Source organism: Mercurialis annua, linkage group LG1-X (genome assembly GCF_937616625.2).
Source record: "Mercurialis annua linkage group LG1-X, ddMerAnnu1.2, whole genome shotgun sequence".
NCBI lineage: Eukaryota > Viridiplantae > Streptophyta > Magnoliopsida > Malpighiales > Euphorbiaceae > Mercurialis > Mercurialis annua.
Window position 1 is genome coordinate 11,459,198 of NC_065570.1, and position 72,089 is coordinate 11,531,286.

A 72,089-nucleotide genomic window follows, 5' to 3' on the forward strand; every position below is an offset into this window, starting at 1 on the left:
GTATTTTGTAAGAAAGTTTGAAAATCATAAACTTCCATAGCAAAATAATCGACATCCAATATGATACGACATCGTTACACGCTACCATTAGAACAGCTAGCCTAGGAACGTCATCGTTTCCCAAAATCAAATAGCACAAACGCAACATCCCCGGCATTTCAATTGACATTAATATGGAGCGTTGGATACAAATATGAACAAAAGCATATAAAATAATCCAACGGCCCAAAAAATGTCCTCTCCTCTCCGAAAAACATAAAAAAGAAAAAAATTCAACTGCCGACCGGTGGTGACGTGGCCTTAAACAATTTGGCTCCTCCAATTACTACTAATCTTTTTCTCTCATATTAGATCTCAAACTCTCTTCTCTCGATCTGGTGCTTCCCTTTTTATTTTAATTTTTTTAAAATTATTTAATCGAAAAAGCATCTGTTTCTAAGGTTTAATTTTAGTTTTTAATTTTTGATTTTGTGTTTTAGTAATAATTTTGTAGCAATGGCTGCTCCACCTGCCCGAGCTCGTGCCGATTACGATTACCTTATAAAGCTTCTCTTGATCGGCGATAGCGGTATGATTAATTAATTTTTTATTTTATTTTTTTGCATTTTTTTTATACGTGTTTGAATTTTAAATGTTATTGTTGATTCAATTTTGATGATGTTAGGTTTCCGTAATCTGATGGTTTCGTATTTTGATTTTCGAGATATTTTGATTTGGATCACGAATGTGTGTGGTTTTTTTGTTTTGATTTTGTTGACTCGATTTTTAGGTCAAATTTTATCCTTAAATTTAAAATTACTTGCATGAAGGAAGAAAATTGCTGGTTTTTTAACCCCGTGTGCTTTAAGTTGATTAGATGCATGATCGTAGCTAGTGCAAATTGATTTCGGCACATTTTGTTTCGCGGTTGTTTGAATTGTCAAAATTTATGAATTGAATTTGAATTGAATGGCGTGGCTGCTGGAATCGAGAGAGGATTTCGTAAGCAAGTATGTGTGTGGCGTCACATGAGCTTGCGCCTTGCAGTTGGATTGCTCCTTGTAATTTGTATATTTTCAGTGACTTAAGATGGTAGCCAAGTTGGATAATTGAATTTGGTTTTTGGATACATGGCTTTGCAGGTGTGGGTAAGAGTTGCCTTCTTTTACGTTTCTCAGATGGTTCCTTCACGACTAGTTTCATTACAACCATCGGGTAAGTGATTTTGAGCTTAGATACGTTTTTGTTTCTTAATGGAGTTTTTTCTGATCTTTGATTTCTTTTATAGAATTGATTTTAAGATAAGAACCATTGAGCTTGATGGAAAGCGAATCAAATTGCAAATTTGGGATACTGCTGGTCAAGAACGTTTTCGAACAATCACAACAGGTTAGTGCCTTGGATTATACCATTACTCCTTTAATGCTGTTTAATGCGATCAGGTGCTTCCTTCTATGTTTAAAATCTGGGTCTATGCTTTCTTATATATGGCTTTTTTGTATTAAAACATAAATGAAGTAGTGCTCTCTGGTTCTGCATTTGATGGAAGGTGTCTTAACATTCTTATGAAGATACTAGCTTGGAAGTGCTTCTGATTGATAGATGGAAAACACCTAGAGATGGTTGATAGACAATTTTACATGAAAACTAAATTGAATTTCTCTTTTCATTTAACCTTTATATGGTTTTCATATTTATATTGTTATCAATTGCTACATGGTACATTCTTTTTGTCTAATTATCTCTTGAAGCTTTACTAGCAAAGATTTCTACGGACTCAAAATCAGTCTTGCTTTTTGTAATTTGATTATTTTTCTCATTTAGAGTATTCTGTAATTTAAGGTCTATTCTAATATTCTCACTCAATTACTGGCTTTGGTTAATGGATGTGGAGTTTACTTTCTATTCTTGAGAAAGATAAGGAATTTGGTGGATATATGATTATTGAAAATGGAGGATTAGTTATTTGAAATGATATATGCCTTATGTAAAAACAATGTTCGTATTCTGTTGGACCATTGAAAATAAGAATTTCAAGCTAAGGAAGCTTTGGCCTTGAAGGTCTGGGTGATGAATGGCGACTATTGTCCAATCGAATTCCAGATTTTACAAATGTGTACATTATGTTAATTTCTTTTCTGATACATATGCAGTTATTTAGAGTGTATTTTCGGATGCAGTAAGTTATAATGAGAGTATACCAACAAGTTTTTGCTTGTACCTGCTTCCTGTCATCTAAGCTATACACTGACTGATTGGACTTTCCTGTCAAATACTGAAGTATATGCAGTTTTGCACTGTACATTTTCAGATGCAGTAAATTTTAATGAGAGCATAGCAGAAAGTTTTTGCTTGTACCTGCTTCCTGTCTTCTCTGCTATATACTGACTTTGGTTAGACTTTCTTGCTGAAGTATGAAGACATGTCATGTCTCATGTAGTTGGTCAGTTTTGACTTGGAAATACAATTAAGGGATAAGTTATTATGCAAGTTTGTGAATTGTTGATGGATCAGCCTTTGCACTGCCAGATTCTCTTATAGTTCATCTCTTTTGAAAATAAAATAAAATAGTTTATGTCATCTTTTTGTTGCTGATTCGTATCATCCACTTTGTTTACTTGGACTCAAGTGAAAATGCTCTCAGCTTGATTGTTAATTAGTCTTATATATCAACTTTATTTAATTGGAGTTAACGATAATGCTAAAAGTGACTTGATTCATAGATCTTGGTCGGTTTATCGGATCCTTTTCTATTTTTAAGACGAACACCAGTTACCATCTTTATTCTTCAGGCAGTAGGATGTTGGCTTTTTGACAGGCTTGTTTGTTTTGACTTTCTTGAGTCGCATGCAAGCATTAATTTTACCTACGTAGGCCTGCTCTCTTGGTGACAATGGATTTGTATTTTTGTCTCTACCTTTAGATTATACTTTGTATTTGCTGAAATATAATTCAGTGTCCTTTCTGAAATTTTTTGCAATCTAGTTTGATAGTCTAGTTTATTTCTACTGTGCTTTCTCATATTAATTGGCTCAACTTTTATTAAGTAAAATGCTCTTTTGCAGCTTATTACCGTGGAGCTATGGGTATTTTGCTCGTATATGATGTCACCGATGAGTCATCCTTTAATAGTAATTATTTCTCCTACTCGTGCTTTTTGAAATACAAATTTTAATGATTTTGCTAATCATTTTTATTTTGTCTATCTGTTCTAATATAATACATGGTTAATGGATCGTAATATTGATGGTAATGCCACTTTTACGCTAGAAATGTCTAGGATCTGTTATTATTAAGTGTTTATTTGTATTTTTTTATTCTCCGCCATCATACTTTCTCCCGTTTATGTCTAGACATTAGGAATTGGATTCGTAATATTGAACAACATGCTTCTGACAACGTGAACAAGATTCTGGTGGGTAACAAGGCAGATATGGATGAAAGCAAAAGGGTCTGTGGTTCTGTTCTCTCTCTCTCTCTCTCTCTCCCTCTCCCAACATATATATGTGTGTGCGCAAATGCACTTGTTGTATGCATGAATTGACGAGGAACTTTTTCTACAGGCTGTTCCTACCTCAAAGGGCCAGGCTCTTGCAGATGAATATGGAATTAAATTTTTTGAGACTGTATGTAGAATCTACTGCTTTTATTGGAATAGTTGGTAAGCTGGTTGATTATTTTTCCTTTGTATATGATGAATAAATTTTCTTATACAGAGTGCAAAGACAAATTTAAATGTGGAGGAGGTTTTCTTTTCAATAGCTAGGGATATCAAGCAAAGGCTTGCAGACACTGATTCTAGAGCTGAGGTACAAATTTCTTTGAACTTTGGCTTGTTATTATCACTCTATGCATGGTCCAGATGGTATCGTGATAATTGTAAAACTACATTTTACGTAATCTATGTGGTATTTTTGAGAATGTGTCATCTGTTTATAAGTGAAGAAGTTATTGCTATGAATCGATACCTCAAGATTTGGTAATTTTTTTTATGATTTTGTTCATCTGTCTTCTTCCATCTTGCTCTTCCCTTTCCCTCCTCCATGCAACATCTGTCCATAGATCTGATCAGCTGTAGCTTCTCTATCTCTTTGATAACCTATCACCTCAAGTTTAGCGATGCAACATGTTGCCTGGCTTGTCACCAAGTCTACAAGAAACCTTTTCAACTCCCTTGCACATATTAAGAACAAGAGAGATCTCTGCGTGTTTGCTTTAATCCCAAAAGTTTCTTTAAACTTTCCAGTGAATGAAAGCAATTCTCTCAAAGTTTGCACGGGTAATAGGCACTGGTGTACCCAAACTATCGCTATATTTCATTTCGGTGATTGAACTTTGATTTTTTACACTTTGGTTTCTGAACATTAGTTTTATTTCAACAGAGTTTTTCTGACCAAAATTATGACGTGGCTGCCGGATTTTGCCGCTTAGCAATTGTTTTTTCTTTTAGTTTCCTGAAAACTTGTCACTTATGCATAATTTCAATTATGCAAGGAGTTTTTTGGCCAAATTATGCATACATGTCAAGTTTCTAGGCGAAAAGAAAAGTAAAATTTGGCTGTCGTATATGCATTTTTTGCAGGAAATCCTCCCGTTGAAATAAAATTAAAGTTCAGTAACGAAATCGAAAAGAAATTTAAGTTTAGAAACCAAAATGAAAAGAATCAAAGTTTGGTCATCAAAATAATATATGGTGATAGTTAGGGTACCCCCAGTGTGTATTACCCCAGTTTGCAAATAGCTTGATCCACATTTTAGGTATACCTTTGACTGATTTACTCGAGACAAGATTCCTGGCCTAACAGTTTTTACCTGAAGGTTCTTCAAAACATTCGTTGAGGTGCATTCTGCTTTTCTAAGAGTTGACATGTGGACCTTGTCATTTGGGTTTCTCATCTAATTTGTCTGGTTGTGATTGTGAGGGTGGCAGTTGGTGGTGGCTGTTAGGACTTTAGGTTTAGAATGGTTGTTAAGAGTATTTCTGCTGTTGAAGGTTCTTTTAGTCCTCAGTTTAATAATATGCATTTGGGTACTGGTGTTGATAGCTACTCAGGATGGTCATTTAGTGCTTTTCAAGAATGTTTGGTTTTCATTTTTGTACTGGGTTTGATGTCTAGGTGAAAAAGGCTAAAATTGCTTGGTAAAATATGACTAGAAAATATTTGAATGATATTTAAAAAAGTCGGAAAATCAAGGGGTTCAACATGTAGCTTGTTGATTAAGCTGTAATATAGGATTATACTCCCTCCATTCCAAATTGATAGGCAATTTGTTCCCAATTATTGGCAGTCAATTGTTAATTAAGTTATAAATATCATAGATTCTCTTATTAATTCCTCATTTATTAATTTTGCATAAGACCACAACTCAATTTAATAAGGATAGCTATGATAATTGTTTATAATTTAACTCATCTTATCTTAGATTAATTAATTTTTTAATATGTGTAACTATACTAAAGTGCCTGTCAATTTGAGACGGAGGGTATAATATATATATAGTTTATTAAAGTTGAGGACTATTGTTCTTCGGCTTGATATCTCATCAATAAGTGAAATAAATGGGCTTTATTGTCAACTTAAAAGAACTGGCTTGTCTCTCTTTTCTTTTATTGATGAAGTTGATACATTGGCATGTGATTGATGGCACATTAAAATTTTCGACATTCAATTGATAAGATGCATTAACATTAATACAAACCTAAACAAAAATTGGTTACTGTAATATTTTACTGATGTATGGAGCACTGTGGTGTTGGACTATGCAGCCACAGACGATCAGAATTAACCAACCAGACCAAGCAGGAGGGGCTAGCCAAGCTGCCCCAAAATCAGCTTGCTGTGGTTCGTAAAAGAAGGCCATGACCATCTTGGGATCTCATGGCTACATATGTTGATGGAAGCTAATTTTGTTACAGCTTATGTGATTGGTGCGCTTGTATTGTTCTCTCTATTATTATTTTTCACTCACTGTTATGCATTTGGGTGCAAATGCTAGATCCTCCTTCCTATTTTCAGAAGTTATTATGTGTTTGATTTTATAAATTTTAGATTTGAACTTTATCTTTTAAGGGTTAGATCAATGTTAGATTTTAATTTGTTATAATTAAGTCATGATTATTTGTCCATTGCCTCATTTATATCTTACATGTTTGTCATGAATTTGTTTAAATTGCTTTCCATGGCTTACAGAAGGTGTTTGTTTCAAAATTAAATGTCTAGCTGAAGTGCGATGTTCAGTAATTTTGACGGAAGCTCACAGCTTTTTTCATGTATTTTTATGATAGTGCGAAGGCAACGACAGGCGATGTGAACGTTCTCAGCTTCATTTTGGTGGTGTTTTTTTGGCCAAAATTATTAATAATGAAAAGTTTTGAATAGGGGTGCACAAAAAGTCCAACTGAATAGGCAACATTAAAAGCACAGAAATTTCAGTTCACTTTTAGTATAACTTGAACCAAAAAACTGCTTCTGAGATTGAAAAAAACTAACTAAACTGATTGGTTTTGTTTGATTTGAAAATATTTTATTTTTTTATAAGTTCAGTTCAGTATAGTTTAAAGAAAATTAAAATTTCAGTTCAATTGTGGTCTATGAAGCACAAAAACTTTGGTGAAGTTGCGTGTCCCGTTTTGGAAACCGGAAACTCTCAGAAATTTTTAAAAATTTATAAGGAAACGTTTCGGGGCGTTTTCGTAAATAAAAAAATTATAAAAAAGTAAACCATTCTCAACAAATATTTTTTTTTGAGTCAATTAAACACAATTTTTATTGTTCACGTTATCTACAATAAAACTTATCTTCTTATTTTTATTAGATTTAATTAGATTTAATCTATTTTATTAATTGGTATAAATATATAAATAAAATTTAATACATATAACATTTTTAAGTTTTAATTCTATAAATATATCCCTATATTTTTATTATTTACATGTTTTTCCCGCAACTCGTGTTCTTCATATCAGAAAAATACCATTTCCGCGGGTCCGTTTCGTGTCGTTTCCGTTTCCCGTTTTTATTTCTGTGCTGCCTAGGTCGTGGTCGGTTAATCTTGAAAAAAAATTGAGTCTTTAATTTAGTTAAAGTTCGATCAAACTCACACCCCTAAACTAGGAGAGTATGCATGAATCATTTAGACATTATGCACGAAATGTAATCACAATTTTGTTCAATAGTAAGATTATCATTCAGTCGTGCAATATACACGACATGTAAACAAAATTTGATTTTAAATATTTAAATTTAAGTGGTGTTTAATAACCAATTTAATAATCTATCTATATATTTATATAATTGAGAGGGCTTTCTTATTGATTTTCACCAAATATTGATTTTACCTTTTTTGAACTACTTATTTCACTTCTTTTATTTTAATAAATTTTCAGTTTCTATTTGTTTTAAACTATCTATAATACTAAGTTTGATTGTAGTTACATTTTTGGAAGTTTACTTTAATTATATTTACACTTTACAGTCATATATAAGTAGTTAGCAATGTACCACAAATTAGCTTATGATTGTAATAGTTTAATAATTTGTTGAGCTAACATAGCTCCATATGGGATCTAGAAGGAAAACAATACTCCCTTTGTTCTATAAAATAAAAAAAATGGCGATTTTATAAGAATTAAAAAACTCGTTAATTATGATTGATATATTTAAATATTTTTGTAATGCTCTTTAGTTTTATTAAAATGAAATATTATGAAGCTATTGTATTTATTTAATGCTCATGCAATAAAATTATGAGGATAGTTTGATAATTTTATTCTAAATTATCAATAAATGTGATTACTTTTTTTATTTTTATGGGATAAAAAATGCCCATTTTTTTCTAAATTTATGGGACAAAATATGCAATAATTACACATAAAAATTAGTTTGAACTGGTGGAAGTTTATAAAGATTTAAAATTTTAACTAAAATTAGTTGGCTAAAAATTAAATTAATAAAAGTAGAAATAAACTATAAAAAATTATTATTGTTTAAATATGAAATAAATAATGATATCTTTAGTAGATCAATAATAAATATGAGTTTCTTATTTTATAAGTCTTAAAAAATAAATTCAAATAATAAATACTTAATAAAAAAATATTATAAAGAAAGCATTCCCATGATATTTTTTTGATGTTTGATTTTCAAACTCAATTTATTTTTTTGATTCTTCTTGGTTAACTTTAAGGCTTGTAGTGATCTGGGCGTGCATTGAGATTTCTAGACTGAGCTTCTAAACATATATCAAAGATGTCTTTTTATTTTCTTTTAGTTAATGTGCTCTCCTCCTAATTAATTAAGTCGTCCATGCCTCTATGGTTTTGGAATGAGGATCAAGTGAGTTTTCAACATCTAGAAGGTTCAACTATGCCCTTAACGTTTGAAATTTTAAACAAACAGGCCTCATAGTTTAACACTTATGAGCGGAGTGGGGTTTAGGGGCCGCTTATTTAATATTATGGCTGATTTCAGATCTAGAAAGGTTTTTAAAAAATAGAGTCACCATCTAACTAAGTTAGAAAATGATTTTTAAACCGACTGGGTAGATCTTTCACGTTTATGGGTGAGACCACCTTACATCGGACAAAAAAACTGGATTCGATGGACAATACCAAAACTCTTATACTTGACCTATCGGTTGCATCATGTTTACATGACACATATGTTTATCTCATTTTAATCATACATGTAGTTCATATGATAATGTACTGAAAATCTAAACAAGTCTGATAGCGATAAAACATGTGAGACGCGCACATGACTCGATCGGATAATGGCATGTGAGACATGTAGCATATAATCTTAAACAAACATCTAATCCTGGAGTTTCTATCATGTAGTAGACAAAAGTGGATTTTAATCATTTTGCATACACAAAGCCTAAGTCATCTTGAATACTTATATAATCACTAATTACTTTTTCATGGCAATCCTAAAATTTCTAAGTAATTTGCTGGACTTGCTGGATTTAATGCTAAGGTACCATGGTTAAGTTCGTTAGCCTGTTAATATTTGGAGTTGGATATGCTTTAAAAAGTGATTAAACATTACAATCATAAACAAGGGCAATCGATATGCATATAAGGTTAGAAATATTTTTTAACCTTATAGACTCTAAGTGTCTGGCACTTGTCTATCGTTTGGCTATCTATGTGATCGGAATCTGGACTCAGTCAAAGCACAAAAGTTCTTCATCTTGTATATACGAATCCACTGGTTTGAATTGTGGTCGATTTTGAGTTCAAATAAACCTGAAATTGTTTCTGGAAGTTGCTAGTTTCTAACGGGCTTAGGCTTCAGGGTCCGGTTGGCATGGTAGATTAAAAAATAATTTTTAAGCACGAAATACATTGGGTGTGGCCAATTAAAACAAATAATAATTTCCTACAACTAATTAGAAAACCATGGGTTCAAACAGAGGCCAATTTCGAACTCAAACGACCCCAGAAACATGAAAATACAACTAGAGTCAAATTTGGGAGATCTTGAAGCGTTTGGTAGCGAAGAATAGGGGCTCCATACGGAGTGGCTATGGCACCATGGTATGGTGGTGGAGGCGCCGTCATAACTGTTTCGCTGGAGTTCGTCCTTTGGTTCAATTTCATGTAAAAAAGACATAAAAACGAGCAGAAAACGTGAAGGGAGAAGTCATTCATGGAAAAAACACTGATATGGAAAACAATGGCAGTTTGAGTTCCATTCATGCTTTCTAAGCATCAGATTTGAACAGAATTAACACATGGTGATTAAAACTGGTGTAAACAACCTATAAACAAGTTTAAGTCAATTTCATTGTAATCGTGACAAAAGTCTAAGAATATAGCAATTATGGAAAAAAATATATTAATATAGACTAAGCATACATATCTCATATGATTCAACAAACATTACAAATATGCAATAAAAGATCATAAGAGATGGTATTGGGTCCTCAGAAGTACCATTTTAAGTCACTGGCTTGTTTTCTGGTAATCTAAATGTATAATCCAACTTAGGCTCGCTGTGCAGCAATGTGTTCTTGACTGATTGAAGCGTATTTAGCTCGTTTCATTGACTGGTATGTGTGTGTGTGTTGTGTTTCGGCTAGGTCTTGATATTTTTAGGGTTTATTTGTGATTTTTTATACGTACTGGTGCCACCCCTGTACAGGTCAATTACGATGTCTATTTATAGAGGTTAGGTTAAACCTAATGCTAGGTAGAGTCTAAATTATACTAGGAGTGTACAAGTGAGCGTTAGAGTTGAATGAGAAGTGTACAAGTGAATAAATGGATGAATTTAGAAGTCCAATTAGGAATTATAACATTAAATTTATATTAGTTACTAAATGGAGTAATAACTATGGCTAAATGACCTATTTGGTGCCTAAAAGAGTCAGGAAAGCCTTTTAAGACCATAAGAGTTTAGGTATGGTCAATTTAACCCGTCAAACTTGCAAATTGGCCATAAACTTCTAAACTATTATATTTAGTCCAATTTTTTTATAGTTAGATCACAATCTCTTTGGATTTTATAGGCTAGCTAATTACGTTTTAATCATTCAAGTTTGCAACTGCGCAGTGGTCTAACCCACTTGAATTCAGACGTGCGAATTGCTAGCTCGTCATCCGGACGAATTTTTCCGAATAATAATTTCACGCATCAATCCCTTATCACTTTTATCTGTCCGAAAAAAGAGTGTCTACAACATTGTCTCTAACTCTGTTACTTCAATCCCACGTGACTATTTTTTTTATCATTGCCATTAATGACATTGCTTTTCCGTTAAGGGAAAAAATTCATCCATGCCCCTACAGTTTGGGGTCATGTTCAAGTGAGACCTTAATGTATTGAAAGGTTCAATTCTGCCTCCAACGTTTGAACTTTTTAACAAACAGGGCCCCAGTTTAACATCATCTCTAACTCCTTTACTTTAATCCTATGTGGCTATTGCATAGCAGGGTTGCATAACCAAAAATTAAAGATAAAGACCTTACCTTATAATTTTAACAGCTATAAAACCTCTGTCCATGTTTTTTTTTTTGGTACAAGATGTATACCTTACTGCAATACAATTTTCGGAGCATTTGTACCACTTGACACGACCTTCATAGGTGACACTGTTATTTCTTCGCGTACTCGTTGCAGAAGAAGACAACATGAGGCACACTGAATTACAACTCAATAAAGAACGTTTAGTCCTAAAAAATGACTTCCCCGTCGGCCCCATCCTCTCATGGGTCGCTTCGCTTGAGTCCATAAAAAATGGTTTGTAGAGTTTGAGGATTTAGGGATCTAATTGGGGATTTGCGAATTAAGGCTTAGATTATAAAAATATGACTCTTATAAAAATCATGTCATTAATTAAAAGTCATGTCATTAAGTAACAGAGTTAGAGACAATGTCAAACTAGGGGTCTGCTTGTTCAAAATTTCAAACGTTAAAAGCATAGTTGAATCGTTCCGGACGTTACAAGCCCACTTGATCCTGCCCCAAACCATAGGAACATATGGATGATCCTTTTACACATAGGATTAAAGTAACGGAATATTAGAGACGGTGTCAAACTAGGGGACATGTTTGTTTAAAATTTCAAACGTTAAAAACATAGTTTGAACCTCTTCCGACGTTGAGAACTTACTTGATCTTAATCCTAAAACATGGAGACATAAATCACCTTTTGTTTCATTAATTAATGATCAAGTAGCATATATGACTTATGATATGGTTCTCCTATCACAATCATCTGGGGTTAGAATTGTTTCCTGTTACTAATATTTAGTTTCATTATTAACCATTTAAGTTGATAATTATGTTTATTGCTGAAATTGTGATAAAACTTTCACTTTGGGGCCTGAAATAAGAAAAATTAAATACGAAAAATGGTTTAATTTTATTAATTTGGTGTTTTATGATAATCAATTTCTGTATTTATGTGAATTGACTCATAAATCTCTAATTAACATCCAGTGATTAGTTTGATTTTTCGAACTTGCATCCAGAGAGATTCTTAGGTAGACTTAGTCTATCACGTCATCTATGGACTAAGCCTATCATATAATGACATGTCATTAAAATGATGGCAATCTTGTAAATTCGTTTATTACTTATTTACACTTTTGAATAGTAATATTACAAAATTGCCATCATTTTAATGACGTGTCATTATGTGATAGACTTAGTACACAGATAACGTGGTGGACTGAGTTTATCTAAGAATTTCTCCTTACATCCATAGTTTTTATTTTTTTTTATAGGTATCTGCAATAACTACAGTTGAATTCACAAATTACTAATTTAGTCGTTGAAGTCTTGAACCACATTAATCAGCCTGTGATCTAACTATATTTTTTAAAAATAATTATCGATCATTTCATATTTTGATTGCATAGACATGTGTCTGTAAAACAAGTGCCTACAATTTTAAACTCCTACCACCATGAGATTTTTAAGACAGTGCCTAGCTACTAATTATGTACAATAAAATACGAAAGAAAACATTATATTCTACTAATACATAGAGTCCATTTAGATAAATTATAATCAACAATGAATATAAAGGTTTCGAACTAATGGATTATAACGCAAATGGTATAAGCGTCGGCCAGTAGACTGTTAGGTCTCAATTTTTTTTCAAGCGCTTTTCTTTTTTTAATTATTAAAAAAGAATATATAAAGGTTTAGATTCAATTGTATTTAGTTCATTGTACGAGAGGATTATAAATACAGTTGGAGGAGATTAAAGAAAAAAAATAAGATTTGTTGGTTAAATGTTTCTTTCTTTCTCTAACCAAAATATGGCAAATTATTGGCAATCAATTTGGTTTTGAAAAGCGATGCCAAAGTTGTGGGCAGAACATATTTTCCGTTTAGTGCTATTATGGATTACACGATATATTTCATTTATAAGTGGGCAGAACACAAGTGTCATATTAATCATTATATATGCCATCAAACAAATAAATTTGAATATAATTTTTAATTAATATTAACTTTCAAAATTTATTTTGTTTTTTTTTTCTATAATAAATATTTACTTTTAATTAGAGATCAAAAGTAAATAATTTGAGTTACGTTTCAAGAAATCGAGGATTAGTGCCCCACGTTGGGTTTCGCTTCTGCACTCCATGCAGCCGCTATTTCAAATTAAGTTGCAAATTTCGATTTTGCTTTTATTTTTTGAAGGCTAAAATAATGTAATTTTAACCCCGTTGTTTATAAAATTGTTAAGAGTCAAAACAATATTTTTTTGGCCTAATGTCTTAAAAAACCCCGACCTTTTAGCCCCTTTTCAATCATACCCTGACGTTGCAAATTTGTCAATTTTACCCTATTTTTCATTTTTGTGTTTCAATTGTACCCTGAAAAATTAAATTAACGTCATTTGCGTTTGGAAATTTGTTTAAAACATTCTACATGTCTCGCATATATTAATTGTATATTTTTAAAATTTATTTAAATTTAGTTAAATTAATTAAAAATTTAAATTAGTGTTAATTTGATTATGGTTTTTAGTTAGTTTTTAAAAATAAAGGACTTATTTGTACTTTTTTGAATAAAAAAGAATTTAATTCCATATTTAAACTTAATTAATTGAATGATTTCATCATTTAAGTAAAAAAAATAACAAAAATTAAAATATTAGGGTACGATTGAAAACGGAAAAATCAAAAGTGGGTAAAATTGACAAATTTTCAACGTCGGGGTAGAATTGAAAAAAAGTTTAAAGGTGAGGGGTTTTTGAGTGATTAGGCCTATTTTTTTTGTCTGAGCGACCAGACTGGAAGCAACTTCGCTGATGACTCGTGGCTCAACACTCATACCAACGGGAGCTTTAATGTCGAAGGATCATCTTCCGCAGCTACTCGCCTAACAGCTAATACTTCCTCGGGGCTTCCTATAACAGACATAATCTCGCAGACCAAACACCTGAAACTCACGGAGCCTTCACTTACCCTTCATGTCAAGAAAGAGCATAGTTCAGGATCAAAAGAATGGATGTTGGCAGCCAAAGTCATATCCAAGAAAGTTTTCGGGCTGCAAGCTATTGAGGATGACATTATCAAGAATTGGAAGTTGAAAGGTGAGTTCCTATTAGCACGATTCCCTGAAAATCGCTTTTCAATAAGACTCTCGCTGGCTGAAGATTATGAGATGATCTTAGAGGAAAGACCGTGGAATATTCACAACCAACATGTCAATGTCAAAGAATGGCCTGAAGATATCCCCATAGCCAGGATTGACTTCACTTCGTCTCTGTTTTGGCTGCAAGCCAGAGGCCTGCCTCCCAACCAAATCAACGCTGAAAATGGAACAAGGATAGCCAGCCTCTTCAACAGACTGGTAGACATTGACATGGATCCTATGGCTCCTCTGTGGAGACAACACTTCCTCCGGATCCGAGTCGAAGTGGATAATACCAAACCATTACTTCCTGGATTTCACAATATCACTGATGAGTTGAAAAAGGAGTGGATCAAATTTCGCTATGAGAAGCTTCCAGACATATACTTTTTCTGTGGAATGATGGGCCACAATAGAAATTTCTGTGCAACCAGGATCACTGAAGAGGAAGCAGGTATATTCTATGCTGGCAAGTACAGATATGGTTTATTTATGAGAGCTAACAAGTTGATGAGATCTGGGAACTTAGCTATTGTGAAAGATAAGCTCAATTACTTCCAAGCGAAGTACAATCAGGCAGCTGCATGAGGTACAACCCATCAGGAGACTAACCCAATCCCTACCTCTAGTGTGTCAACCCAGGAGATCAGACAGCAAATGAGCTTGCAGAATGTATGTGACTATGGTGTAGAGGAGCAACTGGCCAGAACGGCCCACATCTCCCCAGTTACCTCATTTCAGAGCTACCAACAGGCCATAGCAGCTGACTTCCTGGCGAATAATTTCAATGAACTCCACAACATAACAATCCCTCCTTATGTCATGGCTGGAGAACCACATACTGATGCAGGGGAGTACAATCTGGATATGCAAGTCACTGACAGACACCAAGCTCCTCCCACCTACAATCAAAACCGTATACTAAGAGGAATCCTTCACCAACTATCTAGAGAAACCCAACAAAACTATAACTCCCTAGATCAGCTTTCTAACCCCCCTCTGGAAGAGCAAGTGAAGATGCTGGTTGAATACTTCTATGGCAAAAATAGTAAGGGCCAAGTAGGAGAAGCTGTCCCAGAAAGGGATATCGAAGAAATCAGAGCCATGCTAGCAGAACTCAACCCAATCGAATATGGACTCCCCACTACAATAGCTGATTTCCAATCCTTAAAGGAGTAGGAGTGTAATGCCCAGATTACCAAGGCAGTGAAGGCAAGAAAATGGAAGAAAATTCCAAGATGCAATACTAAACTCCCAAAAGAGGGTCAACTGAAGCTGAAGGAACCTAAGCTGAAAGGCAAAGGCAAGAGGAAGATTGCACAAACTGATCTGATGCCAGAAGGCATGCGTACTGGTGATCATGTGATGAATAGAATATACTTAGGCCCGGACCTAAACATCATCTCTATTGATCAGTTTGTGAAGGAGACAGTAGAGGTTATTGAGGAGAAAAAGAAACCACAAAACAAAGAAGGCACGAAGAAAGGAGAAGGAGAAGCAGATGACAAGGCTGGAGGTGAGGAGGTCCACCCCAAAGGACCTCAAGGTACCAAATGAAGCTTATGTGTTGGAACTGTCAAGGGTTAGGGAGTGCCTTGACAGTCAAAAATCTAAAAATGCTATGTAGATCCAACTCTCCTGATGTAGTCTTCTTAATGGAGACAAAAAATAGTATATCTAAAATAAAGAAAGTTTTTGCTTACTGTGAATTCTCAAATGTTATGGCCATAGATCCTATAGGGAAATCTGGGGGACTTTGTTTAGTATGGAAAGATGAGTTAGACCTCCAAATACAACATACCAGTAACAACTTCATCATCTGCACAATCAGTATCACAAATGGCCCTTCTTTTGACTCTATTTTCTGCCATCTCTATTGCAACATCATCCATAGAAGAGCACAGTTTCAATACTTGCAAAGTATCAGAGACAGAATGCTGGGGCCTGTTCTATGTGCAGGGGATCTTAATGACTATCTACTGCCATCTGAGAAAAAAGGGGGTAATGCATTCAAACTGGAGAATCATGTCGATTTTACAACCTTTATGGAGTGTATGGAATTTAGAGATTTAGGATTTGCTGGACCTCCGTTTACTTGGTCTAATAGGAGGAACTACCCAAACTCAATCAAAGTTAGATTGGACAGAGCCTTGGCTAATGAAGAATGGCAGGCTCTATTCCCTGGAGCTGAAGTTCATCACCTATCTGACCTGGGTTCTGACCATAGACCAATCCTCATCAAAACTGATCCCCAGAGACTGAACTACTCAAGGAAATTTTTCTTTGATAAAAGATGGGGAGCTAAACCTGCAGTGCTAAAAATCATAGAAGAAAGCTGGAATCAAAATGTGAGAGGAAGCACAATGTTTCAGATACACTCTAAATTGAAGAATACTAGACAAAAATTATTTGCTTGGCAAAAGTCATCCAGCTCTAACTCTGAAAGGAGGATGCATCAGCTCCAGAGTTCCATAGAAGAGGAGAAGAACAAGAAGGCAGAAGATCAGGACTGGAACAGGATTAGAAACCTGGAAACAGCCCTGTTGGAAGCAACAATAGAAGAAGAGCAATTTTGGGCTCAAAAGGCTCGACATAATTGGTTGAAATGGGGGGATAAAAACACGAAGTACTTCCATGAAAAAACCAAACAAAGGAGGAAAAGGAATTCCATCTCAGGTTTATGGTCAAAAGCTGGGACATGGGAGACTGAAAAGGGCCCTATGAAAAAAGTTATTTGTGATTATTTCAAGGAAATATTCACAAGTTCAGAACCAACATCAGTTAATGAATTCCTCAGAGGCTTCAGCCCACAAGTAACAAGGGTCATGAATGAAAAACTGACCAGGAACATATCAGAAGAGGAAATCAGGAATGCAGTTTTCTCTATTAACCCAACTAAGGCCCCTGGAGCAGATGGATACACTGCTTTCTTCTATCAGCAATATTGGCAGATCATAGGTCCTCTAATAACCCACTCCATTCAGGAATTTTTCAGAGGAGGCAAGATGTTAAAAAGCCTCAACCATACCCTGATAGCTTTGATCCCAAAGACACAAAATCCTCAGAGCGTGACTGATCTAAGACCTATAAGCCTCTGTTCAGTGTATTACAAGATCTACCCCTAATAATGGACCAAGCTCAAAATGCTTTTATTAAGGGGAGATCCATTGCGGATAATATTCTAGTGGCGCATGAAGTCCTGCATTATCTCAGATGTAGAGCAGTGGGGAAAAAGGAACAACTTGCCCTTAAATTAGACATAAGCAAAGCTTATGACGGAGTGGAATGGGAGTATCTGAAGCTTATACTCAAAGCATGGGGATTCAGTACCATATTCATTAATTGGATTATAGAATGTACCACTTCAGTCACCTACTCAATCCTAATCAATGGCGAAGCTTGTGACTATATTATTCCATCTAGAGGATTGAGACAGGGTGATCCGCTTTCACCACTTTTATTTGTCCTCTGCGCAGAAGGATTAGCTCATAAGTTAAAATTAGCATCGCAGGATAACATTATCAGAGGGATCCAGATATCCAGGAATGGCCCAACCATCAGCCACCTATTCTTTGCAGATGACTCCATAATATTTACTAATGCTACTCATCATGCAGTTAAGGGTCTGAAAAAAGTGCTAACAGAGTATGGGGAAGCAAGTGGCCAGATAATCAACTACAGCAAATCAGCAGTCTTCTTTAGCAGAAATACGGGTACTCTCACTCGAAGATTACTATCATCAGCTCTTAGTGTGCAGAACATAGGCAACAAAAGTACCTACTTAGTGTTACCCCCTTTTATCCTAAGGTCCAAGCAGATGACTTTTAAAGAGATCATAAATAAAATTCAACAAAAGCTTCTGGGATGGAAGGAAAAATTTCTATCATTAGCAGGAAAAGAAACTCTGATGAAAGCAGTGATTGCAGCTATTCCAGTATACTCCATGTTATGCTTCAAACTCCCAAAATCATTATGCAACAGAATCAACACTCTTATGTCCAAATTTTGGTGGGGAAGTAAAGATCAGGAAAGGAAAATATGCTGGGTGGCTTGGGACAAAATGTGTAGGAGCAAATGGGATGGGGGATTAGGCTTCAAGGACTTTAAAGCTTTCAATCAAGCACTCCTAGCAAAGCAAGCCTGGAGAATTCATCAGAATCCAGACTCATTACTCCACCAAGTTCTGAAAGGTAGATACTTCAAAGATACCCCCTTATGGTTAGCTTCCAAAGGTCACAATGCCTCTTGGGGATGGCAAAGTTTAATCCATGGGATTAAGCTCCTCCAGAAAGGGTGTAGATGGCAGATTACTTCAGGGGAGGATATTGTCACACTAACGGATCCCTGGATCCCTTTAGAGACCTCATTCATCCCCAGGCTCAAAGATGAAAGGAACCGAGAATCCATCCCTAGAAAGGTAAATGGTCTGTTCCTACCAGAATCCAGAACTTGGAATGAGCATCTAATCAAGCACTGGTTTATAGAGGAGGATGCCCAATCCATACTATCTATCCCTCTCCCTCAATCTCGAGTCCCAGACAGATGGATCTGGCACTTTACAAAATCGGGTTCATATACGGTCAAATCAGGATATCATATTGCCTTAAACACGGTCCCAACCAGGGATACTGGAATCCAGAGGCATATGACCAGGGTTCATTGGCAATTCCTATGGAACCTCCAGATTCCTAACAAATTAAAAGTCTTCTTGTGGAGACTCCTGCAGAATGGTATCCCTACGGCCACTAATCTCAATATCAGACTTAAGGGAGATCTCCTTTGCCCGAGATGTGGAACCCAGGAAGACAGAGAGCATCTGTTCTTTCATTGTGACTTTGCCAGGAGAGTTTGGTTCTCCTCCCCCCTATCATTCCATTCGAATGGGGAAAATGGTGATTTTTAAGACAGTTGGATCAAGATCATGGAAGCACTGAGCTTGATGGATGATTCCAAAGGAAGTGCTCAGTTGTTTTGCTTTTTCCTTTAGGCTATCTGGAAAGCTAGGAACTCAGTTATATTTAAAGATCAAATTTGGTCTGTTGAGGATACAACTGGTTTTGCACTGTCATTCAAGACATAATTTGATATGGCCAGCAAGATGGAAGCAAGGATGTCTCAAACTCAAAGATCAAGGCCAGATTCCAGTTGTAATCAAGCTACTAGGATCCCCTGTGAAGAGCGAGACCTCATAACTATCAGATACGATGCAGGTACCTGTAAGCATCTGAAGTTTGGTTCAATAGCGGCAATTGCGTTTAATGATAGGGGTATCTGCTTGAATAAATTTACGGCCACATTTAGAAACATTTGGGATCCAGGTATTCTTGAATTTCTAGCGCTCAGAGAGGCCATGAGTTGGAGCCTGCGCTCAAACTGGAGGAAGGTTTGCTTTGAAGGTGATGCTATTCTGGTTTCCCAGGCGGTTAATTCGAAGACTTGTTCTTCTATTTCCAACTGGGGCACCTGTCAAGATATTTGGCATTTTTCTACATTCTTCCAGAACTGTACTGTCCGCCATATTAGTAGGATAGATAATGGTCAAGCCCATCGGTTAGCTCAACTGGCGAAAGCTAGCTATGCGTCGACTTTAGCTTCAGTCATACCATTGTAGCACTTATCCTTTTATCTAACTCTTTCTTGGAAAAAAAAAGATAATCAGGATGTGTCCCTGACACCAATTGCATCATTCGAATAAGATCATTTTAGATTTTAAAATATTAAATTTAGGAGAGATTCTTAGGTAGACTCACTCCACATCATCCGTGAACTAGTCTATCACATTATTACACGTTATTAAAATAATGACACTATCGTCATTTGATTATTACTTTTTTACACTTTTGAATAGTAATATTACGATAATGCCATTATTTTAATGACGTGTCATAATATGATAGGTTTAGTTCACGGATGACGTGGTGGATTGAGTCTATCTAAGAATTTCTTTAAATTTAGATTACTTTTAAACTTGTATGCAATAACACAACTAAATTGTGCGCGTGAGTGGCATCTACAATCTATGTTACCCGAACTCTTCATTTTGCCCTTCTATACCCGTGTCGGACATGACATGGCACCGACATGATACATAATATGGGTCCGACTCTTTAACTGACAGGTGGACACTTCAAGAGATAGACTTTATGAAGAGTTGCCATATCATGTGGTAAAAAGACCATATCATGTATCGGAGTTGGTGTCACGTTTCGATTCTTAAGAGCTAAAACTGTATTTATTGTTATAAACTTTATTTTGAGTTATTTATTTTATTTTTTAAGACTAACATTTGAATACTTATGTCTACTTTACACATATATATCCGTATCGAAGTACCCGAATCCTAGATCCATATCCCCATACTTTGAGTTAAGAAAATTAGCTTCGGATATGGGGATACGCATCCATTTTTGACACCCATATCTGAGTCTGTGTAACATAGTCTACAACTGCTAGTCTACTACTACTACTATAAAAATTAAATATTAATTTATATCATGAATTTATATATATTATTATTATTTCAAATGAGCTAAATTTAGAGAGATTTTTAAGTAAACTCAGTCTATCACGTAATCCGTGAACTAACCAATCGCATTATGACACGTCATTAAAATAGTAGCACTATTATAATTTTGATATTAATTTTTTTATATTTTTGAAAAGTAATGTTACGATAGTGCCATTATTTTAATAATGTGTCATAATATGATAGGTTAAGTACATGAATGACGTGGTGGACAAAATTTAACTAAGAATATCTCCTAAATTTAATGATTTCAAACACAATACAATTAAATGATACAACATGATCTGAAGTTAAATAAGCTTAAATTTGGTATAAACGGATTCAGATTATAAATGAGTCAATTTTTTATGACATGGTTAATTTTTTGTTAAAAAAAATTAAACACATTAACCTGTTTACACATGATTAAATAATTTAATTAAATATTATTTGATTTGATTTTATTTTAAATTTTAGATCTAAATTTTTAATTATATTTATAGTTTTTCATTACATGTAGTTACATTATTATTAACTTTAACAATTATTGATAGAGTCAATTACAAATTAAATCACGAAATTTAGTCTAATTTTCAATTACATCATAAATTTTAAAACTTGACAATGTTATATACCAACTTTCACTTTCTGACGGATCAAAACACCATTCATTTTTCGATATAAAATGTTGAGTTGAAAGCTAATATTTCCATGTAGGCTGACATGTTAGAAAATAAACGGTATTTCGATTTGCCAAAAAGTAAAAGTTGATGCATGTTTTTGTCAAAATATTAAAATTAATTTTGTAATTGCAAATTACGCTAAAGTTCGTGATCTAATTTGCAACGTGTCAAATTACGTGGAAAATACTGAAATCTATTATGTTAGTATACATGGAAATTCCGGCTTCCAACTCAGTAAAAATGTCCCAAAAAAATATCAGTGTATTGATTTGCCAAAATTATAAAGTTCACTGACGACAATGTCAAATTTGAAAGTTTATGTTATAATTATAAATTAAACCAAAGTTGGTAAATATATTTACAATTAAACCCTTATTAATACTCAATAGATTTAAGGTTTAATCATCTAAAAATATTTATCATTTTGATTTTTTTTATTTATGACTCAAACTTTCAAAATCGTCAATTTTAATTTATTTCTCATTTTTTAGTTTTAGTTGTGGACATTTATTCAAATTGAAGTGATTTTTTTTTTTAAAAATATGCTCTTGATATTGCTTCTTAATTAATATTCCAATTTGTATTTTACCATGAAAATTCCACATATGAAGAGTGTATCGGAATATTTTCCACTTCAAATTAAACAGATGCCTACAATTAAAACTATAAATTAAAAAATGAACTAAAATTGATCATTTTGTTTGGACCATAATTTTTTTTTTTAAAAACAGTTTTCAATAGTAGCCTAAATTTAATGGGTTTAAATATATCATGCAAAAAATATTGATCAAATAACACATTTAATTAACTCATATTTCAAACATATCGATAGAGTTTGTTCTTTTCAACGGATTTTAACCTACATAACAATGTAAATGGTTGATCGGATGGTAGTGGTCCAATTAGCTCTCTAATGTTTAAATTAATATTAAATTTTAAGGCTATTAATTTGAGGCGGATGCACTTGAAAGAGGGTGGGATCTATGGACCCCACCTGTTTTTGAGAAAAAAAATATTATTTGTAATATAAATCCAATGTTTTTGAATAAATATTTCAATACAACAAATTATTATGAGTGTTTTAAATAAAAATAGTGCATTAGCTAACAAAAATTACTATTTATTAATTTATCCATAAAAAACTTAATATATATTTGATAAAGTACAAAAAGACATGTATTGAAAACCTGTACATATGTTTTATTATTTAATAAATAAAAATAAATACAAATTAAATTCTAACTGATAAGAATAAATAATTCAATATAATATACATAATGTTCAATATATATTTTTAAACCTAAATTTTAATCTATTTATATAAAATATAAATATTTTAGAACATCATTTACACATTTGTTCATCTATTTTATTTATTAATTTTTTATTATATAATATAAGTGTATATTAATTCTATTCTCGCTAAAAAAATAGTTGACTTAATAACATACATGTGCATTTAATAGTGTGATAATAATATAGTTATTTAATGTTTTTAAAACAAAAAATTTGTCAAAATAATTAAAATAAATTTATTTTATTATTTGAATCCTATATTATTATATAATTTAAAAAATAATTATAGCATAAATTTGTCAAGAGTTATTAAAATAAATATATTTTATTATTTTAGTATTATATAATCAACAAAATTAAATTTAAATTTTAAAATTTCTGAATCCGCCACTGGTATTGATTGTCTTTCAAATATGTATATATGCATACCTTGAGTCCTTTTATAATGAACATTGTTGAGTTCAAATAAAAAAAGAATTCCTACTCAACATATGAATTTAAATAGAAAAATGATTTCTATTTGACTTGTGAATTTATTTAGGAATGGATCTCCTAAATAGGATCATCTTTCTCGAATAGAAACATATTTTTGAATATAAATATAATTTTTATTCTTCTAGAAGATCTGAATCTTTTAGAATCTCTTTATTACCGATATTGTAGTTGAGTTCTATTCGGATTCTATATCTTTAAATATCTGTGTCCGGATATAATTGTCGAATCCTACGAGATTCAGTCTTTTACTCGTTTGGGCATCGAATTTTTATGACTTTTTTTCTCGTGTGGATGAGACTCATAAGACTCGATCTTCCTTAATTTAGATTCGATCTTCTTTGGCGAGTCTTTTAAGTCCGCCTTGATGGACGAATTCCACAAAACTCGGCTCACAACGCTGGGTTTCCATCACGTATCTTACTTGAACTTTATACTAATAGTATATCGTATTTTAACATAAATGATTCATGCAGGATCTGCAAATCCGAATTGCGATGTTTAAAATGAGGGAAAAGAATGGAATATAAAACTTTAAAATCGAATCATATCTATTACTAATTAGATAATATCTGTGGATAAATTAATTTTTATTCTGATGGTTTAAAAATATATAAATTTATAGGACAAACTAATATTGAAATCACTAATATTACCACAACTAGTTCAGATAATGATTAATGAAGACAATGTTTTCCACGTAGGTTGGGCCATGAACTGAAAAAATATTTCAAAAGAGTAACGAAGCAAAGATATGTCCGAAAGGATTTCCATTGCTCTCATAAAGCAGTACACAATATACATTATATATATCCTCATCATTGGCCATTAACTTACCACTCACAAATTTAATTTTATTAATAAATACTAAATAGCAACATAATTTATGTGGTGAACCATTCTGAAAATCTATTCATAAACATATCTATTAAGCATAATTCCAATTGCACCCCAAGATTAGGAGTTTGAGTTTATATTTATTCTATTTTGTCAAAGAGGAGAATGTAATGCTTATATATATATAAAAAAATAGATTAGTCGGACATTAATACTTTGAAGTAAAAAATAAAAGTGTAACTGTATTTTATATATTTTAAAAGAATTTTAAAGGATCATTTTCAGAATACGTCATTTTCAAACCTATTTACAATAAATTTGTCTTTTCTTTTCATAATTTCTCACTCTACACTAATAACAAACATATTTATAAAAATTCCTACTAAATATAAATTTTTTATCTCATTTTATGTTAATTTTTACATAGCCACATTCTCTTTTTTCTCTTTCTCTTTTTTTTTTTTTATTTTTCATTTGATTTTCCGTTTGTCTCTTCCGATTGCCTTTCTTTTTGTTTCTTTCGTTCGCTTTCTGTTCGCGCTTCCGTTGCTCCACTTCTGATGAGTTTCTCTTCTTCCGGTCGTTTTTCCGTTTGTCTTTTCCGTTCGTGTTATGAATTTCTCGACATCGTTTTTTTTAGTTTTTTAGGTTTAATTACGATGATTTAAAAATTTTATAAATAAATTATTGTAAATATATAATTTTTTTTGTTTATAAAATTGTTCTATTATTCATATAATTATTTTGTCTTTCTCTTATTCATAGATTTGTTTATTTATTTATTGCTACTGATTTTGTAAAAAAAGAATTGATTTGTGATGTATTTGCAGTAATTTTATAATATATTTATGTTATAGTATATTTTTGGTGTATTTATAGTGTATTTCTTGTGTTTTTCGGTATATTTATGTTTTTGGTGTATTTCTTCCGTTTTTAGTATATCACTGGTGTATTTGCGTGTTTATGGTGTATTTACATTGTTTTTATGGTATACACAATAAAAACATTACAAAAATGTCATTAATACACTATATATACACTATTGTTACACTACAAAAACAACATAATTACACTAAAAAACATAATATATACACTATAATACACCATAATTACACTAAAAAAACACGATAAAAATAAAAAAATACCCGAAAAATCTATAAAAAAGAAAATAAATTATTAAAAAATTAAAAAGGATATTTGTGAATTAAATAAAAGGTATTTTTCGTAAAAAAAATTTAGAAAAGTAAAAACAAAAAAACAATGTAAAGTTGTAAATAAAATAGGAAATAGTGTAGTTTAGGAAATTCCCTCAATTTAAAAAGTAATTGTAAATTTATTTTATTTTATATTGTTATGAATAATTATTTACCAAATGATTTTTAAAATAATAGAAAATAGTTAGAAAAAATAACAAGAGATAAAAAAAATTAATATAATATATCACTAAAAATTAAATATTTAAAATGGGATTTTAATTTTTTTTTTAGAAATAAAACAGAGATACTGTTAAATATAAAATTATTCATTCTTTGATGATAAATTCCTTATTTTAAAATTATTATTCCAACAAAAGAGCCAATTGCCTTTCAGGGGAATGAACAATCCTCAGAGATAAAGTTTTAATTTGAAACATCTCATTTCACAAAGAAAACTTGAAATATTCATGATCCAGTTTCTACATTGTTTAGCTCTAATATTAAAAAATGTGATTATATTAAATAGTTCAAAAACTTTAATTTATTATCAATAGTTATTTCATTTTGATTTGATTCCAACAGAGATCCACTTACTACTTCTTTACATATAGATCAATTAAAATATATACTTCCTCCTGTTCAATTACAAAGTCTCATTATTGTGTGTCCCATTTGAAGAGTTTTATTGTATTTCTTCACATAATTTATCTATTTTAACCTTTAGAGATTCTAAAAATTAAATATATTTTACAACATAATAGATAAATATAGATTCCCAAAACAACAAGTGCATGATCATAATTCATTTTTATTCTCTATCGTTTTTTATTAGTGAAAATTTACTCATGTCATTAATTAGAATAGTGAAATTAAAAGGTTTAATGTCTCAAAAGATCTCGATTTTTTAAGTCCTTTTTCAATTTCACTCTAACGTTGTAAAATTACAAATTATATCTAAATCCACAACTATAGATTTCAGTTGTACCCAATTTTATAAATTACATTATTTTCCATTTGAAAGAAATTCAAAAAGAAAAATCCTTACAAATTACTTATTCAACTTTTTTCATTTAGAAAAATTCAAAATAAATGACTTATTTAACCTTTTTAATGGAAAAGAAATCAATTTAGTATTTATGGGTACAATTGAAAGTGAAAGATGTGGATTTGAGTACAATTGACGATTTTACAACGTCGGGGTGAAATTGAAAAATGATTTAAAAGTCGATGTTTTTTTGGGATATTAAACTAATTAAATATAGTCAAAATTATTATCACATCTAATAGTCTTTCCGTCCCATTTAAAAAGATAGACATGCTTTTTGGATATGTATTAGAAAGACAATCATATATTTTTTTCTTATTTTATTCTTATCGTGATGATCTTATAAATTGTATTTAAAATTATAGTTATTAAATTTAAAAAGAAAAGAAAAATAAAATTAAAATGACATCAAAAATATGATATGAACATTTAAAATGAGATAGGCAAAAATAAGATATATTCATTTTTAAACATCTCTATAAAGAGTGTTAGAGCAAAACATGAATAAAAATTATAATTTATATCGTCTTAATATAGGGATTATTTTCTAAATACCTGTTTTGAGTAAAATATTTACACCATTTTGACCCATCTTTTCCTCTTATCTTATGTTACCTAATAAACTAACTTATTAATCAAAAATATCCAATATATAAAGAAGTCTTATCTCATTTTAGGTTAAACTTTTACATAACCACCTTTTTTTCTCTTTTTTTTTCTCTTTTTCTTTTTCATTTGATTTTCAGTTTATCTCCTCCGATTACTTTTCCGTTCGTCTTTTCCGTTCGTCTTTCCAGTCGCACTTCCGTTCGTCTACTTTCGATGGATTTCTCGTCGTTTCCGGTCGTTTTTCCGTTCGTCTTTTTCGTTCGCGCTAGTCTGTTCGTTTCTTCAGTTCGCGCTATGGATTTCTCGACCCGTTTTTAGATTTGTGTAATTTTTAGGTTTTTTATAATGATTTAAATATTTTGTAAATAAATTATTGTAAATCTATAATTTTTTGTTTATAAAATTGTTCTATTATTCATATAATTATTTATTTTGTCTTCTCTTATTCATAGATTTGTTTATTGCTACTGATTTTGTAAAGAAAAAATTGATTTATGGTGCATTTGTAGTAATTTTATAATATATTTACGTTTTAGTGTATTTTTGGTGTATTTATATTGTATTTCTGCCGTTTTTAGTATATTTATGGTGCATTTGCAGTGTTTATGGTGTATTTGTAATGTTTATGGTATATTTGCAGTGTTTCATGGTGCAAACCACAAAAAACACTACAAAATGCCATAAATACACTACTTATACACTATATATACACTACTTATACACTAATCTTACACTATATAAACACCATAAAAAACTATATATATACACTACTATTACACTATAAAAATTAAAAAAAAATTCCAGAAAAAAATCTATAAAAAATAAAATTAATATTTTATATACACTATATATACACTAATCTTACACTATATAAAAAATTGTCGGTCGGTTCAGTCGACCGAACCGAAAAAACCAAAAACCGGAATTGGAAACCCAAAAAGGTATTTTTAAAATTAAAAAATAAAATGGTATTTTTCATAAATAAAAAAAGGTAAAAAAAATCAAAACTTGATACATAAAAGTATAAATAAGTTACCATAACATGTATTTCAGGAAATTACCACCTTAATATACGTGTGAAGTAATAAATTGGCTTTCTAAATGAGATGGAGATAATATTACTTTATTAATAAACTAGCTAATTAATAAATTGATGGAATTAAGAAATACAATATGCAGTTATTAGTACATTTTTAGAATTGAGGGAATTAGTTGAGGAATTTGATTATCTTAAAATGCAAATTTTTTTTATGAATGAAAACTTTATTGAAAGCCAAAAAGAGGCAAAGTAAAAATAAGGAAAAGGTCAAAATAGTTACAACTCACAAATCAAGAAAGAAAAATATTATCGGGATTTCTAAACAAATCTAAGGCCGAATAAAAAAAAAGGATGATTACACTTATAATAGAAATCCACATTAATGAAGCTTCTGAAAATAACATCGTCCGGAGAAGAATCCTTATGCTGAAAAATTCTTTTACTACGACATTTCTAAATTTTCCAAATAAAAAAAACTAAGTAGAATTCCAAAGCTTTCTACATCCACCATTTGGGACAGTAGCCATCCATTGAAAAAAGAAGTCTTCAAAAGCAGAAGGCAAAACCCAAGCAATGTCCAATTTTTATAAATTTACATATCAAATTTTTCTTGCAAAAGAGTAATGTAAGAAAATATGATCTATTGTTTAAGTTTCTCCACAACAATCGCAACGAGCCCCAAACAAAGGGTTAATGATGCGATAGGCAAGGACAAAGGGAAGAAAGAAACCCACATTGTTGTCTTGAATAATTCTGCGGTAAGCAAGGAAAGAACGAGAAGGAACGCTCTTATGAAAAGCCGTCCATAAGAAGAACTGGACTCGTGGAGGAACATCTGATTTCCAGCAGATAGAAAAAGCTTCCAACCCGTTCGAAGAAGTGCAAACTGACCTAAGAATAGAAGACATTGATGCCACCATGAAGCCCCTGTTAGCATGTTTCCAGATCAGCTCATCTTCCTCATCCAAAGTAGCCGAACTGACAGCTCCAGCATGAAGGACAGACTGCTGAAACAGAAACAACAATTCGGTGAAAGAAGCAGCTTCAGCTGTACGCAGTCTTCGACGCCACCTCTAACCAGCAGCGATAACTTTAAACACTTGAGTGTTTTTCATGTTGGACAACTGATATAAATGAGGGAAGAGAGTAGACGCTGAACCGTTTCTTGTCCAATCATCATGCCAAAGAGAAACCGATCTCCCATTACCAATAATAAAACCAACATTAGACGTAAACTATTTCCAAGCAACCAAATCTATACAGCAAACACGTCTAATTCCCTTCCAAATGTACGAAAAATGGTTAATGTTGCCATGAGCGAGATCATTCCAGGGAGATATAGAGGAGCAAGAAGAAACAATACCAAACCACAAAGAATTTTGATTTGCCGAACGAATTTTTCAAAGCCATTTAAACAAAAGACTTTGATTCCACACTTTCAGGCTACAAACACCAAGACCGCCATTCTTAAAATCACGACAAATGATATTTCAAGAGATTTTACAAAAAAACTCTTGAAGAAGAATCGCCTTCCAGAGAAATCTTCTCATGTACATTTCGAGATCAGTTTGAACACTCATAGGCATGGCTAGAATAGACATAAAATAAATCGGCAAACTATAAAAAACCGATTTCAACAGCACAAGTCTCCCTGCAGGAGATAACATAGAGCCTTTCCATAGAGAAAGTCTTGATTTGAACTTCTGAATCACATTGTCCCAAACCGAAATAGGAACTCTTCTCACAGCTAAAGGTAAACCAAGGTAGCTAATCGGAAAAGATTCAACTCTACAGCCTACTACTTCTGCTGTCGGGTTCAAATATAAATTAAAAACATGGATGCTTAAAAGGGACTTTTATGATAATTAATCTTCAATCCTGAAATTAATTCAAAACAATGAAGAATGCGAGTAAGGGTGCGAAGCTGATCCAAGTCATAAGGCAGGAAAAGAATGGTGTCATCAGCAAACTGCAGGACTGAGACGAGATCAGCAACATCCGAATAAGAAAGACCACTAATAAGACTCATCTCCGTTGCTTTATAAAGAATACTTTTTAGCCCCTCTGTGGCTAACACAAACAGGTAAGGCGATATTGGATCGCCCTGTCTAACTCCCATTTAAGCTGAAAAGGATCAGAAGGATTACCGTTCACCAGAACCGAAGAGAAAGCAAAGGATAAACATGTAGAAATCCAGTCTAACCATTTATCAAGAAACGACATCGAACGCTTAACATTCAATAAATAATTCCAGTCTAAGCCGTCGAAAACCTTGTGAAAATCAAGTTTCAAAATAAGATGTCTGTCTTTCCTTCTCTTTGCAAAATGAATTAATTCATTTGCAACCATAACACAATCCATGATGTTCATACCCATAATGTCACGACCCAATTTCGTGGATCGTGACCGACGCTAGGGTATGGGTATGGTCGTACCAAAACCCGTAGCAAGCCTTGCGGAAAAACAATAAACAATATAAATAGCTTAAATATCTGAAAAGTTTAACAGCATGCCTTATATATAAAAATAAATAATCCGGAGTGAACATGCCAATAAATAATCGAGCAAATCGATAATCCCAAAGTATAATAATCAAATGAAATAAATAAATTAGTTCTACTGCGGTCTAAGAGTTCGAAAAATAGAAACTAGTTTAATAACATAAAAACCTCTGAGGAGTCAAAAGAATCGGAGTGGACCCTGGAAAATTTGGGAAAACAACGGGGTCAGATATACTGAGATGAGTTCGCAATACTATTTACATTTATTAAGTTTAAAACCCTTAAATCAAAACATTTTTATACTAATATAATATGATTATGGAAAAACAGTATTGAAATGATCCCAGCGTAAGTATGACATAGCATACCGATAACCCAGAGTGGACGGGAACAAATCCTCGTCAAATAAATATACCAGCGTGAGCAAGACTTTAGTCTGCCGTTTCCCAGAGTACTTACCGGTGCACACAGTCTCGATACAAGCCTATCGAGTAGCTCGTTTCAATCCAGTTCCATAATCCGTAAAAACAGTTCGCAAATATTTATAATATTAAAATAAATTGCGGTACTCAATAAAGCGGTAAATAGCACTACAAACTCACTGCTTGCTTATCCACGTGATCTTGACAAACAGCTAACCCTGCGTAGACTCCGAAGCATGAGCAGTCGACGGGTCTAAAATAATAAATAGGTTAATATCCGTACGACCCCTAACTCTAAGATCACTAGACACCACGTAGGACTAGCACAATTAAATAACCAGATAAATCACAGAGAAACACAATTCTCAAATAAAATGTAGTGCCGTAATTAATTCAAGACTATTGAGTTCGCCTTAAATCCAATCCGAAAATATTATTAAAATAATATTTAATTGATAAATAAAATCAATTCCTCAAATAGTGGGTTAGCCGAGTTTTACAAAACTACCAAGCTAAACCCACATGTCGGTGACCCAAGTCCAAACCGACCCAACTAATATTCCAGAGTTTATAAATCACAGTTTATAATTAATATTAAATAAAATATTAATTAATATCAAAATAGAACTCAATAGCTTGAAACTCAAGTAATTAAATACTACCGGCAATTATCTCAATTAGTTAAATAACAAACAAAGCTAAAATATAAATTTAATCCCAAAGGCATTCTAAGCTAAAAATATAAATTTAACAATTAAATAATAATTAATAACAATTATTAATTTAATTTTTAAATATTCAAATATTATTTTTAGGCCTTAAAAATAATATAATTAATTTGACAAACTTTTAAATTAAATGAAATCCCCAAATTCTTATTTAATATAGTCAATTATAAAATCGCATAAAATCCATAATGAGTTTAATATTAATTTAAATTTAAAAGTATTAAAGCCCAAAGTAATTTTAAATTATAAATAATAATATTATTTAAACCGCTAATTAATAAGTCGAAACCAATTTCGTAATTTTAAATTAAAACCAATTAAAAACAGTTAAAAGGAAAGTTTAAGAATCAAAAGATTTAAGACACAAAAACTCAGTGATCAAAACAACCCATTAGCCAAAAATAAATTGAAATAACCAATAAGAAATAGCCAAGTCATCATCTTCTACATTAACCATACTCAACCTATGTTTGCAGTATTCAAAACGAATCCAAAACTTACCAATTCAAAACCTCATAATTTTATAATCAAACTATAATAACTTACATGATCTTCTAATCTTACACCTAATTCATGACTTAATTGTTAGAAAAATAAGCTACTGTAACCCAAAAATTTCCAAGAAGCATGGCATACAAAAACATAAGAATGCAGACCCCAAAACCTTCAATTTCGTCTTCCTCCAAACTTGAATCACATAATCAACGAATATGAATTTCAATCCTCATGACACTTAACAATCAAAACAACGAGATTCTAACTTCGCCCAACATAACAACATAAACAGAATCCATACCCTATGGCAGTAACATATTGAAACACCGTTTAAAACAAAATAATACGGCAAGACGGCGGCGATTAAAACGGAATAATCTACGTACCGTTTGGCGAATGAAAAGTGTAGTAACGAAGAGGATCGAGTCTACTATCACGGGAAACAAACGGAACTGATTTCGACCTCCGAACGGCTGTGGAACGAATTAAATTTCAGAGATGTCGATTAGAATCAAAACATAAAATTTCCAGAAAACGGTAAAACGGCGGCGATCGGTACGGGTTCGTTTACGTACCGTTTGACGAACGAAAAGTTGGGATTTGTAGATACGTGAGTCTTCTATCTCTGAAAGGAAGCGAAACCTATTTTGGTTCAGAAACGAGATAGAAATCAGTGATGAACGGAGATGTCGTTTTTGAACAAAATCTGAGATTGAATTAAAAACTTACCAATGATTTTCACTTAACTTTGGTTGATGATTTCGGAAAGGATTCTCAGCGAAATTGAATGAGGAAAGCGGCTAGGGCTAGACTGATGTGTGGTGAAGATATTTGGTTTAGAAAGCGTTTTTAAAACGCTGGTAGATCGAGAGAAATCAGGGGGCAAAACTGCCCTCCTGAAATTCCGCAGCAGGTCTCGTACGAGACCTGCACATCTCGTACGAGACCAGGTCTCGGTTCAACGAGACCTGGTCCAACCGAGACCTGGTCCAACCGATTCTGGTTGGACCGAACCCGACCCGAAACTTTTTTTTTTTTAAATAAAAAATAATATATTTTCGAAACCCGGATTTTAATTAACTTTTTTTCTAACCCGGACTTAAAATTAAACCATTTTCGAATCGACTGATAAAATAAATTTAATTACGTCGACAACTAAATTGTTACCGGAACTCGTAACTTAAACTTCAAAATTTTACGGGATATTACACTTAATAAAAGCATGTTGATGTTGAGAGATTACGCAGGGAAGAAGAGGAGCTAGCCTTATAGAAAGGCACTTGGAAAGCAATTTGTAACATCCATTCACGAAGCTAATCGGCCTATAATCACGAATATTAGTAGAACCCGATACCTTAGGAATTAAAACCATAAAAGATGAATTTATTCCTTTAGGCAGAAAATTGTTGCTGCAGAAGGAGTTAAACAACTCTAAAAAATCGTCCTTTAGAACAGTCCAAGCTCACTTGTAAAAGTAGCAGTTAAAACCATCCGGTCCTGGTGCTTTACTTTCACCGCAGGAGCAAAGAGCTGAATAGATTTCATCAACATCAAAAGGCCGTGTAAGACTCGTTTCTTGGGCTTGTAAGACCTTTGAAAGCCAAGCTTGAAATGTCAGAGGGAACACAATGAGGTTTAGCAAAATGATTTGAGAAGAAAGCATTAATCCGATGCTTGGTGTCTGCAGGATCAGAGTAGGAAACATCGTCTACTATGACTGCTGAAATACGATTGTTTCTAAAATGCATTGAAGCGATGCTATGGAAGAATTTTTAATTCTTCTCCCCCTTAATACACCAATTAAGTCTTGCCTTTTGAGTCCAAATACTTCCAATGTTTGCACCAGCCCTCCAAAGCTCACTTTTTGCCTCAGCCAAATCAGAAGATTCCAATTCTGTGAGAACACGAGAATAGGCAGCTATATCAAGAGCCGAGATTTCTTCTCGCAGCTGTCTTATGTTCTTATTTAGGTCCCCGAAAACCTCCTCGTTCCATTTTTAATCTTCGTTCTAAGCTCTTTCACTGTTTGCAAAGAATTATCAGACGGCGAAATTGATAACCAAGAGTTGGAAACAAAAGATTTGAACTCAGAATTTTCCCACCATGCGTCAATAGAACGAAACGGTTAGGGACCCCAATCAATGGATAAATCCTATTGCAACAATAAAGGAACATGATCAGAGTAACCTTCAGGCAAAGCGGATAGAGAAAGCGCAGTCCAAGTGTTTGCAGCTCACAACGAAGCAAAGCAACTATTAATTCTTGATCTAGAATAAGAATTCTTCCATGTAAAAGAACGACTTTGAAAAGGAAGTCTATTAATTCAACCTCGTTAAGAAAGTCACGAAGAGCTAGCATTGAAGGAGTGAACCCCATACAGTTTAGACGCTTTTCAGGAACCATAATCTCATCAAAATCACTGCTGATAAAAACCATACCAGAAAAACCAACAAGAGGAAGTAATTCAGCCCACAAAGAGGATCATTCAGCTGCCAAGTTATTGCCGTTGATGAGAATATGCCGGATATAATGAGAATCAAAGAAGAAATCCATACAGATCCAGCGAGCACTTTTCACGATAGAAACATTTTGTAGGAGAACCGTATTTCAGATAAGTAAGAGACCACCAGATGCTCCATTAGAAGGAACATAATCAAAGCCAAAGTCTAAATTCGGCCAAAGTTTTCGAATAAGAAAAACATCGATACTTTCTTTTTTCGATTCCACCAAACCAATAAAAGAAAGCTTATATTTATTAACCAAGTTGCGAATAAAAAGTTGCTTACGAAGGCTCAACATACCACCTCTGCAATTCCACGCAATAAAAGTGAAGGGTAACGACATAAAAAAACAAATAAATACCTCGATGAAAAGAAGCTTAAGATCGTCGATTCGCTAGATCCTGCTCCAAGTTCGTTAGAAGCTGATTAACAGCTTGCACCTGGTGATCCTTCTGAAAAAATCCCAGAGAATGACCGACATCCCAAATTTTTCAGGCTTCGTTAAAAGAACCAGCTGCAACTTTCTCTTTTGCCGAGAGGATTAACCTGTTCATGTTATCAAAATCTACTGAAGAAGATTCGGAAGATGGACGAGCAGAAGATGGCAGCAGATTACTGGAGGATAAAGTCCTATTGTATTTCTTCTTTCCGATTAACATTTGAAAGGTCCACAGGAGGGCTGTTATCCTGGAGACGAGCAAAAGATTCAATAACTTCTGTAGGTGGGCTGTTGTCATGAGGACGGGATGAAGTCTCATGAATAGGAGTTTCAACAGCTAAATCCGGTAGAGAATCACACAAATAATCCGCATTAGAATGATCCAATTTATTTTTGATAAATTGATCAGCAGGTAACGAAGGCGAGGTTGGAAATTTAGCAGTCTGATTCTTCTCCTCGTCAGCTGCAGGAGACATTTCCCGGTTTTCATCATTAGAACAGCAAAAATCTTTATCAGAATCTGATCCCAATACATATTGCTTCCCAAAATACACCGATTGATCGATTTCGAAGACATAAACTGTAAAATTCAGATCTCCAATTGAAACTGGAAAAGTTTTATTTATTAATCCAGCCATTCACAGTGGATATAAGAACTGAACCAGTATCAAGTCGTTCCTTCACATAAACCATCAGATGGACTTTCACTGCTTTGCTAAAGCAGTTTGCTATACTTGCAAAAATATTCGGACACCAACGTGAAAGAGGAATGCCTGAAATCGACAACCAAGTCATCCGAAGAGTAGGTATAGTGAAATCAGCTGCTTTAGAGAACGAATAGAAAAAAATCCAACAATTGTTTGGATTTTCCATCTAAAAACAGCATCGCATCCAAGATAGTATTAAAGGTAATGAGAATCAAGAATCCTCTAATTATAGAGATATTATCAAAAATAATATCCTTAGAAACCAGGTAATCCTTTGCATGAAGAATGGATTGAGCTAAAATTAATCTAGCAACAATAGATCTATCCAACCAATCTGAATTATTCTCTCTTATTAAGTGTTGGTTTAACAAAAGTTTCAAACTTGTATCCTGAACTGTGAATTCAGAAACAATTTCCTTGTGGCTATCATTAGAAGAGACCACCTTTGCAAAGGTACGATTATCCCTAAAGGATGGATGAGAAATCTCTTTCGTTTTCTGTGTAACCTGTTTCATCGAGGTCTTTATATCTTTCTGAACTCCATCCTAATAGCGAGAGCGATATGCTCGCAGCCTAAATTTTCCTATATTTATCGGATTCAGCTGATAGAGGACCCAATCAAAATCTGTGTTAACGATAGGTCTGAAAAATTCAAAGCTGCATCCTCGTTTTGTTCGTTTTTTAGCAAGGGAAACCTTTCCAAATACCTTGTATTTAGCAAAAGCTCCTTCCAAATCTGAGTTTTTCCATGTACGGGGGAAGTTTTCAAAATAAAAAACGCTTTTGCTGTCTGTATGTTGAGTCTTTAAAGAAGACAGACCTGCAACGATCTGTCTCTGAGTTCTGTTGAGAATCATGCTTGGGGAAGGTGGCCGGTTGACGGTTAGGGTTAGGGTATGTTGGGGGAGGGGTTTAAGGTTCTACATGGTTTTTTTTTTACTTTTTTTTACAAGTTCTTAACTTTTGAGGAAGAAGAAGAACATCTATATATACAAATCTGAAATGATAATTACCATAGCAGAAAACAATAACTGCTCATAACGAACTCTCTAACAAATTCACGCACATTCTCCGTGACATTACACTCAGGTAAACTAAACAACAAGGCCTAAATAGAGCTGGCAATAACTGACGTGTGTGATAAGATGAAAGAGTTGAGTAGTAACTTTAACAACATAAAACTATCAACAACAGCTAGACTTTAGCAGAAACATATAACTATAATTGTTGCATTGAATGCCCGTTAAAAAAAATACACGCGTTTGACATACATCCATCTAAGGGCCTATAAATACGAAAAATGAAAGGGTAGGGGCAAGAAAAAGCTAATTGAAGTTAAGGGGCTTTTTGAACAAAAAACTTATACTTTAGAGGCCTTAAAATGGGTTAATTCGTACTTTATTTACATAAATTAAATATATATTTGATTCTTTCTTTTACATTGGAATTTGAAGTGAACTTATGCTAATAATCTTGGGGATCCAATTTATGTACACCTAATTAAGCACTTGGCTAGCTAGTTGAGAATCCATTATAATTATGCTCTTTCATCTTTCAACTAAAGATACAAAATAACATTCAAGCAATATTTATAAATTGCTAAGCAATAAAGAAACACTATGACACAACTTTTATAAAAGCATGCAAAAGGTGGCAAAATGTTAAAAACCATAGGAAAGCACCGAGGTCTAAGAATTTCATAAGGAAAAACCAATAATATAGAATGTATTATCAACCGAACGTCATTTCCTACTTTTAAACAGAAAGAGCAACAATTTAAATTCCAACGTCACTCCAAAACTAAATGTCCATAAAACATAAAACTAAAGGACTAAAGTAACAACATAAATTTAAGGGGGCTATACAATAATTTATCCATAATTTTAAGGCCAATACTCTTAGGTCACGTTTGATATCATTATTTTCAAGGCATAATAAAAAAAGTTCAATTTTTTCGAATTATATTTATTGCAACTTATAAAATTAGCGGACCATAATGTTTAAAATTCTTTTAAGTATATATTTGATATACTATTCGAAGTTGTGGATATAAAAAGGCCTTTTTACAAAGGAAATTAAATTCCAAGTAATGAAAATCCATCTAATTAGACAAACATAATTCCCTTGGATTCTTATTCTTTAAATTAGCTACCAAATTTAGGTACGAAACCTGAAAAACAAAATAGGATTAGGTATAAATGCAGCCAAACGTTTTCCTGATTGCTCTATATATATATATATATATATATGAAAATCTGGATAATTGTCTCCCGAAGTCACTAAACTTTTGAGTTATTTTATTTTGGTAATGGTATACTTCAGTTTAGTTTAGTTTAATGATTAAACTTCAATTACAGTATTCCAACAAGAAGGATTTTCGGCCACTAAACACATAAATATCGAGTTACTATCAAGTATTTAAATAAAATATAAGATATAATTTGGTCAAAAAATATTTATAAACCTTATGTTGTCATTGAAATGGAAATTTGATATTCAAACTGAAATAAATTAAAATTGGATAACCAAATAAAATGTAGGCAAAGTAATATTTTTTATGCAAATTGTTACCTGGAATCTATTCATGGTAAACTTTTTCATATGAATGAATTCCGCAATTTATGAATATCATATTCTTTTTTTTATATATAATTGGAGGAGGAGGGAGCGCTTGTGGGAGGAATCGAAACCCACAACCTAGCAGTTTGCTGCCCAACGCTTATACATATTTTTTTGAGAGGAAACCATGAGGATAGCAATAAGTGTACAAGAAACATGTATATAAAGAAGAAAGAATATGTATCTGCCAATGTCATAAGTTCATAACTTATTCTTCTCACAAACTCAAGGAGAGGAAAAAAAACAGAGAGATGGAAAAGATGAAGAGTTGGTTGAAAAGAATGAAGCCATTCATTGCAGTGATCGTCATGCAAGTCGGGCTCTCGGGTATGGATGTTTTATCGAAAGCCGCTCTTAATCAAGGAATGAGCAACTATGTTCTCGTCGTCTATCGCCATGCCATTGCCACCGTTGTCATTGCCCCTTTCGCTCTTCTTCTCGACAAGTACTTTCTCTCTTTATCCCCCCCCCCCCCCTTCGTTATACTCTTCCGTTCATCATTTAACATAAACCCGAAACTCTTTAACATAACGATTACTAACATTAAATTTATTATATTTTAGTAAACCAACGTTCATTTTTCAAACAACTAGTTATCGATCAATTCAGTCTGTGAAAATCCGCCAGTCAAGTGACGGAGCAACAATTCTTCAGTCAAGTCCGTTAGCCATATAGACAAAATTAGAACTGAATAGATTGTTTAACCTTCTTTTATTTCTTCTAAAAATGAATATTAGCATCTAAAATTAACAAATTAAATATCGACAACTGTTCTATAAAAGTATTATAGTCGGATAGACGCAAAAATATTTAACTCCAATTCACTAAGTATGATTATGAATTTTTCATTTATAATGCGACACGTGATGTAATTGAATTAAAATATTAAGACCACATCAAGTAGTGATCGAATTAATATTTATTTTACCTTGCATATTACACCATAAATGACAAATATTGTGAAATGTTACTAAGGTTTTTCATCTTTTGGTTTCTCGATATGCAGGAAAGTGAGGCCAAAGATGACAGGCTCAATCTTTCTTAAGATAATAGCACTCAGCTTATTGGAGTATGTGGTTGTTATAATGCTTTAGATTTATTTCTTCAATTAACATTTAATCATTAATTAACTGATATATTATCCTTAAATTATTTTTCTATTGGCAGGCCAGTTATTGATCAAAACTTGTACTTTTTAGGGATGAAATATACAACAGCAACATTTGCTGCTGCCATAGTCAATATTCTCCCTGCTGTCACTTTTGTTATGGCATGGATAGTTGGGTAATTATATCTAATCACACTATTGTAGTCCTAAAATTTGTTTATGGTTCAACATCATTAGCTTGTATCATTAAAATTGTTTTTGTAATAAATTATTAAGCATAAGAGGAAGAAATGCCCCTTAAACATAACTTTTTTATAGATCAGAATGGAAAAATTAGGAGCTGGTCTAACAAGGATTGCAAGTTTTTAATGTAGGGATGTTTAAAAATATATACATACAAATAATTTGTAAAATCAAACTCCGAAATTGTAACTCAAAAACCGTACTCCAACGTGCGTCAAAATTTATTGTTTTAGTTTTGTGCTTAAGTTGTCTGTTCCAGATACCGTTCCAGCGCGTTTTTTGAAAGACGATTTCAAACGATTTTTAAAAATATAATTTACCGTTGTTTTTTTAAAAAAGAAACACTTTCTAAAACAGTTTCTAAAAGGATTTCAAATGGTTTCTAAAAGTATCTTTTGCAACAGATTTCAAAATAGTTTTTAAAAGTATTCAACGGTTGCAAATGATTTCTAAAGATAAAGCCAAATATAAATTTAGACAGAATGGACAAAAAATATTAAAATAAGAATAAAAAAATAAAATTTTAAAACCAGAGTAGGAATCTAGACCCATGAACAGGTCTAGACCATATGGCATATAGAGCTGATTAATTAACATGTGAATATGTATAAAATATAGGCTTGAGAAGGTTAGAATAAAGACTCTGCACAGCCAAGCTAAGATAGTCGGGACAATAGCAACAGTAGCAGGAGCCATGGTTATGACAGCGGTGAAAGGACCAGCTGTTAATTTGTTTGGAGTAAATGGAAACAGTTACCATGGAGGAGGATCATCTGCCGTTAGTCTGCATGACACAATCAAAGGTGCCTTGCTCATCACGATCGGGTGCTTCAGTTGGGCTGGTTTCGTCATCCTCCAAGTAAGCGGCTGCCTCTCCTCCAGGGCGTTAATGTTTGTTTGATAATCTGCCTAACGTGATCTGTCGTTTCAAACATGTAGGCAATCACGCTAAAAACCTACCCAACCGAGCTCTCTCTCACAGCTTGGATTTGCCTATTCGGCACCATCGAGGGTGGCATAGTCGCGATGGTTATGGAAAGAGGAAACAATAGCGTCTGGGCTCTGCACTGGGACACTAAATTATTAGCAGCTGTATACACCGTAAGCAATGAGAATAGAACCTCAGCTCTTACGGATATTTTTATTTTTTCCTTTGTGCTCATCGGAGCAGAAATATGTTTTACAAGTTCGGAACCTGAGAAATCAAAATCTAAATCTCTGAGACTTGCAGGGAGTGGTTTGCTCAGGATTTGCTTACTATATCCAAGGAGTTATAATGAAGGACAGAGGCCCTGTTTTCGTTACCGCCTTTAATCCTTTGAGCATGGTTATAGTTGCAGTCATGAGTTCAATCATTTTAGCTGAGCAAATGTTCCTGGGAAGGTATCTCTTCATTGATACCAAAATCAGAGTTTGACAAAAAAAATACTTGAAACTAATCTATTATTTTTCAGGGTAATTGGTGCTATTATCATCGTCGGAGGCCTATATCTTGTTGTTTGGGGTAAAAGCAAGGACCACAAATACCCATCTTTAACAGACGATGACCAAACAATTCCGACTAAACAAACATCAGACACAGCGAACCATGAAAAGCAAAACTTCAATCAGGAAAACCTTCAAATAGAAATATCCAACACAGCAAACCGTGGAAAGCAAAATTCCGATCAGGAAAACCATCAGATATAAATATTGTAACCTAAATTTCGAGGCCTAGAGAGATTCAAGTTCTCCACAAGAAGAAGCAAGCACTTGTTCGAACATCTCTAGTTTGTCACTGCGCCTATTTTGACCGTAAGATTAACAAAATGGTCAACAGATTAAAATTTTGCAGTAAAATTAGTGGACAAACTGTACTCTCTGTGACTAAACTAAGAATTGTAATGCAAGAATCAATTTTTTCCAGCTAAACAATTTATAAAATATTGGGGATCGTGTCTTTGGATGATCAACAAGCTGCTCAGGCCTACTGAAATTTCTTCTCCTACGCTTGATGTAAAGAAGCGCAATGCATAGAAAGACAGTTTGTAAAAGGTGATTATCTCATTCAAATGTTACAAGACCTAATAATGAAGGAAGACGGTACGGTACTTTAAAATTACAAAAGTTTCCTTCTATTACCAAAATAAAGTATAATTTGATTTTCATTTCTCTTTAAATGAAAGGGCTATGTGCTGCTTTCACATTTCTAATGACCCTAATAAAAACTTTCCTTGGCAAGTTTGCTCTCCTACTTTCTCCGTCGTAATCAGTTCCAAGAATTTGCAAACATTCAATGCCCTTCACCCTTAACGAATTACAATGTGTGGCCAAAAAGATCATTTGTATGCACAAAAAAAAAAACCCTACCTTACAACTGACACAGGGTTGCTTCATTACTGGGTTTTCCTTCATCTTTTCCATAAATACGTTGAAGTTCACGTGTTGCAGCTAGAAATGATTCTGCACAGATGAATAAGATCCCACATGAGAAGGAAGAACTTACATAGAGAGAATTGAAAATAAATCAATTATCTAAATAGCACAGCAACACATTCAAACCAAAAGCTTTGTAACACCTTTCCAAAGACGAAACGACTTCTGATTAATAGGTGATCCAGTAATCATCTGAATAGCTTCAAACAGCATATTTGGAGGTGTGCTTCTCAGCTCTTGGACAATGCCATAAACAGTCCTCCCATTCTCAAAATATATGTGATTGTTTGGGTGCTTTGTTTTGCAATTAGCATGACGCTCAAATTCATAAGCATTAATTACCTGAAGAATCATCATTTATATATTTTGCACATAATGAAGTACATAGTTGTCCACAGAAAAGTATCATATCGACATACTCACCTTAGAAAAACTGCATGTCTCACAGCCACATAAATATCCAGAACCTTTTATAACAGCTTGGAGCTCCTTCTAATATGGATAATAAGCAAAAAACAGTGTCATCATGATATTAACCTGTCTCAATATGTATGTGCAAAGATTATCATTTACCTCCCGCGACCATGAGATATACTTTACAGGAACTCCATCCAGCATTCCAGTGGATAGCAAACTTCTGACATTTGTAGGGAAGCTGTTGGAAGGGGCCTTCTTAGAGGTTTTTTGATCCTCTTTCTTCTTAGAATTTTCAGTTACAGAGGCAGTTATAGGGGTGGCGGATACAAGTGCATCCACATTTATGTTTATCACATCTGTCTCATTTATTATATCTGAACTCTGAAGTGAAGATTGAGTCATCAATAAATCATAAGTTGATATGAGCCTGCCGGAAGGATTTGCATCACTGTCATCATAGCTGCCAAAGGATATTATAGTGCTCTCTCCTTTGTTATAGCACTGATTAATGTCCAAATTGGAATCATCAACTTTATTGTAGGATTGACTCATTAAAATGGTTCTGTCATTGCCTTTGTTGAAAAGGTGCCCCAGTGATACAGTATTTTCATCTTCCTTGTAGGATTGTCCCGCAGATATGACATCATTGTCCCCATTATTAAATATTTGACTTAACGCCATGGCACCATTATTCTCTCTGTAGGTTTGTTCCATTGGAGCAAACATGTCACTCTCCCTGTTACAGGTTTCACCCATAGACATGACGTTGGCATCCCCTTTGTTATAACCAAGGCTCTTTGATATGGTATTCTCATTTGTGTTGTCATAAGCATGGGCCATAGACACTGCATTATTGCAATCCACTCTATTATAGTCATTTTTTAGCGATACAGGCAAGGCATTCTCAGATTCCTTAACCTGGCTAACTTTCACTTTTCTAATCCCACCAATATTTAAACCTGATCTAGGATCTTCCAGCGAGTTTGGCGTAGATAAACCAAATGAGAAATTATTCCCAAATGGATTCTCATCTACCTTCCTCCCGATGTCAAATTTATCTGAGCTAGTTGATGAAATGTTTGTGTCATCAAGGTTGGCAGGCCTTGCTGAGTCAGAATTCCATAACCTTTCAGACAAATGGCCAGAGATTAACTGAAAACCAGAAGCAGTTTCCCATGAAGGAACATTTGAATTTAGCAATCCTGAAAACAAATTGTTGGTTGGAACTCCCACTGTCTGTTTCTTATTGGAAAATACCTCTGTCTCAGGACCGTCCATAAACCACTGATGAGAACGCTTGAGCTCAATTCTGGATGAATTATCATAATTAAATTCACTATCATTTGTCGCGGCAGCATCTTTCCCCATCCAAACCCCTTGATTCTGAAAAGACTATTAGACAAAAAATTACTTTGAAAGATAACAAATCCTTATGATATGAGTAAAAGAACAACGAAAACAAAATAATTTCTCTCCGAGGCAATATAATATTTGCTTCTCTTCCCGTTAATCCAGCTACCACAAGAATTTATTTCCAGTTACTATGATAAAATAAGATCATACAAGAAACATGTTGATAAAAAGGAAACATTTTACAATAAATGCTGTCTCCTATAGTTTTCCACTGGTTCATTTATAAGTAAGCCGCATGCATTTGGAACACATGACCAAGTCGTCTTATTGCACCATCCGATAACATTTAACGAGCATCAAAACCTACCATCCCAATTCAATAAGTTTCTCTTTTGATGCTAGAAAAGAAAAAAAGAACTGCCAACTTAAAAGATGCTTGAAAGATTCAAATTTGAAGAATTTTGCCTTTTTCTAATAAGGTATTAAATAGTTACATACTTTGGCAAGTTACAATCAAATCGGTAGTCATATAGATATTTAGTTCTTGGCTAAACCTACATAGTTTAATGTGAAATACAAAAAATTCTAAACTGATAACAACAGTGACTATCAAAACTAATGAGCTGAGCCTAAATCAGTTAAGAAAAAGGCTTAACACATATCCGGGTCCACTTTTAACGATTAAATCCATGTACTTAATAAACGTCCAAATTAGGTTCCGATACTATTGATTCATCCAAATTAAGTCATTCCATCCATTTTTTTCCATGCAAACACATTAAGTTCATCTCTAACGAAAATGGACGGAATGTGTTTGCAATTTATAGTGTAAAAATCCAATGTGGACGTTTTTTAGTGCCGGGAGTCGATTGCACAACGTCCCATATCGAAATTAGAGCAATAATAATAGTATAACATAGCAAAAAAAAAACCACACTTCAAAAACTAATATGAATACGTAACAAACTATTATTACCATTTCTTTTCTTCCTTGACTTGCAGTGAGCTTACTGCTGATTCTCAGTGACTGCTAACTGAACTGCTCAATCAAAACGACAACAAAAAAAAAGCATTGATTTTCAGAAACACTGTATAATACTAGCAGAGAATAGTAATTATGAAGTAAATCAATAACATTATTATGAGTTTTGAGAGAAACGTACAGATTTCTATCATATTGATTTTTATTTGACGGAGATCAAGGCTATTGCCGGAAGCAACACGGCGGCTAATGTGCCGGCGAGATCTAGGGGGTCGGGCGGGGGTGAAATTTTATTTAGATTTTTAGAGAGAAATTGGGGATTTTTGATTCTGTACTTAAAGAGAACTGGTACGTCTCTACAGTTTCACTTCACATGCTTTGTTGTTCTGGGCCGGGCTGTTTTGAATCGATTGGGTAGATCTGGATATGGCAAGCCCGCGGGGCAGGCCTAATCGGGACGAGATTCTAGAAAATTACACAAATATTCCACAAACGCTCTCTTTACAAAAGTGCTAAGTAAGCTAATTTTTTTTATTGAATGTTAAGTTGACATTTACAATACAGAGCTGAAAACGAAAAAAATTTACACAATATATAATTAATCCTAACCCTATATGTGGTACACGATTAAAAAAAAAACAACCACATGCACAGGTGGTTGGTTTCTTTTTCATTATTCTCTTCTTATTATCTCTTTCTCCCTCTCATAAGTCACCATTTTTTTTCAAAGCTTAAATTCCAAATTTCAAAATTTAATTTTCGAATTTCTTTATGTTTTATTGCTAATTTCAATTTCTTATAATTTATAGGTATTAAAAAATTCAACCAACTTTCAAATTTTGTCAGTTCTTTTTGGGAAAGAATTCCTTCAGTTTTTTAAATTCGTTTTCTTTTGTTATTTTTAAGCCTTTTGAAAATATCCAGTTGTCGATTACTTCCACTCATCATCGTGGTTTTAGTCTCGTTCATGCTCTTGATTCCGATGTTTTTTACCCACTTCATTTGTTCATCAGCTATTGTAAAATAATGAAAAAGATCTGATTTTTATGATAATTAATAGATTTTTAATTTGTCGGTATAATTTTTATGGGTATTGCAAAAGGGTTCAGTTGATATAAAGAGTATTAGAGAAGTATTACTTTAGAAAGTTGGAATTCATGCATTGCCAACTACTCCTAATACGAGCATGAGTTTTGGCTCTCAGCTCGGTCTCTTAGCAGACCAAGTTGGGCATATATACTTTGCTAGCTAGCTAGCATAGAAATGAAAATGAAAAACGAAAATGAAAAGAAATGGATATGAAAAAAACGATATATAGGACATGAAACGTATGAGATGGCATAATTTTGGTGAGTTTTTTTCTCAAACTAAAATAAATTACTATAATTCATTCCCATCTACTTATCACTAGTTTTTACATAAATTTTACGAACATACGCTCTTATTTTCATACATAATGTAGTTGAATGTTAATACTGCTTTAATAGTATATTTCTTATATGCTATTTTTTCCGGCACACGTGTACCATTTACGCTGTATAATCTACTTCATTTTAGTAGGCCGACTAATATGTGATCAAATGATAGTCAGTAAGGTGAAGTCATCTCTAAAGAACGTGGTTGTCATAATAAATCTCCTCTATATTAAAAAATTTATGTATCATGTGTATTATTTATGTAATTGAAATGTATCATGTATTCATAATGTTTCAGAGATATATTATTTGTGTATCTTATATGCTTTTGGATTTTAGATCTAAGTAGTGATTATAATAGAAAGATTTATGCTTTATGAACATATTTTGTTGATGAATCAATAATTATTTTTGCAGTATCAAGTAAGGTTAGTTTGTTTACAACCAAACCTCATCAACCCTGTAATCCTATTCATTTGCTGGAAGTGCATAATTCAATAGAGTTTAATTACATTTATTTCAATTCTTTACAATATAATTTAATTCAATGTTTGTTTTTTCAAGAATGACAGTGCTTTTCATTAGAAAATATGATAGCACTGCGAATGCGAAAGTGATGTATTATTTATGTATTTAAAATGTATCCTCTATTTATATTATTTAAGCGCTGTATTATTTTTTATGCATTATGTGATATGAATTAATATATTATTATTTGCTAACTTCTCTTATGCATTTTTTTTATTTGTAATTTATGATTTCAACAATGTCTTAAGTGAAAAATTTGGAATACCGTTTTATTTTTTAGAAAATGTATCAAAGTTGTCTCTAAGATATTTATAAAATCTATTGAAGTTGTTTAATTTTTTTATGTATGTAAATTATAAATATTTTTATTTTATATATAAAATTTATTATCAAACAGTTTATTACCTTTTCATGTTAATTTTATATATTTTGATTAATGATGTGTCATATGTACCCATCTAATAAAGTAGGTTGGCTATGTAATGCTTTCGGTACTAAATCAACTTATTATTACGCTCAAGAGAGTGTTAAGAAATGAGACCATCAGTAAAGCATTCCCTGTTATGATACATTGACTGATTTTTTTTAAATTTTTAAACATTTTATTTTATTTTTATAAAATAAGTGTTAAATTATGATATATTGCAGATACATTTTTGAGACATAATTTATACATTATAATGTTTATATTGAAATAAGATGTATTATTAAATTATATTTATGATGTATTATTTATGTATCGAAGATGTATCATTAAAATTATATTTAATATAAATTATTTGTATATTTTGAGATGTATTGTGTATAAATAGTGTATAAAAATGTATAATTTGTGTATTGTATGTATTATGTAATATCTCTTGGAATGTTATTATTTGCTGGTTTTTTATTCTATTTTTTTATTTTTGTTGTGTATAGTTGATGGTTCAATAGTATATTTAATATTTTTCAAACGTATTTAATATGTATTGTAGTTGTGTTTTGGAATTCAATTTTCATATGTAAAGCAAAAAAATTATAAACGTTTGTACCTTTTCTTATAAAAATGTTTATTTTGATAAAGTTGAGTTACAAAAATCATATGATTTTTGTCTAAAATTATTATTTTTATACCTCAATTTAGAGTGAATAGTAACATATCAAAATATTATTGATGTTATTTGATGCGTGAATTTTAATTAAAGCATGTGATACATATTTTTTTAATTTAAAATACAGTATACACACATCTTAGAGGCGCGCGCGCGCACACGCGCGCGCACACACACACACACACACACACACACACACACACACACACACACACACACACACACACACACACACACACACACACACACACACACATATATATATATATATATATATATATATATATATATATATATATATATATATATATATATATATATATATATATATATATATATATATATATATATATATTATATTAGAAATATGAGAAAATAATAATCAAATATGTCCTTCATACATATCTAATACATAGCGGATACATAGATGATACATGTTTGAATATTTTTGACAAACTGACGAGTGACTGACGCATTTTTCTGACACGCGTATCAGACTCATTTCTGACCCATTCTGACGAGTTTTTGACTTTTTTTATTTTATTGAGTGTTGTGTGTTTATGCATATGTGACACACATAAATTGGCTGAGATTTGTGTGTTTGTGGGGCGCATCACGTGTTGTCTCCCTCCTTATGAATGATGTGTGTTGCGCGACGTGGCAGCCATTGAATGGGTTGGTACTAAATGTCAGGGAAGGAATGTATTGTTGTAATTTTTATGGCTAATATGTATTTTGTAACAAAGTACCGTTTTTTGTATAATTTTGTAGTTTTCACGAGATTGTTTTAGATTTTTTTCATGAGCTAAGTTTTTCATTAAAATTGATACAAGACGTAAATGAACATTATTCGATAGATTTAAGTGAACTATTCTTTAAGATTATGTTTGGTTCATGGAATAAGTGCGGAATGAAATAGCTGTTCCGTAAGAATTGGCTATTCTTTACTTTGATTCACGAAGTAGTTATTCCATGAAATACTTGTTTATGATTTTGTGGAATAAGCACTCCTCTTAAAAAGTAAAAAAATAGCTATTTCATTCTTTATATAATAGCCATTTTATTTCATGAACCAAACATATTTTAAGAGATGATAAGAACTGCAAAAACAAGTACAAGCATTAAATTTTGTCACTAATAAAAATTAAAAAAATTAATCATGTCATTTTTTTATCACTATATATTCTTTTAGCCGCTCTGACATTTTAAAGTCACATGCAGGGCATATTTAATTTTTTTTATTAATAATTCAATTTAAACAAATGACATGATTAAAATTGAAAAATAAAAAAAAAAATGTTTTTCAAAAGCTTAGATTATAAACAGAAAAATATAAAAAATATAAGGTGATAATGAAAAAGATCAAAAAAGATCAAAAGCTTAGATTTTACTACATTCAAACACGCCAAACGGAGCCATCCTACTCTCTCTCTAAAACTCTTACTCTTCCTTCTCTCTAAAAAAAACCTTCTTCTCATCTTCATCCTTTAAAGGGTGGGAGGAGGTGATTATTCGGTTTCGATCGAAAATCACCTCCTCTCCGCCCATGAATACTAAATAATTTCTAGATCTACTTTTTATTTCAATAAAAGTTCTTTGCTATGTAGTTTTTCCGAGATGGATCTTATCGTTCCTTGATTGAAATTTTATGTTCTTTTGTTTTTTTATGGTTTGTCTTCTTAGATCTATCAAGAATCTATAGCGATTGTTCGGGCTTTATAGTCAATTTCTTGTAGATCTAAGATCTTGAAAGTTTATCTATCTAACTTCGTAGAATTTCATTGACAAGATGATCGGAAATACTAAACTTCAACGGATCTAGCGGTTTGAAGGTGTAATCGGAAGTGTTTCATAATCAAGACCCTCGCACACAACGGGACTTTGTTCACCGTTTGTGGCCGAAGTTGGCAACCTTAGCGAGATCCACGGTTTGAGTCTTCTCATTTTCGATTAATTTTGCTTGATTCCTTTGTTATTTATTAAATCTTTGATAAAAGTAGAGTGGAAAGATCATATTGTTAAAGTTTGTCATATGACTTTTTTTGTTGTACTTTGATCTTGTTTTAATGGATTCTAATTGTGAAAAAAAAATGAAAAATAAAGTAATTAGTTCCTATGACACGGTCAGCAAAAATGCCAGGCAGCCAACACGTGTATGATATATACAATGGTTAAAAGAAGACCATTTGAGCAGACTGATTTGTATAAAAAAAACCCTATTAGTAATAGATAAAAGAATAGTGATAAATGGATAGAATCCGGACAAAAAGGGTATAATGGATCACTAAATAAGCTTTTTATTATTAATTAGTGATAAAAGTTATTGGAGTTTTTGATATATGAGGCACCCAAATTTTCATTGTTGTGCCTCTTTCAGAAATAATTCTGAAATAGTGCCTGGTCCCACATGTTCCGCATTCTAGAAATGCGGAACATGTGGGGTTCCGCATTCCTAGAATGCGAAACACCACTAATTTGGGTCAAAATTAGTGGTGTTCCGCATTCTAAGAATGCGGAATACCACCTGTTCCGCATTCCTATAATGCGGAACAGGTGGGACCAGGCACTCTTTCGGAATTATTTCCGAAAAAAGCACTGATCCGGAAATTTGGATGCCTTTGAGGCACCCAAATATTAAAAACTCAAGTTATTGTTGTACGAAGTGTGATATATTGGAAATGATTAAAAATTTCCTCGTAAACACTGTATTGTCTTTTTTTTATGATGCATGCATCCACACGAGTTTTACTTTCTCTACGTTCTTCCGTTTTTCTAATTTTCATGCTAATTTTTTTTCACAGTGAGACTTATATCTATCCGTCAACTACTTTGAGTGCACCTTCATCATAAATTTTTAATATTGTTTTTCGGTCAAAACTGCATCATATTTTTATTAACAACTTTTATGTTATTTTTTAATAATTTTTCAATAAAATAAATTAGTTTAAACACTTTAAAAAATTTGATTTTTCACATTTTATCTTATTTAAACTTTATAATATGATGAAGGTGCACTCAAAGTAGTTGACGGAAATATATATAAGTCTCACTATGAAAACATTTAGCATGAAAATTTAGAAAAAAATGGAAGAACGTAGAGAAAATAAAACTCGTATGGATGCATAAAAGAAAGACAATACAATGTTTACGAGGAAACTTTTAATCATTTTCCACTATATCACACTTCTTTCAATGTAAATACTTAATAAAGGCACAACAGTAAATTTTATCACTAATTAATATTAAAAAGCCTATTTAATGGTCTATTATACCCTTTTTGTCCGGATAGATTCTATCCATTTATTACTATACTTGAAAATATAGTTTTAATAAAAGGAGAAATTTCTAGTCAAAGGTGTAAATAAGTAAAAAATGAATTTATAAAATTGTCATCATTTTAATGACGTGTCATAATGTGATATGTTAGTATACGGATGACGTGGTAGACCGAGTCTACCTAAGAATTTCTCTAATAAAAGTTGAAATGGAGAACTTAAATCTTTTTAATTTATTAAGGGTAATAAGCTTTTTATACCAAAAATAAAAAAATAATTAATAATTTTACCATTATTAATAGTAGTCTTATAAATTATATAGAGGTATATTTATTAAATTTAAAAATAAAAAAATTTAAAAAAGAGTTAATATAAAATGACACTAGAAATATAATATTACGGCAATTATGAGATGAAAAAGGTACTTACTTTTTAGCATTAAAACCAATTTTTAGCTCCATTCAGAGAGAGATATAGTATTCTTTAGCTATCGCAACCCAAATCATTAGTGATGTTGATTTTTAATAATTGTGATTCTTCTTGATTCATCAAATAATTAAGAACATAGCTTGAATTTTCTAATAGGTTTGGAGCTTTAATAATGCTTCCTTTTCAAAGAGGATTAATAGTTTATTATAAGAATTGTTTTTTAATTAGACTCAGTCTACTACGTTATATACAGAATGAACCAATCAATTTAACACATATTTTTAAATATATTAAAAACATAACAAATAAATTTATATTAGTGTCTCCATGGTAATGATGTTTGTTAACAAATTTAAACATTTAAAAACATATTTTAAATTTATTAATTCAATCCACCAATGACGTTTCAAATTTCTAATTTTTTGCCTTAGAATTATTTTTTTGTTTTAACTTATGGCCTGAATTTGAGTGCCTCCGCAAGATTCATGCATTTGTTCTTAGAGGAACAAAATGACAATATACAAGGTGACACTACTAATGCATTATAACTAAGCATGCTTAACGTGGGATGATTATATACTAATTTTGGTGCTAATGACCCATTAATTTTGTGTTCTGGACGGCTTTAAACAGTGTGGCATCTAAAGGTATGCTCAGTTTGGTAGTGGAAAGGGAAAAACATCTAAGAAATAGAAATTGAATTAGAGGTGGAATTTTGTTTTGTTCGGTTCAATTTTTTATTTTTAGTAAAATACAAAAAAGTAACTTTTAATTTTTAAATTTTGAAAATTAAAGAATACTAAAAAAGTTGGACTTTAATGTAAACAATACTATAATATATCATACATTTTAATACTATATGATATTACATATTTTAATAATTAAAATTATTCAAAAACAAGTAATGGAATTTATTATAAATAAACTTAATTAATCATTTTTAATTTAATTTAATTTAATTTAATTCGATATTTTAGTTAGTTAGCTTGGATGACCATTCTAGTGGCATGCATATTCCAACCACTCAACTAATACGAATATTGTCAATTTTCATATACTATGAACTCATTATTGCTTTCATAAGAACTTGAAAAGGATTTGACAAGAATATTCATGGAAGCATCTAAAATCACGTGTCATTTAAGATTTTAAAACAAACAAAGCGTTGCACCAATTGTGTATAATATACCTTAATTAAAATTGTTGGTGGATATACAAGTTTTATATACCATGTTTACATATGATTAGCAGTTTCATTTAGAGTCCAATATAAAAGGTGAAGGTTGTGTACTTTAAAAGTGAAATTGTAGTTAATTCGAAAGCGCATGTAAATTGATAAAGAATTCTCTTATCCTAAGTGAGGTCGCACGAATCGTATTCATACATACAACCGTTTAAAATTTGAAATTAAAATTTATCTCCTATAAAATACTTAAACGGTTTGACTACAAATTAGTATGAATATAAGTTTAAAGTTGTCGTTTTATAGTCGGACTCGTTCAAAATATCTTATATACTCTATATAAAAAAAGTAACATTATAGAATAAATTATTTTAAACCGCACATATATCATAATTTGTACTCTAATCCTATCAATTTGAAAATCTAGTGATATGATTCTCCACTTTTATTTTCGTCAACGATTTAGTCCATCCGATCATTTTTGGTGTTAGTCAACTGAATCAAAGGATTAAGTTAAAAAAAGTTAAATTTCAATTTAATTCTTAAATTTATATTTTTAATATGTCTAAACAAAATTTATTTTATTATGGGACTTAATGAGTAAACGACTTCAATTTAATTTTTGAAATTAATTAATATTTAATTTTTTTGAAAACAATAATTTATTTTAATTATAAAAATTTAATGAAGTAAAAAATAAAAAAAAATTAAAGAATAAGAATAAATAAAATAAGAAAAGTAAACATTAAACAAATAAAATTTATTAAGCCATTTAATTTGATAAATTTATAATTTATATTTATATTTGTATTAAAAATAAATTTAAAAACTAAATTGTAATTTAAACGTTTTTTAGTTATATGTCCTTTAATGTAGATGACTAACACCAAAAATAGACGGAAGGACTGAATTGTTAATGGAAATAAATGTAACACCATATCGTTTGATTTTCAAACATGAGAGACCAAAATATAAATTATGATATATGAGAGCTTGAAAGTAATTTTTTCTAGGCTTAATACATCATTTTAAACTATATCATTTTATTCTTTACGACCTCTAAACTAATTTCGTGTTCTAATGGACCTTTTAACTCTTTTTTTTGTTCTATTTAACCTCTTATTCTAAACGTGCACATAACGCTCGCTGACATGGATAAAATTGCTGAAATGGCTTTGCTGACATGGGGTTAAATAGAAAAAAGAAATAGTTAAGAGTTCCAATGGAACACTAAAATAATTTAAAGGTCATAGAAAATAAAAGGGTAAAATTTAGGGGTCAAAAAATATATTAAGCCTAAATATTTTTTTTATTCAAAATAAAAAATGTTGCATTTTATATATTATTTGAAAAAATCATTTAAGATTTAATTACTTTAAAAATCATGAAATTTAGCGTGTTTTCTAATTTTAACACAAATTTGAAAAATTCAGAATTAATTTGAAAAGTTTGAAATGGAAAAAAACTAAAAACTGGTATATTAAAATTTTTAAAATTAAAAATTCGTGAAACACACTAAAAATTATAATTTTTTAAACAATTAAGTTTTTATTTAAAATCGTCAAAATATAGTAAATTTATATATTTTTAATATCGTAAAAAATAGATAAACTCCCTTTATCATTATTGAAATATAAATAAATATTTACATGTATAAGAAGTTATATCATACAATTAGTTGACTAAATCTCAATATTTTTTATTTTTCTACCTTTTTTTATCTCTATTGTCGTTAACAATTTATAAAAATATTATTAAAATGTAAAATAATTTTTTTTTTAAAATTATATGTCATCGTATATAAATTATTTTATATGCTTCTAATCATTTATTTTAGACATAAAATGGTTGAAAATTAAATAATTGTATTTACGAAGAGGTTAAATGGGTAAAGATTAAAAGTTGAGGTGCATTAGAATAAAATAGTATAATTCAGGGGTTAAATAGAATAAATAGTATAGTTCAGAGGTTAAATGGAATAACTTATGCATTTTAATTATTCTTCACGTTCTTTAAAACGTTTGAAAACACGTGCTTTTGTCACATTGGATGAAAAATGTCAAATTGGCAAAAAAGCTATAGTTTAGAGGTTAAATAGAATAAAAAAAATTAAGAGGTCAATATAAAATTAGTTTACGGATTTTAGAGAATAAAAGAGTATAGTTTAAAAATCAATTATAGACAATTTTCCACTTATCCTTATTAATAATTATTTTATTAATTTGTTATCTTTTTGATGAGAATCAAACAAGAAATCTTTTTTCTTTTTAATACTATTAACAAGAAATGTTTAACAGCGAGCATGCCCGGAAGTGAATCTCAATATTGAACAAGTAAACTTGACGTTTAATTTTTCTAAAAAAACTGGACTTTTAATGAGCGATTTTAGATTTGGTTAATCCCAACATAAGTAGTTAAGTACGGTCGTGTGCAGACATTGCATGGGCGTGAGCAGTCCTCTGCCAGCATAATATTTTTCACACTTCAAAGGAAAAAGTAAGAGAAAATTAGGAAAAACACTCCATTTTTAAAAATAATTGTAAACATTACCTCACCAAACAAAAGATATGGAAAATACTTCCCGTTTTTTTTTTATTTCTGTTTCTACTCTGACGTGGTTTTTTTTAATATAACTACCTGGTTTATTTATGTTTTTACTCCCTCTCTTTTGTAACTTTATTTTCATACTTTCATAGCAGTTACTGCTCCTCCTCCTCTTCTTCTTCTTCTTCTTCTTTTTCTTTTTCTTCTTCTATTTTTTTTCTTCTTCTTCTTTATCTTCTCTATCTTTTTTTTTTCGTCGTTCGCCAATCCTTCACTGATCTGCCGTCGTTTCGCCGCTAATCCGCCGCTCTTCTATATCAAATTTTAGCACTTTTTTTCTTAACTCGTGGTGATTATTACGAGTTATTTTAACGCTCAGATCTGAAAAAATTGCTCTTCAATTTTTTCTGTTTTAGATCTAAAAGATCTGCATAAATAATAATTTTATGATAAAAAAATAATTTTCTGCAGAAATAACGATTTTTTTGCAGAAAACAGCTTCTGATTATCATCTCGTTATCACTACAATATTATCATATCAGTATCATAAACTGTAGAGAAAACGATTTTGTAGTGATACCGAGATGATAACCAGACGATAATGTTATCGAGATGATAACCAGACGATAATGTTACCGAGATGATAATGTTATTATGATAACGTGGTGATAACATCATGATACTGTTATGAAAATGTAATCTAATTATGTATGAAAAATAATATTTACAAAAAAGTTATGATACCGAGATGATAATGTAGTAATTATACCGAGATGATAATCAGACAATAATGTTACCGAGATGATAATGTTATTATGATAACGTTGTGATAACATCATGATAACGTTATTGTAATTGTATGGTAAGGTTATCATATTATAATCATATAATAATCTACTACATACAATATCGATAATGGCATGATAATAAGATGACAATGCAATATGATACACTGATAATTACATGATAAGGTGAAACTGTGATAATCATATGATATTGTATTAATAAAAATGAAGACAAAAATAAAAATTATATCATGATAAGGTTATGATAATATTATAATATGGTTATAATAAAAGTTATGTTAAGACTATGATAATATCATGATAAGCCTATGATAATATTATAATAAAATTGTGATAGTAATATGATAATGCTATAATAATATTGTGATAAGACTATGATAATATTGTGATAAGACTATGACAATATTGTGATAAGGTTATGCTAATATTATGATAGTTTTATGATATGGTTATAATAAAATTATGATATATACAGTTATGATAATATTATGATAAATTTATGATAATATAATGATAAATTTATGATAATATTACGATACGCCCTTGATATTATGTAAGTTTATGATAATATTATGATAAGATTAATGATAATATATGGTACAGTTATGCAAATGTTATCTAATTCTGCATAAATTATGTAAAATATTTTATATAAAAATTATGAAAAAGATTATGCAAAAATTTATGATAAGATAATAAAAAAAATATAAATAATAAAGTAATAATTTATTAATATTATAATATATAATTAATACATATCTATTATAAATATATTTCATCAAATTTTAATTATTTTATTCAATTCTTATAAATTTTAAATCCGCTATCAATATAATGATATATTAAATAAATAGTAGCATATAATTTAAAATTAATAAAAATATTTAATATTTTAATTAAAAAATTTATTTATAATTAGTTTAAAAAACGGAGAGAAAAAACATACTGGAAAACTGAATATTTGAAAAAATAAAAAAGAAATGTCAACAGATAATTTAAGAAACAAGAAAAGAAATGCCTAACAAATAATTTGAAGAAGAATAGAAGAAATGTGGTCTGAACAAATAATTTGAAGAAGAGTAAAAGAAATGAGGGCTGCACGCGCGCATGAGAAAGAGAGAGAGTGAGGTTACACGCATAGAGAGAGTGTCAGGTTACACATATTATATAACAGAGTAAAACTCAAATTCTTTAGGACACGGAGAGTAAACACACAAAAGGACGAAAATTGTGATATATTTTTATTATCTTTTCTGTGTTGATGTATAATCTACAAATATTTTCTTATTTTATGTAAATATGTAAATTTCTCAAAAAGTAAAGGGAAAATCTATTTGGCCCGAAATAAATGGACACAAAATGGCCCGAAAGGCTTAAATGCAATTAAAAATATACCAAAGGTTATCTCTGCAAAAAGACAACAAATATTTGACAATTAATAGGTGATTAAAGAGCATTGAGTTATGGGATTAAGTGATTAATTAACCTATTGAGATTTGAGACTTACATGTCAAGCCGCTTTAATTATACAAAACCGAATTATTCAAATCTTATATTCTATCCAATCCTATACTTTCTTATTATCATGATTCATAATTTCAGATTTTTTTTTGAAAGTAATGGGAAATAAAATTATATGTATATATGTTAAAATAATATATTAATATCAAATTAATTACTTAGTTGATATTTTATAAAAACATATATTAGATTGAAAAAATAAAATAAAAATTATAATGGCACGAATTAAAATATAATTTTTTTTACTATATATCTCATGGAAAATAATTTTTTAACTGAATATAATTAAATAATTTATTAAAAAAAAAACTAAAAAGATTTAATAAATTTTATTAGCCGACTTTTATCAGGAGTTAATAACTGTAGAATAATTTTGTAGAATCAATTAAATATAATTAAAAAATAAATAATCACAATTAAAAATATCGATATTAGTACATAAGTGACTAGGGGTGGGCAAAAAAACCGGTCAAATCGATTAACCGAACCGAAACCGGAAAACCAAACCGGAAAATGTGGTTAACCGGTCCAACGGTTTAGGTTTAGGTTTTGATTTTTAGTTTTCATGTTTAATGGTTTAGGTTTAGATTTTGGATTTTTAAAAACCGTGGTTAACCGGTTAACCGGTTTATATATATATATATATTCATATATTTTTAATAATTAATAAGATATATTTTATGATCTATAAAATAATATTGATTTTATAATATACACAATAAAATCTAAATATAAAAATATATTGACATATATTTTATTTAGGAATATTTATATATTTTAGGAGATTTTATATATGAAAATATTGTAAAAGAAATTTGTTTTTCTTATTAAAATATTTACTTAACAAAAATAGGAATATTTAAGTCTATAAATAGTAGAAAGTGGACGTGAACAACACTACAAACAATTCAAAAAATACAAACCTAGCTTTAATATTACTCATAAATTATTTGTAAATAATAATAGTTTTAAATATTTGCATTGATTTAACTATTTATAAGATAGTTTAGATTTATATTTTTTTAATATAATTTGGATTTCTATAGTTTTTTTTTGTTTGCTAAAAAATCAAATAGAATTAAAAATATATCTTTTTTTGTCTTTAATTTTTCTAATGGTTATATGGTTAAAAACCGCAAAACCGAAAAACCGAACCGTTTTTTATGGTTAACCAATTTACCGGTTAACCGTTTAAAATTTTAGGTTTAGGTTTTTAATTTTAAAAACCGTATTACAATGGACCGGTTTATAAATTACCCTCATGGACCGGTTAACCGGTCCATGCCCACCCCTATAAATGACAGCTGAAGTGTTGAATTTTTATCAAGAATATGCATATATAAGTGTATATTACAAAAATATAATACATATATATTTTTATATATATAATATTTAATTTGGATTATTTAAACATATGTTCACAATTTTTATAAAAAATGTATACTATATAAAATCAATAAATAATATATAGTGAATCCTTTGATCCAATAAGTTATACTAGTTCATTATATTATTTTCGACCAGCTCATTATAAAATCATACTCAATTTTAAAATATTTACAAAAATAATCAATATTAAATTGACTCATTTTCTTTGGTTCATAGTATTTGACTATTTCATGTGAATGAAAAGTGAAAAATATTATAAACCGGAGAGAATATATAATTTAAAAAGACTATTTAAATTGAGTTACATCAAGTTCAAACCCAAATATATTACACAAGTGTAAACTAAAACTCGAATGAGTTTAAATTTTCAATCTTGAACTCGAGTTCATTTAACATGAGGCCGAACTCGAATAAAATCTAAGCAATCAATTATTTTTTATATGGAATTTTTATCATGTTGAAAATTTAGACAAGAACATAATACCACAAGCTAAAATAAAAATTCTCTTACTTTTCTTTCAACCATATGCTTTAAGCTAATTTTTTAGCTGAATTAAATTTAATAATTAATTAAAAATAAAAATTGATATAATTTAATAAATTTTGTCAAGGATTAACAAATCTTCACATTTTAAAGAATCCATAATAGTGCGTAAGTATTAGCTGAAGTGTTCATTTAAAAAAAAATATGCATTTCTGAAATTGTGTTAAAATCAAAATGAAAAATTACATCATTTTTTTGCTAACTTTAGTTATTAGATTATACTTAATTTAAAAATATTTAAAAAATAAAATTATTTATATGAATGATTTATATTAAATTGACTAGTTTTACATAATTAAAGATGATCGAGCCTTATTCGAGCTACATCAGAATGCGTAGATCGAACTTGAATGCGTTTTATTTTTTAAAAATTCAAGCTCTAATAACATTCGAGAACTTGAGTTCGAATAACATATGAGATACCTGAGGTTGAGTTTGACTCAATTTCAATAAAAAATTAAAGTAATTATTATATTATGCATTTAAAAAAAATTAACAATAAAATATAGCATCAATCAATTATGATAGTCTACACTTAAATTTAAAGTTAACATAATAAAAAAAAAAAGTAGTGTTAATTAATTTAAATCAACATATAATAATTTTATTTAGTAAAATAATAAAAAATATCCAGCGCATATAATTCATTAGTTAGTTTAACTCATAATATTAAACTATACATATATAAAATATCCATAAAAATAAATTACTTATAACGAGAATTCATATTAAATAGTATAATTTATATAATTAAAAAAGGAGGTATTGGTAAAATAAATTTCTATTTTTTTTTGCAACAATTTAATTTCAAGTTTAAAACGTTACTAAACAAATCCTAACCTTTTCAATTTTTGCAAATTGTAGTCTAATTTCGATTTCCGGTCAATTTTTGCATATGTGGACTGCTGGAGAGCCACATCACTATGTAAAAAGCTTAATTTACTCCCCCAATTTTCTACATAATTTTAAAAAACAAAAAAAAATAATATATTTTTTTTATTTATACCCTCTTTTAAAACCACCATCCCACCCTTCCGCCGGACCACCCCTAGAGTATCTTATACTATAAAATTATTTTTTTAAAAATAAATATAAATTGGATCCACGTAAATATGATATGAACCAATCCAAACTATAATCCACAAATAATTAGTCTATTTTCTTTGAGAATCATAATGATTAAATATTATTATTCAATAATTTAATAATATATCTTTTTTATTAATTATAGTAAAATATATTTAAAATTAACTAAAAGACAAATATATAATTAATTAAATAAAAATTATTATAATCTTTTGAATTTTTAAATAAATTATTTTTTAATGTAACCGTTTTTTTAGTTTTTATGAAAATAAATATAGGAAGGAGTAAAATAAAAACGGCTTAATTACTCAAAAAACCCCCACCTTTCACTTTGTTTTCGTTTATACCCTGACCTAGGAAAAATGTCATAAATACTACTGACCTTGTCATTATGTTTCGCCCGTACCCTAAATTTCAAAAAAAAGATGATTTCTTAAAAACAACTAAATTTAAGGGTTATTTTATACCTTTTTCTATTAAAAAATGTACAAACTAATACTTTATCTTTAAAAACGTTCAAATAAGTCCTAAAATTAATTAATTTTTTAATTTAAATAAAATAAATAAATAAAATAACATAGTTTTATTAAGTCCTATTTATTACCGTACTCCTATTTAAAAAAACCGGTAATATTATTTTTTTCATTTTTTTTTTATTTTTACAAAAATAAGCTCCTTCCTCCATGGAGGAAGGAGCTCGCACTGCTCCTTCCTCCATGTGAGGAAGGAGCTCGCACTGCTCCTTCCTCCATGTGAGGAAGGAGCTCGCACTGCTCCTTCCTCACATGGAGGAAGGAGCAGATATGCTTCTTCCTCCATGTGAGGAAGGAGCAGATCTGCTCCTTCCTCACATGGAGGAAGGAGCAGCGTGCTCCTTCCTCATGGAGGAAGGAGCAGCGTGCTCCTTCCTCATGGAGGAAGGAGCAGCGTCCTCCTTCCTCATGGAGGAAGGAGCTGCGAGCTCCTTCCTCCATGGAAGGAAGGAGAGGAGGAGCTATTTTTTTTAATTATTTTTTAAAAAAAAATTGAAAATAGATTTTAAAATTAAAGTACGGTATTATGTTGAAATTAATTAGTCTGATGTAAAAAAATTTACGGTTTTTTATTTTTAACAAATTATTGATAATTAATATAAATTAAATTATTATTATTAGTTGAATTTTTTAAAGAAGAAGGTGTTTTTGTATAATTAATAACATTGACGTGTAATTAAAATATATGCTAAAAATGAAGGATTATTTTAAACTCTTTTTCAAATGAAAAGAGATCAATTTAATACCTCGAGGGTACGGGCGAAACATAATGACAAGGTCAGTAGTATTTATGACATTTTTCCTAGGTCAGGGTATAAACGAAAACAAAGTGAAAGGTGGGGGGTTTTTGAGTAATTAGGCCAATAAAAACAGATGGTGTAGTAATAGTAAAGTTATGATTAAAGAAATAAATGATATGCACCTTAATTATATCTCGTTTGGAGTGTTTTCTCTCTTAGGAAAATCCATTTATTGATAGTTTAATACATTCACACTATTTTGCAAATCTACCCTTGTACAACTCTAAACTTATATAATTGACTTTCGGTCCATTTTGTGTCCATTATTTTCGGGCCAAATAGCAGTGCCCAAAAGTAAAAAGGTATTTGGTTGAGTATAAATACATACATTATGAAAAGACCAGACCTTCGAAAACTATCAAACCTTTGCGATTTTTATCAGTTATTTAAACTTTTAAAAATTTATAAATATAATCCATTTTAACAAATTATAGTTTTTTATAACCATTTTTAAATCGGTTTGATTTTTTATTATGATTAAATCTTTTATTATAACACAACACGCAAATATTTGATATTTTATTGTGATTAAATCTTATATACATAGTTGTCATGTTGAGAAGAAAATCGGTTTAATTCGAATTTGGCTATAAAAGAAACATATTTTGTCAAAACGGATTATATTTGTAAATTTTGAAAGGTTTGGTCATAACTGACAAAAATCACAAAAGTTTGGTATTTTTTGGGGGTCTAACCTTTTGAAAATGTTAGGAACATAAAATATTTTTGCATGTAACTGTTGCGCTATGTCATTTATATAACAAATCAATGATGCGTTAGTCATGTAAAAAGTTAATAGTACAAAAATTAAATTATAATTAAAATATTTGCTATCCCAAATGCCCATTGACTTGTTGTAAATATAACTTAACACAATTAATGCATAAGATAAACACTCTAAAAATATTAACCGTTTCTCATATAAAAAGCTCTCAACTTTATTACATAAATATTTATATTGTGCCAATTGTATTGATTGCTTTTGTTTATAATTAGGTGAAATGGTTATTGATTTCACTTTGCAGGTTCTTAATTAGTTTTAAACAACTATTTTTTTTTATAAGTTAGATATTTTACTTTTGCAAAAAGTTTCATTAATTAGGTGTTAACCTTTAAACACCATTGTTGATTTGTTGCAACTTGTAATCAAGTTTTTAGTATATTGCAATTTCAGTATTTAATTGATTACTGGATATAGGCTTGAATTTAAATTCTTTTCTTTATAGTGTTTTTTTTAGAATCAATATTGCATTAATCAAAGAACCAAATCAGTTACAAGTTCATTGACCGGAAAAGGAACATTTCCGTCAAAAATGCAATCTCTACCAAAGAAAATACCCCATTTCGCTAAAGCATGAGCGACTTGGTTACAAATGCGATTTGCATAAATAAAGCTCACATCCCTACCTTCACACTCCAATAAACAATCATCCACCACCAGTTGCAAGTAGTCAGAGGCCATGCAAATATTACACAACCTATTTGCTACGTTAACAACGTCCATCTCACAAATTATCCTTGTGTAATTCAAGTCCCGTGCAAGAGAGAGACCAAAACTCACAGCCTTTGCCTCGGCTATTTCAGCCACTGTGCATCCATGCAGAAATGACACACCACTTCTTATCACCTTCCTCGACGAGTCTCTGCACACCGCGCTTAGCACCGATAATCCTTTCTCAGCCGAGACAGCCACATCTGAGTTGATCTTTAAACACATTTCAGGCGGCGGAGACCATCTTCTATTTACAGCGTCACTGACGACAGCCCTTTCTTCGCTGAAACCACCACTCGTATCCAACATCGAAGGAATACAACTGAATAACGCCGACGACGGCATACGCTTATTGTTAAACACAATATTATTCCGATCATTCCAAATCACCCACATCGTCATAACGAAAGTCTTGACCTCCTCACACTTCATCATGCCAAACATAAGAGTAAGCCAATCCTGCACAGTACTACTTGGAAATCTGTCCACTCTCAAATTCAGCGGTGACATTAACCATAAACCCCGGACCTCCTCGCAGTTTTTCAGACAATGAATGGATGTTTCCTCCACGGTTTGACAGCGAGGGCACATAATAGAAACCGGAATTTTCCTCTTCGCAATATTTACATTGCAAGCAAGGGTGTTGTGGCCAATACGCCAAAGAAAATGTTTTATCTTTGGAGGGATCGCCAACGCCCATATATTCTTCCACAAAGGTGAATGATTCCCTGAGTTTGAGGAGCCAGCTTCTCCACTTTTCAACAAATTAACCGCTAAGTAATATGCTGATTTTACAGAGAAACAGCCTCTATTATTGTGAGGCCAAAACAGCTTGTCCGGAGGCAGCCGCTTACTTATAGGGATTTGAAGAATATTCGCCGCGTCTTCATCGGAAAAAGCTTGTTTAACTGAGGCCATATCCCAACATTTCCTCTCCACATCAATAAACATGCTAACCCGACCATCATCTTGAATATTAGCACCAACAGGTTTCATATAAACAGAGTTAACAATCCAATTATCTGTTTTGACCGAAATAGATTTTCCATCACCAACGCGCCAAGCCATCCCTGCCTCAATAACCCTCCGCGCCTCAACAAAGCTTTTCCATACATAGCTTGGCTTCCAAGAGACAGGAGCCTTTAACACATCCGACCGTGGGTAATATTTAGCTCTAAAAACTTTGCTACACAAAGACTCTGGAACCTGAATAAGCCTCGACACTTGCTTAGCCAACATAGCCAAATTAAAGGCTCGAAGATTTCTGAAACCCAGACCCCCTTTCTTCTTTGGTTTACAGATGTTACCCCAACTAACCCACGAAATTTTTCTTTTCTCCTCGGACCCACTCCAGTAGAACCTCGCTATAGAACTTTGCATCTCGTTGCAAAAGGAATTAGGAAGCGCAAAGCAACTCATAATGTATGTCGGAATAGATTGCGCAACAGACTTGATCAATACTTCCCTTCCAGCTTTCGATAAAAAACTTTCTTTCCACCCCGAGATTCTCTTATGAAGTCTATCTTGAAGAAAAGAGAAAATAGGTTTTTTGGCTCGCTCTATCAATGTAGGCATTCCAAGATATTTCTGAAAATTTACCACCTCTCGCATTTCCAGAATGTTACGAATATCATCCCGGAATTGTTTCTGCGTACCAGAGCTAAACATCATTTCAGATTTTTCTACATTAACCAGCTGACCCGAGGCTCTCTCATACCGCCCAATAACATCTTTTAAGTACCTACATTCACTACTATCAACCTTGGCGAAAAGGATACTATCATCCGCAAAAAAACAAATGATTTATAACCGGTCCGCCACTACAAACTGAAGCACCCGGAAGCCTTCCCTCCTCCATACCCTTCGTTAGCAAAGCTGAAAAAGCTTCAGAACATAATAAATACAAATAAGGCGATAGTGGATCCCCTTGTCGCAACCCGCGTTGTGGTAAAAAATGCCCTTGAGGGATACCATTTATCATAACTGAGAAAGACACCAAGCGAACACATGTCATGATTAAGTGTATAAAATGGTCCGGAAACCTCATCTTACGCATCACCGCCTCAATAAAAGACCACTCCACTCTGTCATATGCTTTACTCATATCGAGTTTCAAAGCCACCGTGCCACGTTTCCGTTTGGATCTCTTAACCATCGAATGGAACATTTCAAAGGCCACAAGAGCATTGTCTGTAATAAGGCGACCCGGCACAAACGCACTCTGAGACTCAAGTCGATTAGCGAGGGTCTTTGAGATTATTTTGTATATAACATTGCACAAGCTAATGGGGCGAAAATCTTTCATAGACTCCGGATTAGCATTCTTTGGAATAAGAACAATGTTTGTATGGTTCATCTTCTCTGGCATCACCCCGTCCTGCAAGAACTTGCGGACGCATCCAATAACATCATTACCCACTATATTCCAATACGAAGTATAAAAGATTACCGACATACCATCTGGGCCGGGGGCTTTAGTCGGCCCCATTTGTTTCAGCGCCTGAAGAATTTCTTTTGATCGAAAACGTAAACTCAAAACTGCAGCTTGTTCCGTCAAAATAGCTGAGTCGATACTACTGATAACATCATCCTGGTTTGTGGGATTTGATGACTGAAACAGATTTTGAGAATATCTCAAGGCCACCCTGTGAACCGCCGCCCCGGTTTGCCAACGCCCCACCTCGTCTTTTATGCGCAGAATTCGATTATTCCTTTGACGATTTGAAGCCTTTTGGTGAAAAAACTTCGTATTTCGATCTCCACTCCGAAGCCAGTCCGCTCTTGATCTTTGCTTCCACATAATTTCTTCGCGAAGAAGTAATTCATTAATTTCAGTCTGAAGAACAGTAACAGTACCATTATGCATTTCTTCTCCATCTCTATCCTGCAGCACCTTGAGTTTATCCATCTTCTTTTTAAGATTTTTTCGAATACTTCCGATGTTATCATGAGCCCAAGATCTGAAGCAAGACCCACAATCACGTAATTTCTCCATAAACTCACGACTGTTGCAATCGTTTCCCCACGCCTGAGCTACACAAACATCAAAACCGTCTTGACGCATCCACACTTGTTCAAACCGGAATGGCTTTGTCCCAGTCTTATACGTTTCAGAATTCGTACTTAGCAAAATTGGACAATGGTCCGATTGTACGCGAGCCACATGAGACACATGCCAATCCGTATAAGCCTCTTGCCATCTCAGGTTAGCGAAAAATCTATCTAACCTCGCCTGCACATGTTGATCACCCTCTCTTCTATTAGTCCAGGTAAAGGCCTGTCCCTCATACCCCAGATCTTCGACACCACATGTCTCAATAGAGGACCGAAACTCAATAAGCTCCCTCTGCTCCCTAATTCAACCCCCTTGCTTCTCAAAATTATACAAAAAGAGATTAAAATCTCCGAATACCAGAGTAAGACAGCTTTTGTCTTCATAAAGCTTTATCAAAAGGTCACAAGTGCGTTTTTTATTCACACCTTCAGGCCATCCATAAATCCCAATACCCTTCCATCTAACATTATGCACCACATCCGTAACACAGAAAACCATAGAATTTGCTGAAAAATCCTCAACATGCACATCAAGATTTTTATTCCAAAAAGACGCAAGACCACCTCTTCTACCATTTGAGTCCACAATAAAAGAGTTATAAGAACCGAAACTTCTACAAAGAACATTAAACTCACCACGAGTAAGTTTTGTTTCCATTAAAAAGAAAACATTTGGGGAATTTGTTGAGACTATAAATTTGAGCGCGCGTACCGTCCAAGGATTCCCCAATCCTTGAAGGTTCCAACTTAGGATTTTTATTGCATCCGGCGAGACTGATCAACAGTCTCCGCCGATATCTCGATGTTTCCAAACTTATCCGAGAATCCATCTCTAACCTTCTTCGAGAAAAGATTAATCGAATCTTGTTCCTTCACAATAAATTGGTGATTCCGTTTGGTAGAAACCACCTTTCCATTATCACCTTCACTGCCTTTCACACTTTTACGAGTAGATTTGGTGCGGTTCCCAGTCTTTTTTTTCCACTGCTTGTTTGCATAGTACTGCTCCCACCTCCACTGGTATTAACCAACTTCCCAGCAACCTTCTCTAAATGCCCTTGGTTGACATTAATCTCCACCAGTCCCTCCAGATTATCATTGATGTCAAAAACACCTGCATGGTTTGCATGAGCTGCATTAGTTTCATTCAAACTATTCACCTCAACAGATTGCCTTAATCCACCCTGCTCTTCACCTTCGTCAACCCTACCCTCTTCATCAAGATTTAAAGAACGTCTCACCGTGTCCCTCCCTTGACAGGTCGAAGACGTACTTGGTTGGCCCTCATTACTCAGCCTGCCTCCACTTGCCATTGGTCTACTTCCCATCATTTTGCGTTTTCCTGGCGTAGCTCTTAAACCGGACCATACGGCCATTCTGAAATTTTTTTTTGCTCCAGTTTATCCTCACATTCCACCTCCATATGATCAAGCATCCCACACCAATAACAAAAATTCTGGATTCGTTCGTACTTAAAACCAATCCAGCAACGTTCACCCAGCGGATTAATGACACTCATTCCTCTCATCAAAGGTTTTGTGGTATCAATTGCCACTCGTATTCTACTGTAGCGATTCCATACTTTACCCTCCTCTTCATCCCTTCCCATTATCCTGCCAATCTTACCACCAATTTTGCCCACCGCTGCCTTCCCTCTACAATTAAGGGGTAGATCATATATACGGACCCAAACTGGGCATTCAACAATCAACATATTGTTTGGTTGCATATTCCCATTGAGGGGTTCGAACAGTATGATTTGTTTATCAAAGTGCCACGGTCCTTCACGCAATATTCTCACCTTATCAACTTTGGATAGAAATTCACAAACAAAAAGATTATCACCCACATCTCTGAGGTTAAAACCCTTAGCCAAACGCCAAGCACTAGCAAGGGAATTCCGCATGTGATTCAAGTTGTAAGGTTTCTTGGTCAAGAGTTTTCCCACCACACACAACTCAGCTTTTTCCTCAATGATCTCATCAACCACATCTTCGAGATTAACAGCCGATTGTTCCTCCTCAGTCAGCTTTAACTGAGCCCACGCCTTGACAATACCTTCTTCCATCTTCGAATATCAGCTATATCACCTCCCGATTCTATACGGGATACCACAACGTACCTCGACGTATTTTGCTCGAGAAATCCGAGAAAAAACTTCAGAAAAGAAGAGGAAACCCTAACCCTAGGAAGCCCTAGAATAGGAGAGAGAAAACTCCACAAAAACGGGAGAATTGAGACTTTCTTTATAGTGTTGTTGACATGGAGCTCAACGTATCTGATCCTAAAATCTCTTTATCAATTTTTTAAATCTTAAACTTTTTTAATTTTTTTATATTTTTTTATTAAATTTTTAAACAACTAACATCCACCTTGAGTGTGCTAATTTTTGTGCCAAAATTTTTAACTAGCTTTTGCCACTCCTCGTGGCTTAATATACTTATTATTCATAAAAAAAAACAACTAACATCCACCCTTATATAAGGTTACATTTTGAGATTTCAGGATATGATAGAAACAAACCAAAGAGAAGAGGTGTTTGTAGATGATTAGACTTTATTTTGAATAGACTAAGTTTACTTTAAATTTATGATTATTTTGCAAAATATTTACTTCATGTTAATTTATTTTAAGGCTTAATCATAAAAAATATCAATTTTTACGAGTTCTGTCAATTATATTTAAATCTTTAAAATTCGGCTCATTTAGCTTGTTTTAGTATATTTAGTATCTATTGTAGCCATTTTTTTGAATCAAATCGATTTTTCGTTAACATATTTGTCATGTCACTACCAGCTCAGCAAATTGCTGATGTAGTAACACTACTAACCCAATCAAATCACATAACAATCCAACCAAAATTAAATTCAATCTTTAAATCAAATCAATTAATTTATTATTATAAAACCCATAAATATTTAAAAAATTATATTTTGTAGATTAACTAATTTAATCTAACTTAAAATCCTAATTACTTTAATTAAATTTAAATCAAATTTTTTAAATAAATCTAATAGATATATAGTTAGTTTAAATTAAATTTAATCTACTTAATTAAATAAATCAAAAACTATTATTTTTATTGATTAAAATTACTTTTATATAATTTATCATCCCAAAGTTTATCCCGCCACCGCCATTCCAGCCGTGGCCATCTCCCACTCTGGCCATAGTCGCCCTCTCAATTTCGCATTCCGGCCACCTAACAACATCTTCATGGATGGAGTAGTCATGGACAAGATCGCCTTCTACATGACTAGGGAAGACGAACAGTTCTTCTCCAGCCATGGAAAAGAATTGATCGGTTCTTCTCAGCCATGGAAAAGAATAGATCTGTTACCGGAGAAGAACAGACCGTTCTTCTCCATGGCTGAGAAGAACTATTTTTCTCAGCCATGGAAAAAAAAACCAGCTATGGAGAAGAACAGATGTCCATGGACGGTTTTTTCATGGCTTCTCTAGCCATCGAGCGGTTGCTTCATAGTCGGAGAGGACGATGGTGGACGGAGTGGCAGCGGTAAGAGTGAAGGATGGCAGAATTAAAAAAATTGGAATGGATTTTATTTTGAAATAAATATAAATTTCGATACAAATTTTATAACTTTGCCCACTATATATAAATTGGGTTAAATTGCATAAGTTATTTGAGTTAAGTTGCAACTTTTCCCACTATATATAAACCCATCATTTTACTCATCTTCTTCATTAGACTTAAGAAAAAAAAAACACAAACCCTCACTTTCTCTCACAAAAACCGAACCCTACCCCTAACCTCACACCCTCATCATTTCTCACCAAAACGCAACAAAATTGGAAGCAAATCATCACATATACAAAGGAAACTAAGGTAAGGCTATCAATTTGTGGATTTATTGGTTATCTTTGGTGATTTTGATGATAGAAATTGTTAAGGTTTTGATGTGTTTTTGGTGTTATTGTGTGTTGTTTTATTTTGGTGAGTTTGAGGGCTGTGTTGTTGTGATTTTAAGCGTATAAACGGAGGAACCGATGCTAGGTCCAGAGAGCACGTCGGAGTGGGACCCTAACGACTGGAATTTGTTCCAGTGAGCAGCAATTCTGCTCAACGAGCAGAAACCAGCTCTGCTCTTGCGAGTAGAGCTGGGCAGTCCTTTTGAGGGATGCAGGCCGTCACAGGGAGCATAAAATTGACGCTAATTCAGCCCCTAACACATGGTTTTTAGTTCGTGTTAATAGACGTTAGTTTGGCGGTTGTGCGACGATTGCACTACTAGAAAACAGCGTATTTGCGACGGACTTTTGCGACGGATATATATTCCGTCGCAAATTTACCTTTTTTGCGACGGATTTTGCGACGGACGCTAAATCCGTCGCAAATTCTATCGAAATCTTGGCGGGGTGATTTCCCGCCCTTATAGCGACGGACTACCCGTCGCAAAATAGTCGCTAAAAAGGCGGGACTTGGCGCGCTTAAATTGGCGCCTAAGCATTTGCGACGGATAAGTACATCCGTCGCAAACGTTTTGGCGCCAATTGAAACGCTGCGTTTCAATATAGTACTTTGCGACGGATTGCTATAATCCGTCGCAAACTACTATATTAAAACGCAGCGTTTCAATTGGGGTCTACATTTGCGACGGATATAGAAATCCGTCGCAAATGTTGATCCCAATTGAAACGCTGCGTTTCATTTAGGACTACATTTGCGACGGATTTCTATAGTCCGTCGCAAATGTAGACCTAAATTAAAACGCAGCTCGCCTTCCCCTTCCCATTTCTTTCAGAAAATTAAAACAGAATTTGAAACCGCTGCCGCCGTTGAACTCTTCCTCCTCCACGCCGCCGTTCAACTCCTTCTCCTCCACGCCGCCGGTCGTTTCCCTCCTCCTCCACGCTGCTCCTTTCTTCTTCTTCACCGTCCGCAGCCGCCATCAGTGCCTCCTCCTCCACCGACCGCTGCCGCCGTCAGCTCCTCCTCCTCCACCGAGCGCCGCCATCTGTTCCGCCTCCTTCCCTTCCTCCGGCGGTAAGTCTTGTTTAATTAATTGTTTAATTATTTTTTATTGATTGTTTGAATATTATTTAATAAATTGTTTAATATATAATAGTTTTATTATTTCGGTTTTAGACGTCACCTCCGTCCTGCTGCCACCGCCTCCGTCCTGCTGCCACCGCCTCCGTCCCGCTGCCATAGTGAGTTTTTCAATATTTAATTGAATTTTATTTAATTAAGTATTATAACTTATAGTTTAGGGAAAAAAACTCTAGTTTAGATTAATATAATTTCTTTTAATTAATTAATTAATTTTATTAATTAGTCAATTATAATTAGTTTACGTAATAAAATCCTACCTACTTTATATATTTTTGTTAATTGAAGTGTTAATTTAATATTAATTGTTAAATTGTAGGTTTATTAAATTATAAATTGGTTATTTGTGTGATTAATTTATTTAATATTATAATTAATTATAATGTTGAATAATTTATTATAGTGTTGTAATTGGTATTGATATTGTTGGTTGTAATTGATCAATAAGTAATTATTTTTTAAAATGTATTGTGATTTGCTTGCAGGACTTCCCTGAAAAATGGGTGATTCTCATTTTTAGGGGAAGTGCTGCCGAATTTTTATTAATTAATAGGTGTTTTTATTTATCCTGACAGTCGCTGATAGCCCTTGATAGCCGCGCACCGTTGTTCCGAG

At 32.1% G+C, this 72,089-nt stretch overlaps 5 protein-coding genes and 1 long non-coding RNA gene across 8 annotated transcripts in view; 4 read left to right on the plus strand and 2 right to left on the minus strand.

Moving 5' to 3' along the window:
* Nucleotides 1-249: 249 nt before the first annotated feature.
* Nucleotides 250-6,106, plus strand: LOC126660431 (ras-related protein RABE1c). The gene is made up of 9 exons (XM_050353943.2): nucleotides 250-377; nucleotides 480-568; nucleotides 1,122-1,194; nucleotides 1,268-1,368; nucleotides 3,045-3,110; nucleotides 3,333-3,430; nucleotides 3,543-3,605; nucleotides 3,696-3,788; nucleotides 5,747-6,106. The coding sequence occupies exons 2-9, from the start codon at nucleotides 496-498 to the stop codon at nucleotides 5,828-5,830; spliced, it is 651 nt and encodes a 216-aa protein (XP_050209900.1). The 5' UTR covers nucleotides 250-377; nucleotides 480-495; the 3' UTR covers nucleotides 5,831-6,106.
* Nucleotides 6,107-15,634: 9,528 nt separating this feature from the next.
* LOC126664301 (uncharacterized) lies at nucleotides 15,635-17,206 on the plus strand. Its single transcript, XM_050356635.1, has one exon. It carries the CDS (start codon nucleotides 15,635-15,637, stop codon nucleotides 17,204-17,206), a length of 1,572 nt encoding a protein of 523 aa, XP_050212592.1.
* Nucleotides 17,207-38,369: 21,163 nt separating this feature from the next.
* On the plus strand, nucleotides 38,370-41,471 carry LOC126659829 (WAT1-related protein At2g37460-like). The gene is made up of 7 exons (XM_050353161.2): nucleotides 38,370-38,640; nucleotides 39,202-39,264; nucleotides 39,363-39,479; nucleotides 40,165-40,405; nucleotides 40,486-40,647; nucleotides 40,778-40,929; nucleotides 41,001-41,471. Exons 1-7 carry the CDS (start codon nucleotides 38,447-38,449, stop codon nucleotides 41,233-41,235), a joined length of 1,164 nt encoding a protein of 387 aa, XP_050209118.1. The 5' UTR covers nucleotides 38,370-38,446; the 3' UTR covers nucleotides 41,236-41,471.
* A 99-nt stretch (nucleotides 41,472-41,570) lies between these two features.
* Nucleotides 41,571-45,039, minus strand: LOC126659810 (uncharacterized). Of its 3 annotated transcripts, none has more exons than XM_050353155.1 (6): nucleotides 44,895-45,039; nucleotides 44,708-44,770; nucleotides 42,535-43,761; nucleotides 42,385-42,453; nucleotides 42,105-42,303; nucleotides 41,571-41,988 (listed from the first exon to the last, which is right to left on the minus strand). In XM_050353155.1, the coding sequence occupies exons 2-6, from the start codon at nucleotides 44,708-44,710 to the stop codon at nucleotides 41,897-41,899; spliced, it is 1,590 nt and encodes a 529-aa protein (XP_050209112.1). In that variant the 5' UTR covers nucleotides 44,711-44,770; nucleotides 44,895-45,039; the 3' UTR covers nucleotides 41,571-41,896. The 3 variants fall into 3 exon arrangements, with proteins under 3 accessions (XP_050209112.1, XP_050209104.1, XP_050209100.1); XM_050353147.1 differs by having other exon boundaries at nucleotides 42,385-42,450; nucleotides 42,535-43,770; XM_050353143.1 differs by having other exon boundaries at nucleotides 42,535-43,770.
* Nucleotides 45,040-67,757: 22,718 nt separating this feature from the next.
* Nucleotides 67,758-68,471, minus strand: LOC126664338 (uncharacterized protein At4g02000-like). The gene has a single exon (XM_050356694.1). It carries the CDS (start codon nucleotides 68,469-68,471, stop codon nucleotides 67,758-67,760), a length of 714 nt encoding a protein of 237 aa, XP_050212651.1.
* A 2,499-nt stretch (nucleotides 68,472-70,970) lies between these two features.
* Nucleotides 70,971-72,089, plus strand: part of LOC126664346 (uncharacterized) — a 1,158-nt gene continuing 39 nt past the window's right edge. Inside the window, exons 1-3 of the long non-coding RNA XR_008790026.1 lie at nucleotides 70,971-71,408; nucleotides 71,511-71,575; nucleotides 72,050-72,089. The exon at nucleotides 72,050-72,089 is cut by the window's right edge and continues 39 nt beyond it. This is a non-coding gene — a long non-coding RNA (uncharacterized LOC126664346). The remainder of the gene's footprint in view (nucleotides 71,409-71,510; nucleotides 71,576-72,049) is intronic.

Bases quoted from the DNA above. Each gene is read 5' to 3' on its own strand.
- LOC126664338 (XM_050356694.1), bottom strand. From the start codon at position 68,471: ATGGAAGAAGGTATTGTCAAGGCGTGGGCTCAGTTAAAGCTGACTGAG.
- LOC126659810 (XM_050353143.1), bottom strand. The intron at 42,454-42,534 runs GTAAATGATAAT...TATCCATATTAG, and splicing joins ATATCTCATGGTCGCGGGAG to AAGGAGCTCCAAGCTGTTAT. The intron at 42,304-42,384 runs GTGAGTATGTCG...ATGATTCTTCAG, and splicing joins AGACATGCAGTTTTTCTAAG to GTAATTAATGCTTATGAATT.
- LOC126660431 (XM_050353943.2), top strand. From the start codon at position 496: ATGGCTGCTCCACCTGCCCGAGCTCGTGCCGATTACGATTACCTTATA. The intron at 569-1,121 runs GTATGATTAATT...ATGGCTTTGCAG, and splicing joins TCTCTTGATCGGCGATAGCG to GTGTGGGTAAGAGTTGCCTT. The intron at 1,195-1,267 runs GTAAGTGATTTT...TTTCTTTTATAG, and splicing joins AGTTTCATTACAACCATCGG to AATTGATTTTAAGATAAGAA.
- LOC126659829 (XM_050353161.2), top strand. From the start codon at position 38,447: ATGGAAAAGATGAAGAGTTGGTTGAAAAGAATGAAGCCATTCATTGCA. The intron at 38,641-39,201 runs GTACTTTCTCTC...CTCGATATGCAG, and splicing joins TTCGCTCTTCTTCTCGACAA to GAAAGTGAGGCCAAAGATGA. The intron at 40,648-40,777 runs GTAAGCAATGAG...TGAGACTTGCAG, and splicing joins TATTAGCAGCTGTATACACC to GGAGTGGTTTGCTCAGGATT.
- LOC126664301 (XM_050356635.1), top strand. From the start codon at position 15,635: ATGAAGCTTATGTGTTGGAACTGTCAAGGGTTAGGGAGTGCCTTGACA.